The sequence below is a fragment of the Xenopus tropicalis genome, chromosome 7 (genome assembly GCF_000004195.4).
Source record: "Xenopus tropicalis strain Nigerian chromosome 7, UCB_Xtro_10.0, whole genome shotgun sequence".
In the NCBI taxonomy this organism is placed as follows: domain Eukaryota; kingdom Metazoa; phylum Chordata; class Amphibia; order Anura; family Pipidae; genus Xenopus; species Xenopus tropicalis.
Window position 1 is genome coordinate 62,898,800 of NC_030683.2, and position 72,089 is coordinate 62,970,888.

The following is a 72,089-nucleotide window of genomic DNA, read 5'->3' on the forward strand; positions in this document are numbered from 1 at the left end:
GGACTCCATTCGACCCGTTCGTGGGTAAGTAAATCAGCCCCTAAGTGGCAGATTTAATAATACATAACATTTTCAATTTTTTTTATTTTAAAATTTCCACGAATGTCTGACATCTACTAAAAAGTCTGAACTGAAAGAGTCAGTGTAGAAAAAGTTACAGAAAAGTCGCAAAAATTCAGAATGTTTTTACTTGTTGCATGAAAACGGCAACTTTGAAACCTCTACAGTTTTGAAGCAACAGAAGAATGCTCCAGGGAAGGGAAGAGACATCTGCTATTGACTTCTACATGATCTTGGCAAGTTTTAGGTGGTGAATTGTCTGATTTGTATTTTTAGCTGTTTGGACGCATAGGGGCCCATTTAACAAAGTACGATTGCTTCTGAATACAAAAAAATCTTAAAAAATCTTACACATTTATTTTGCTCAAAAGCCATAATGATTTGGTATAATGACAATTTAGATTTTTTACTTTTCAGAAATATAAATAGAACATTAATATACACTATACAGGCTCCTTGCTGGGATCTTTGACAGAGTGTGTTAGCATTTATCATGTGTATATACACTCACCTAAAGGATTATTAGGAACACCATACTAATACAGGACTGCCCACAGGACTGCCGCATACTGGATGTTTTTCCCTTTTCACACCATTCTTTGTAAACCCTAGAAATGATTGTGCGTGAAAATCCCAGTAACTGAGCAGATTGTGAAATACTCAGACCGGCCCGTCTGGCACCAACAACCATGCCACGCTCAAAATTGCTTAAATCACCTTTCTTTCCCATTCTGACATTCAATTTGGAGTTCAGGAGATTGTCTTGACCAGGACCACACCCCTAAATGCATTGAAGCAACTGCCATGTGATTGGTTGATTAGATAATTGCATTAATGAGAAATTGAACAGGTGTTCCTAATAAACCTTTAGGTGAGTGTATATATATATATAGAGAGAGAGAGAGAAGGAGGAGAGATATGTTCAGACTGATAGTTCCTTAGAAGTTTTTTATTATTATTATTAACATTTATTCATAAAGCTCCAACATATTCCGCAGCACTGTACAATAGGTGGGTTTCCAAGTGAAGATAGCAGACAAGTGGAGATAGCAGACAGGCAGGAAGAGACACGAGTTAGAAGCTCTGGGTTGAGATTAGGAGAGAAAAGATAGATCTGAGTATAATCAGCATAGAGGTGGTACTGAAAGCCAAAAGAATTGATTAGTTTGCCAAGTGAGGAAGTATAGAGAGAAAATAGTAAGGGGCCCAGGACAGAAGAAGCCCGACGGAAAGAGGCAAGGTGATGCTCCATTGTAAGAGACACTGAAAGATCAATATGAGAGATAAGACGAAAACGGATAAGGCAGTGTCACGAAGGCCAAGAGAGCGGAGAGACTGGAGGAGAAGAGGGTAATCAAAAATGTCAAAAGCAGCTGAGAGATCGAGAAGTATTAGTAGTGAATAGAGGTTTTTGGCTTTAGCCGATAAGAGGTCATTAGTTAGTTGGGTTAGAGCAGTTTCTGTGGAGTGTTGTTGTCTAAAACCAGATTGTAGGGGATCCAGCAGGTTATTGTCAGAGAGGAATAGCGTCAGTCGGTTGTAAACTAGGCGCTCGAGTAGTTTGGAGATGAATGGGAGCAGAGAGATAGGTCAGAGGTTACTAAGATTGGAGGGATCAAGGGAGGGTTTTTTTCAGAATAGGGGTTACAAGTGCATGTTTCAGTTGGGAGGGAAAGATTCCAGTAGAGAGCGAGAGATTGAATAGATCAGTTAAGGCTTTGATAAGACAGGAGTTGGCATTGCGTAGAAGTTTTTTTTTTTTTTTAAAGATTTTCTTTATTGCAGATTTTCAAAATAAAAACGATTTTTAACAGAAGGAAGTAAGAGAGAGAAAGGAAGTTGGGGCTGTGAACAGAGCCCCTGAGAGATAGGGAAAGAGTGTGAAGGGGGGGTAGGGGAAGGGTATGGTGGGTTTCCTTGCATGTCTAGTACATTTCAGTATTTGTCCTGGTTTGTACCATAGTCTGTTATGATGTCCTTTAAATAAAGAGACTTATAATCAGGAATTCTGGTCTACTGTCCTTTCGTTGGGTCCTTTTCTTGTGTCCATATCCATGTTATATTAAAAGTTGGTGTTTCCTTTTATTGTGCCCTGCATGGGAAGTATGTCGGCCTTCACGGTCAGTGGGCATCTGCCAACCAATTGTCCCATATCTTACTGAATTTATCTGGGCATCCTCTGGCCAGGTATGTTAGTTTTTGACTGGGGAGGGTGTCGTTGATAAGCTTTTTCCAAAAGCTCAGGGTGGGAGGTGTCGTTGCCTTCCAGGTCATTAGGATGGCCTTTTTGGCGAAGTGCAGGACTTGGAGGAGGCATAGTTCTTCATATTTATTAAGTGATAGTCCTGCTGTTTTCTTCATGGTGTAGAACCAACTGACTGGTTTGGTTCTGGGTGTCTCAGATACCGCTCAAGTGATGATACTGTTATGTCAGGGGTATTGTCTAGGAATTGGGTGATGAGTGCATGTCTCAGTTGGAGGAATCTGAACAGCATGCGATTATGCAGTCCAAATTCGGTCTGCAATTGTGCAAACTGTTTGAATCCCCCAGCCATAGTGACATCCCCAAGGTATTTCACTCCCGCATCTGCCCAGATGCTAACGTCTGGTATGGTGCGGAGGTGAGGAAGGGCATCATTTTCCCATAGTATTGTCCACTTGGACCACTTAGAGAGTTTGCGATATGAGTTTACCACTGTTCTCTGAAACACTGTAGCCACAGTTTTCATGGGCGGTGTGAGGGGGTATATAGAAGTGGGACCCCTATGTAGTTGGTTGGCTACTACACCCCTGCTTCTAGTACTAGTGCTTGGTTATTTGGGTTGGGGTTTAGCCACCACCAGGCGAACACCAGTTGACTAGCGTAGTAATACAATTTCGTCTAGAGTCCTAAACCACTTCTTGGGTATTAGCACTGGGGAATTATGGAACCCACATAGAAATTTAGGTAGGAAAATCATTTTCACAATGTTTATACGCCCTGGCAGGGAAAGTGGTAGTGTAGCCCAGCTTTGGGTTTTCAGCTTCAGGGTTCGTAGAATGGGGGTCAGATTCAGGTCCACATATTTTGAAAGATCTTTGTGGATTTCAATTCCTAAGTATCTGAATCTGTATACCCATTGTAGGAGTGGGCTATGTGTGGGGTCTCTAGTCCCTTCTGGGTCTATTGGGGAAATTAGCGACTTTTCCCAATTTACCTTTAGTCCTGAAAATTCCCCAAACTGGATTATTTCTTGTAGAAGTTTGGAAAGGGATTCCCTCGGGTCTGCCAAATACACCGCCATGTCATCTGCGAATAGTGATAATTTCTCTTTAAGTTTTTGCAGTTGCAATCCCCTAATCCTGGGGTTCGCTCTAACTTGTATTGCCAGGGGCTCAATGGCGAGGGCAAGCAGAAGGGGAGACAGTGGGCAGCCCTGTCTGGTCCCCCTTGTCAAGCTGAACTCCTTTGACAGACCCGAGTTCACCCTTATTCTGGCCCTTGGGGCATCATATAGGGCTTTAATCCATGCTATAGATTTATCTCCCAGGGAATAACGTGCTAGTATTTGGCATAGATAGGGCCATTCCACCGTATCGAAGGCTTTCTCTGTGTCCAGGGACACCACTATTCTCTCCCCTGAATTCCAATGTCTGGTTGTTATGTTTGTATATAGTCGTCTGATATTAATGTCCGTGCCTTTGTTAGGCATAAAGCCAGTCTGGTCTGGGTGAATCAAGTGTTCAATTATCTGTTTAAAGTGGTTGGCTAAGACTTGCTAGGATTTTGACATCGGAGTTCAGGAGGGAGATCGGCCTGTAGGATCCACACTTCTCTAAGGGTTTGCCTTCTTTTGGGATTAGTGTGATGGTGGCCAGTTTGGAGGAGTCCGGGAGTGGGGTCCCATGGGGGATTTTATTGAACAGTGTGGTCAGCTGTGGGTTTATGATGTCTCCGTGTCCCTTATACCACTCCATGGGCAGGCCATCTGGGCCTGGTGCCTTTCCCAGGGGGGGGGGAAGGATTTTATTGCCTCTGTGACCTCATCTGGGGTAATGTTTTGATTAAGGAACTCTGTTCTTTCTCTGGACAGTTTAGGGATTGAGATGCTATCTAGGTATTTAGCCAGGGTTTCTTGGGGGTGGTGTGTTTTGGACCTATACAATTCAGAGTAGAATGCCGTGAATTCATTCTTGATTTGGTCCAGCACATGTAACTCGATTCCTTCCGAGTTCAGGATTCTGGGGATATCGGTTAACTGGGAGGGCTCTCTAGAGAGTATCAGGTGGCTACTCGTTTAAGTTCCCCTTGCGAGTACTTTTCTGTATATACTAGATTGACATTCCTCTGTGTTTGTGAAAAGGCCTCCCCCAAGTGTTCAGTGGGATCCCTAGTGTACTCCCTTTCTGCTACTTCTAGGGCCCCCCGGGCCTCTGAGAGCATAGTATCTAGCTTCCGTCTGGCCTCTTTGATCAGAGAGATATATGTTGCCCTCATGAAGGCCTTTCCCGCATCCCATACTACTGGTTCCGCTGCTGAGCCTAGGTAAGTTTCCCAGTAACCTTTAAATTGCCTACCAAATCCTTCCTGAACAAATTTGTGCTGGATCCATCTGGGTGGTAGTCTCCACTGGCTCTCTCCCCCCCGCCCGGGACCCTTAGGTCCATCTGTAGTGGTGCATGGTCTGAGCAGATTCTGGTAGTATAGGTTATGGAATCTACCAGTTGTAGGATTCGGGGGGGGGTTAAGGCCAGGTCAATTCGTGAGAGAGAGTCGGTGGAGGCTGAATGGCACTGAGAATTGTCGGGTGGTGTGACCACCTCCAGACCTCCATGAGGTTGGACACCCAAAGCCAGTCCTTCAGAGCAGCAGTATCGTTTTTGTTTGGGCACATGCGGTCTAAGTTTGGATCAGGGACTGCGTTAAAATCCCCCATCCATACTGTGGGGTAGTCTCCTATAAAGGCTATTTTACCCATAATTAGTTGCAGGAGGGTTACGTCGCCTGGTGGTGCGGAGTATACGTTTACTATGATCAGTGGAACTGAGGTTATGGTGAGTTTAAGTATTAGAAATTTGGGTGGGTTAAAAAAATTAAAGTTTTTCTTTTAAGCGGCACATCTGAAATACATCACTATTTACCCATGCAGCATATGTATTGTATAGGTGTTTGGCTTTAGGGTATAAGAGAGGAAAATCATTCATTTAACTAGATACAGGTATAGGACCCGTTATCCAGAATGCTCGGGACCAAGGGTATTCTGAATAAGGGATCTTTCTGTAATTTGGATCTCCAAACCTTAAGTCTTCTAAAAAAATAAACCCAATAGGATTATTTTGCATCCAATAAGGATTATGTATATCTTAGTTGGGATCAATTACAAAGTACTGTTTTATTACTATAGAGAAAAAGGAAATCAGTTTTAAAGGTCCATATTATTTTATTAAAATGGAGTCTATGGGAGACGGGCTTTCTGTAATTCGGAGCTTTCTGGATAATGGGTTTCCGGATAAGGGATCCCATACCTGTACCTACAAAATACACATGCAGTGTGGCTAATGGCGGGTTGACTAAGATTGGAGATAAATATCTCAGGTGATGTTGCCCATAGCAACCAATCAGTAATAAGATTTGAACAGTCACCTACAAGTTAGAAATAAAAGCAAAGCAAGTTAGAAATAAAAGCAACATCACCGGTGATATTTATCTCCATTCTTAGTAAACACAAGTGTTACTATTATGGTTCTAATATTGTTGGAACCATATTTAAAGGAACAGTAACACCAAAAAATGAAAGTGTATAAAAGTAACTAAAATATAATGTGCTGCTGCCCTGCACTGGTAAAAGTTGTGTGTTTACTTCAGAAAGTCTACTATAATGTATATAAATAAGCTGCTATGTAGCCATGGAGGCAGCCATTCAAAGGAGAAAAGGCACAGGCACATAGCAGATAACAGATAAAACACTATTGTATTCTACAGAACTTATCTGTTATCTGTTATGTAACCTGTGCCTTTTCTCCTTTTTTCCAGCTTGAATGGCTGCCCCCGCGGCTACACAGCAGCTTATTATATAAATTATAGTAGTGTTACTGTAGCAAACACACCAGTTTTACCAGTGCAGGGCAACAGTGCATTATATTTTTATTACTGTAAAGCTCTTTCATTTTTTGGTGTTAATGTTCCTTTAAATTATAATCTTCAGAGCAACAATATGGAAGCTAAGCATTCTAGACTCCTAGGTGCAAAAACCAAATAAGCTTTGTGTTCAATAAACAGTCTCTTTTTTCCCTCCCTAAGCAAAGCTCAGATTTTGTGCACTGACCTTATTTTATTTTACTTTAACTTTTTTAGCTCAACAGTGTTTTATGATTTGTTTTTTTTCTTGCCTTGGCATTTTGCTTGTAGGTTTTTTAAATATGTCCTTTTGGCTCCCTTATAATTATTTAAAGATGCTGCTATCCCATCTGCCCAGTAAACCTTACACTGACCTTCCCCCCGTATATTTGCTAACATTCCTATTTAACCACAGAAGTTTCTTTCTTTATATACAGGTATTTGTTTCCCATAGGAATATTCATAGAGGACTATTTTTACAACATTCCATTTATCCATTGCTCATAATCATAGTTTGCTCTTGTCTGTGATAATGTTACTACCATGTTAATGTTATCCAACCCCTATAAATCCTCTTTATTAATTAACCTACAACTTGCACTTTGTTTGTGACCAAAGAATATAATTTTGGTTAGGAACCACTGTAGTAGTTAGACACGTAAACATCACTGTGTCTTATTTTTGATGCCTTGCAGGGGTTAATTCTGTGCCAGGATTATTTATGTTCTCCCTGTGCTTGCGTGGCTTCTTTCAGGTACACTGCTCCCATGCTCCAAAAACAAGCACGGGAGCAAAGTTACTACAAGGTAACTTATTAAATTGCATTCTACCCAGCATCCAACCATTTCTTACTGCATGAACTGCAGCATTAATCATTGTTCTATGCCATATACACTTGGCACAGAATTACTGACTATTTAGCATATGCCTACTTGTGGCTTCTCCCACACTGTCAACCCATTACAGGTGCCTTATACATCAGTGAAATTTTTTTTATGGCACCATTAATACATGAATGCATTGTCAGGAATACAGGAACATGAAGTGACAAGCACAAAATCTTAATAAATGATCTTCAATCAGACAAAAAGCAGTAACAAAATCCTTTATCCTTTATTATGTAGATATTACTTAGATATAAGGGCATAGGCAGATACAAGTAATCAAAAATATATATTTTGTATAAAAAAAAGTAGCTATGTAGAGGGTTACAAAAAGACACAGAACAGACGGGCACAGACGGAACTGCCTTCATGATACCAAGGTTCACTTTTCACATTATCTGGGAATTTTAATGCAATGAAGGAAGGAAAATAGACAGCAGATTAAAATAACTCTGCAAATATGAATGTCCCTGTAGGAATCCAGTGGATAAAAGATGCAAATTTATGGGTTTATATGTGCCATTTTTGCTTACCTAGGAATATACAGTTTAGGGAAGACAGCCTTATAGTTACAGAAGACATTGATTTATTTAGTTTACCTGTGTTTATGCATGAAGAAAGGCAAAACCATGTACAACATACAATATTAGGTTATGTTAAAGGGTTTATGTAAAGGAAGACACAAAGGGCTAAACTTTACCAATAAGAATAATACAAAAGCATAATCATCCATACTAGACCCTACAAGATGAAATGTAAGACCATTTTAAGCCCAATTTGTTTTTAAAATGACAATTTGAATTCAAACCAGCACCAGAAGCTATACTCATAAAAAAATCCCCCCACTACATTGAAAACCTACAGGGGATCCAAATTACATGTATACAAGTTATTTAGCAACATTCCTGCTAAATCCATAGCATGTGTGCATTCATGTGGCTCATGTATACAACACATACAAAGACAGATCTTTACACTGCAAGCAGTACACTCTGTCATTTCTGCTATAAAAAACGAAGCTGCTTTCAGGTAGAAAATTCTTCTAAGCAATAGTAAATACATAATTTATCTTCAGTGTTTTTCCAACAAAAAATCAGTTTATACCAGATTCAGTCCTCCAGGATCTGAAGCAGGTCACTAAGGCAGGTCACTGGAAGTGTATAACCTAGCAGCTAAAAATCTATAGCAGCCCAATTTGTACTCATGCAAAGCCGTAACTTTTTAATCACTCCCTAGGAGTACTGAAGATGCCAAGATAGACTCCAACTAACTTCATAGGAGTAATTTACAAACTCAGCAACAAGTGCAATGACGCTAAAATGTATAAAATGTTATCCTTATTGATGCTATTCATTAAAAGTACTTGCATTCCTTCACACTTTTTGCACCTCAGTATAGTTGCAACAAGCACCATTGCATCTGTCCTGCCTCTTCTGCTGAATAGTGCAGAGGCGTGCCAACTGATATTATAGAACCCTAGGGCTACCTCCATCTTAAACATAATGGTAATTCCAAGGTTTCCATAGTGGGGTGCAAAGGTAATTTTAACTTAAAGCATTGAAAAACCTGACTTTCAAAAAGTTGTAATTCGTATCTAGTTTAATACCAAATATATGCATGTCTTTTTATGCATCAATCACAAGCGCAATTAAGCAGAAAAAATTATGGAATTAGGGGAATGGTAGGAGTTGCAGTTTAACAACAGAAACAGCAAGAGACAAGCATTTTATGTAATGCAGAGATGCCCAACCTGGGTCCCTCTAGCTATAAAACTGTATTATTCCACTGACAGCCATTTCACTTCATTGCTGGTGAAAAATTCCCAGTATCAACCCAAAACTAGTGATGAGTGAATTTTTTTCGCCAGACATAGATTTGCAGCGAATTTCCTCATTTCGCCATTGACAAATTGTTTCGCTAAACTTCCGAGGAAATTTACCACTGAAAAATTCGGCACACATAAGAAATGCCCGTGGATGCATAAAAAAGGGTGCGGTCGTGTAAAAATGGGGGCAGGCGACAAAAAAAAAAATCGAATTTTGCTGTTGTTTTGCAAATTTTTGGGCGAAGCGAAAAGGGACAGATTCACTTATCACTACTGATTACCTGACAGACAACTTAAAAAGAAGGGCAATGCTTCTATACTCCTCCAGTAAAGTGCCTCCAATAAATTGGCCCAGGAGTAAAGAGGGCCCAGGGGGTCTATAATTAATAAGCAATTTTAAAATGATTTATGAAGTTAGTTCAGCTGCTGAAAGTTGTGGGGGCCCTTTGATAAATTTGCTGTAAATCCCAGTTGCCTTACTAAAAAGGACTGCTTGTGGGTAATTTCTGACGACAATGAATATTTGACCCATCAGAGTACATGTGATATACTAGCATTGAAAAAATTATTGCCTCTGCCAAGCAAGCACATTTTTGTGATTATGACTAAAACCACATCTGCTTTAACACTTTTTGCATCAGCAAGGCTAAAGCTTTTGGCTAAAAAAAACATAATCAGCATATTGAAATGTAATTACCTAATTTAAAAAGAGTGGTGCCCTGCACAGTGCTCTATTTGGTGCCAAATGCCCTTTGTGATTTGTGCCTGTGCTCTTCCCTATTGAAAACAAATGTGCAGGCCTTAAGTGCCATCTGACAGGAAGCAAAGTTGGAAAGATTAGAAGAAAGTTTTCAAAAAAAAGTTCATATATCAGTGCAGCCGTCCATTCTGCATTAGTACTGGCATGAAAAGCATCATGTCTTTCTATGTAGGTAGAAGAAGCACCTTATGATTCATATGAGTACTGTGTGCAGCTAGAAGCCTGTGGAGTTGCTTGTAGTCAATGCTGGAGCTTCAGTTGTACATCGTTACTTCTGCGCCAGAAAACTGACAAAGAAATTAAGTCTTTACCTTCCTGTTAACAAAGAAAAGACATTTGTCAGCGCAAGCTGTCAGCACTTTCCTCTCCATTCTTCTTCATTACTAAAGCAGTAGTATTATAGATAGTTAGCATAGTAAGAGGGCCACATTCATTGTGTGTGCAGAACACTCTTAGGGCTCTGGCACACGGGAAGATTAGACGCCCGCGACAAATCTCCCTTGTCACGGGCGACTAATCTCCCACCGGTGAAAATGTAAGTCGCGATCGCGGCAAATCGCCGAAAATTTTTCGCGAGGCAACTTCGGTGATTTGCCGAAATTGCCTGCACAGCGTGTGCCATCCCACCGGTGACTTACATTTTCGCCGGTGGGATGGCAATTCGGGGAGATTAGTCGCCCGCGAACAGGGAGATTTGTTGCGGGCGACTAATCTCGCCGTGTGCCAGAGCCCTTACTCTGCATGTTTGCATTTGCACAGATAAGTAGGAACTACTTTATTGTTTATGGATCTTCCATAGACAACAACAGAAAAACTAAAATTAGGTGCTTTTTTCTTTTGAAGTCTTTGGAAACAGCTAAGGCAAGAAATGCAGCAGGTCCAGACCATTGCTATGAATAAATGTAATTATTTCAACACACTATGCTCTCATTTTGCATAGTCTAAAGCAGGGGTAGGGAAGCTATGGCTCGGAAGCCAGATGTGACTCTTTAGATGGCTGCATCTGGCTCGCTGCCAAATCTTTAATAAAAAAAAAATAACAGGGGGCGTGGCCTGCGCTCGGCGGATAGAAGACGTGTTCTAAGCCTTAGAACACGTCTTCTATCCACCGAGCGCAGGCCATTACCTCCTCTGCATCGTATCCGGCATCCTTGGCACCCACCCTACCTTGCCCCACAGCATCCGCGGCCAAACATATTGTATGGCTCTCACAGAATTACATTTTAATATATGTGGCCAAAAAGGTTCCCGACCCCTGGTCTAAAGTAATGTTGAATCAACACTATGTAATATAGCGATTAGAGCAGGAATGACTGCCTGTGACATTGCTAAGCCCCACCCACCCTATGCATATTCACTGCCCCAGCCACCAGAGTCTAAACCGGAAGCTGGCATAAGGTCTGGGTAGAGCACAGTTTTCAATCTGTTATGGACATATTTGAACCCAAAGGTATTAAAATAAAAGCACTTACTTCTATTTTACATTATTTTACATGGTTTAGTGCATTGTAAAAAATTATGGTATATAACCCCTATAACAAAATACAAGTAGGTGGCAACTAAGTGGTAGTAGACCATCCATTATAGCAAATCTGTTTTTTGTGTGACGATGAAGTAGGGGTCTGGGGCAACAACTCTTTTTAATTTGAAAAAGTTACAGTTTTTCTCGCACTGACTTCAATATCTGTTTTTTTTTTTTTTAAATGAGTTTATTCGAATTTTAAAAAAATAAGAAATTATAGAGTTTTAGTAAATCTGCACCTTAGTGGCATATTCATTAAGATGTGAGATCATTACAGAAAAATTCACCCACTTTTTATTCATTTCTATGGGATTTTTAAAAGTGTATTTATCAATGGGTAAAAGTTAGAACTCACCATTTGAGAAATATGCTTCTAAAAATCCCATAGGAATGGATAGAATGCGGGTACGATTTTATGTATCATGCTCTAAACTCACATTTTGAAAAATCTGCTCCTTAATGTCTGTTGGCCTGGGTGCCTGGAGATGTCTCCCCCTTAACTACCAACCATTCCATAGATGCTTATCCAGAGTCACACCTATTCAGAGTTCTATCCCAGAGATAACAGCAGTTCTTGCTAGGACGTTAGTGCCTGAATCATGCTTAACACTGCAGCAACCAGGCAGTCCACTACAGGTAAGACCGCCACAAGGGTAAGACAGTAAAAACAAGTAAAATATAAATTCCCCAGATTCAATATAGCTTGAACAGTCAGTTTCTTGCATGTCTGTAGCTTTCAGTGTGAATGAGGATGTTTAGATAACTTCTCTAAGGGCTGTGACAGATGGGGAGATTAGTCGCTGTCCCACGATGTAAATCGCCGGTCATAGGTGGATTTTCAATAAGGCTAGGGGAGGCTAAGCCTACCCAAACCTGCTTGGCACCTTAAAAAAACAAAACTAAACAAAAAAAACCTCACTCCGTTTCTGCACTGTCCTGGAAACCTCCTGTACTTGCAAGCCGATTTTGCTGTGCTCCGACTGGATCTTTCTTCTTGTGGATTCTCCAATCAGAGCACAGCTTTCTTGACAGACAGTACAATTGACCAATCAAAGCACAGATGCGCACAGGGTTCGTGAGATTTTGCAAACTGAAGGTAGTGCAGAAATGAAGACTGAAAAGAAGAATCTGCAGCTGTAACTTTACCTGAGAGTTACAAACTGTAACTTTACCTGTTATTTTTTGCAGTTACTATTTTGTTTTTTTACTTTTGTCATTGTTTTGTTCATTTCTAGTTACAGTGGGGCCAATGTTGTGTATTGGTGCCAGTGTTATAGTGCCAGGGCCAGAATATCTGCCATCCGTACCCACTACTTCTCATGGCATGTAATATGCTGGTTTTGTAAATACAGACTGCGTCTCACTATATATAATGTGCCTGGGATGTCAGTACCCACTGTCTCTCTCTCTATAAAACTAACTTAAACACATATAAAGGGGAGGTTCACTTTTAAGTTAACATTTAGTATGTTATAGAATGGCCCATTCCTAGCAACTTTGCAATTGGTCTTCCTAATTCATTTTTTTATAGTTCTTGAGAAATTTGCCTTTCTCTTTCTGCCTCTTTCCAGCTTTCAAATGGGGGTCACTGACCCCGGCAGCCAAAAAGTATTGCTCTGTGAGGCTACAATTTTATTATTATTGTAATTTTTTATTACTTATTTTTCCATGCAGGCCCCTTAACTATTCATATTCCCATCTCTTGTTTAAACCACTACCTGGCTGCTAGTATAAATAAGACCCTAGCAACCAGATAGCTGCTGAAATACCAAATGGAGAGCTGCTAAACAAAAAGCTAAATAACTGAAAAACCATTAAAAATAAAAGAGGACCAACTGCAAATTGTCTCAGAATATCAATGTCTACATTATATTAAAAGTTAATTTAAAGGTGACCTACCCCTTTAAGCTAACTGATCTTAACACAAATGGATGGAGAACCCCTAACAGAAGTGCACGTATGAATACTTTTACATCCTAAGCATTTTAGGGTTAAAAAAGCACTCCCACCCACACTTTTGCACAGAATCCCTGGGTGTCAGTGGGAACCGCAAGAGATAGCTGGGAGGTTAATTTTTTACACCAGCAGCAAATCCACTAAGTCTCACATTAGCTGTAGGTCAGTCTGTGTATGGCCCATCTTTAGCCTCCCCAAACAAAAAAGTCACCCTCCGTCTATGTCGCCGGTGGTATGGCATACATGGCGCAGCGATTTGCCTATATCGCCAAAGTTGCCTTGAGTGGAAACTTTGGTGATTTCGACGCTGTGTATGCCATCCCACCGGCGATTTTCATTCTAGCCGGTGGGATGGCATTTCGGGGAGATTATTCGCTCGCGACAAGGGAGATATGTCACGCGGCAACTAATCTCCCTAACAGAAAGAAACCTACAAAAGTTGTAAATGTTCTAGCTGCTGGACTCTTCGTTTGATAATCACATAATAGTGCAACCTGTTATTTGTATTGTAATGCATTGCTTGCATATTGTTATATATATCAACATGTTATTCAGCATTAAACAAAAGAAGGTACATTATTCCTTACACAACATGTATTTTTATATCAGAGGGAAGTAAACCATTACCACACTTATCAGTGTAAGCACTGGCCAACTTCACTATTACATATTATGCAACTTATATTATTCTTCTTTCATTTGTCTAATTTCGATTGATGCTCTTCTGTAAGTGAAGGTCCTTGGTGAGTTATGTTTTTGCAATCTTTCTGCACATACCAGAGATTAAACATTATAACCAAGAAATGCATCATTTTAAGAGATATGACTGTCACCAAATAATAGCTGTTTGCCTTTTCTAGCTGTCAGTTCTGCTCTTTGTAGTTTTTACACAAGGCAGTGCTGTAAGGCTATAACCTTAGACCACAGCGAGTAGTCAAATTTATCAACACTCTGATTTTTGTGGTTTTATGTTTTTGAAACCACAAATAAACTGATTTCCATTAAAACCATGAATGTCTAGTTATTTATTAAAAGATCCAAATTGAAGAATCACGAACAAATTAAATTGCGGAACAATAAGGACATGATAACCACACAATTTTTGTTTTGTTTTTTTGTTTTGTTTTCCTACGAATCTTTATAGACTTACAAAGAGAAAAAAAAACGAAAATCTCTAAAAACACAAGACAACTCCCATTGATTTCTACATAACAGATTTTAGATGGCAAAGTTTTGTATTAGTGTTTTTTTGTGGTTTTGACGCATAATAAATTGTGAAAAATTTGCATTTTTTTTCACCACAAAATTGATTTTTGGCACAAAAAAAACACAAATTCTTAAAAAAAAACTATATACAAATGTTAGTAAATGGGTCCCAGGGGAAATATATTTCATCTGGTTTCCAAAAAAATCAACACAAGCATAATACAGGCATGGGATCCCTTATCCGGAAACACTTTATCCAGAAAGCTCTGAATTACAGAAAGCCTGTCTCCCATAGACTCAATTTTAATCAATTAATTCAGAATTTTAAATTTAATTTCCTTTTTCTCTGTAGTAATAAAATAGTACCTTGTAAGTGATTCCAACTTAGTTATAAATAATCCGTATTGGATGCAAAACAATCCTTTTGGGTTTAATTAATATTTTATTGATTTTTTAGTAGACTTAAGGTATGGAGATCCAAATTACCGAAAGACCCCTTATCCAGAATACCCTTGGTCCCCGAGCATTCTGGATAACGGGTCCTATACCTGTAAATTAATTTGCCTCTTTAGCGGGTGCTATTAATCTCTCCCTATTGTTCTTAAACCCATGTAACTGAATGTACACAAACAAGTGGCAGCTAAGAAATTTAGTTGCAAACATGTCTATGCTAACTGGTAAATACACACAGTGCCTGTGGTAAAATACACACAGAGCCTGCCCCCACAAGCGCTTAGGCTTCATCTTGCGCTTGCCCCCTTGTCCTTTTACTTTAGAAAGCAAACATTTATGCTCCTGTGTAGGAAAGTTTTAGCAAAACTCAAGTGGATTACATTTACTGTTATCCAATTAATGTTCTAAATACTACATCATTAATAATTTGTTTGACGTGATAAAGTCATGCTGATTATTGCAGAATATAGGCACTGGCATATTATAGGTTGAAATAGAGAAGGATTACCTGTTATCTATTTTGTAGTTTTACAGGAGCTGGAATGCATCCTAATTCTGAATGTGATCAAACTTTAAAGGAAATTGGCCACTACAGAAGTCAAATTTACAGGCCTATAATTGCCAGTTTGAGATCATCACCACATGTGGCCTATATGAAGCTTTAAAGGAACAGTAACACCAAAACATGTATATATGTTAAAGAAATTAAACTATAATGTACTGCTGACCTGCACTGGTAAAAGTTTTGTGTGTTTGCTTCAGAAACATTACTAGAGTTTATATAAACCCTGGTGTGTAGCCATGGGGGCAGCCATTCAAAAGAAGAAAAGGCACAGGTTATATAGCAGCTAACAGATAAGACACCATTGTATTCTACAGGGTTTATCTGTTAGCTGCTATATAACCTGTGCCTTTTCTCCTTTTTTCCAGCTTCAATGGCTGCCCCCACGACTACATAGCAGCTTATTTATATAAACTATAGTAGTGTTCCTGAAGCAAACACCCCAGTTTTACCAGTGCAGGGCAACAGTGTGTTAGGATCTGAAGTTAACCTGGTTTATTTATAGTTTACTATAAGTTTAATTATAAATCATTTGAGTTAGCAAAACTACAAAATAACAAAAGCTAAATCTTTACTTATAATAGTCAAACAGTTGCACTCATTGGAAGAGTAAATGTACCAGAAAGAACACAAGCTGGTTAACATTGCTAAACTGTAAAATCTGTTTTAGATCTGATATAGAATAGTCTAGTGATGAACCTCCCTGAGTGGCAATCATCAAACAGTTGATAGCTCTCATCACAACTCAAAATTTGCAATTGGACCTACCCGATCTATGGTGAATCCCAAAAAAGTGTGTCTATAGGCATAGGGGAACCCTAGAGCTACAATAATCCTAAATGTGGTGAATATGTAATTTTAACTCCTGTGCTAAATGATGCAATCCCCATTCCAACAATTTTGAGTGTAAGAGTACAATGTTTATACAGTGAGCACCTTGCATGTCCAAATGTTTTGCAATTTAGGATGGGATGGGCAGCAGGGGAGATTCCTATGTGGCTTCCCTATCTTGCCCTTTATAAATACAGTGCAGTGCTGTATTCATGGGCCAGCTGCAGGTTTCTGCACTCCAAAATGGAATGGAGAGACCTGCAGCAATTCATTTAGCCAGGAAGGCAGAGTGCTCCTGTTTTTTTGCACTTTGTACCCTGTGTTCCCTTTCATAAACCTTATATATTAAAAATATAATGCAGCCAATGTAATGCAGGCTGGTTTCTTTTTTTGGTGTGAATAATAAACTCTTTCTTATAACAATTCCTACTGTTACAAATAATAAAGTAGATATAAGGAATTGTGAATTAAATCTTATGAAGGTTTAAAACTGATACAGATGCATGCTGCCAATGACTCTAATACACATTTCCAAGAATGCCATCATTACACATCTTAGTGAATAATAAGTACTTTTCTTTTTAACATTTATTTTTCTTGAAAACAGTGCTTTCTGATTCTCTGGTGCTTTCCCTGCGTGAGGAGGACACAACAGCTTTTTAATATGGATCTCTTAATGTCATAATGAAAGGATTTGTTCACTGTGGAAACACAGGACCCTTACTTTAGTGGAACTTCCTGCCTTAGCAGTTCAGTTGTGACTTTAATGAGGTAAATTTAATTATAGAACCATGATTAATTAGGCTGTAAAACCACCATCTCAAAATGTACAATGGATACAAGAAATTTGTGATGTTTCCCTATTTATCACTGGGTAGGCTAGCAACCTTTTCCATTCTGACTAGTAGCATTTTATGCCTGACTGGTGAACCTCAATAACATCAGCAGGGGTACAAGTACCATTAGTGCAGCAGGTGAAGTGGGTTAGATTTAGGAGCCAACAGGCTGTTAAAAGCATTTTTTTTACATCAACACTTAATTACATACTTAAACACACTTAAACATATACAGTAACTGTACTATCTATATATTGATTATTACAGACTAAAAATGTATTCATGGGATGTGGTATATAAAGTATGAGAAAGTCAAGTCAATAAGAACCAAAGCTATATCAGCTGTATATTACTTGTCATTTTTAAGTAAGATACAAGTAAGTATTTTAGTAAGACTGCAATATGTTGCTGTTGATCCCTTGATCACTAATCACTCTCTAACAGTAATCACTCTCTAACATTAGGTTGCTTCGCTATAAAAAGGGATCATATTTATTATATGAAGGTCACTATACACTTATTTGTTATTCAGAAAACTTTGAATTACAGAAAGGCCATCTCCCATAGACTCCATTTTAATCCAAAAATTAACATTTTTAAAAAACTATATGCTTTTTCTCTGTGATAATTAAACAGTACCTTGTACTTGATTCCACCTAAGTTATATTTAACCTTACTGGAGGCAAGTCTATCCTATTGGGTTTAATTAATGTTTAAATTATTTTTTAGTAGATGTAAGGTAAGGAGATCCAAATTACAGAAAGTTCCCTTATCATTCTGAGCATTCTGGATAAACATGATACCTGTTTATATAAAATAGAATTTCTGAGCATTGTAACGCTGCACTGTAGTCTGTAGCTGCTGACATATTTCAATATTCCTTACTGAATGTTTACTTTTTTCTATCTTAAGCTTTAGAAAGGGACTATGGTTGAGCCTAAAGCATCACTATCGTGTACAGGCAGTCATTTTTTTATTTTGGTTAGCTATTTCTTCAGTTTAGATTATATATCACAAGTCCTACTCTGTACTTTAAAATAAGAGAAATTGGTATTTATCTGTTGTTCTTTACGGAAAGCCAACTGCATGTTCTGTCCAATAATTAATAATAAAAACCCATTGCTGTATTTTTATCTGCTGTAAAAGCATTTAAAGTCTTTAAAAATAAAATATCAGTATAGCAAAGAATGGTTCTGTGTTAAATGGTGTGTTAAAGGCCTTTACAGTGCTAATACCCCAAACAGGACACACGTAAAATAAAGGCCCTACACTGGAAATGTGCTTGAGATGACTTTTTTGATGACAGTAGTTAGTGTGTGGTAGAAGAAACATAGCAATGTTGAACATAATATATTATTTTGATAAGTTAATTTCTTTATCACTGCTACATACTGCACTTAACAGCATACCAACACCATCCAAGTAATTGGGCCTTCCTTGTTTTAAATAATAAAGAGAAAAAAGACTTGTAGAATTATACATCTTGAAGACCACATATACTGTATGTATCCAAACCTACTCTGTGCGTAGCAATTATTCCCACTGTCAGTGGCTTTGTTTTCCCTTGATTTAGCCAGTGGGTGGCTGTGTAGGAAACATCACAAACATCCTGCTGGATGTTATTTTCAACAGAAGTAACAGAGCAGGCTGCTGTGTGCTTTATTATGCAAGAGCTCCAGAATGATATTCATTGATTTGGGGCGGTATTAACATGACAAGTGAAAGGCAGATAGGGACTAAAAGTCACTAATGTGCAAATTCTAGTACATTAGTACTTTCAATTGTGTGATACGGGCACAATACATACATACATTTTTTTACATTTGGTTATTCAACCATACCATAGAACAAGACAATTTGTTATAATTTTGAGCCTTGAGAGTCCAACAAGTTGATAAATATTTAGTTTGGAAGTTAAGCAGCTGGTCATTAGTTCACAGATTACTTTTTTCAGGCAGACAGGTCACTCAGTGTCAATACACTATCCCATGCAGCAACCTCTCAGAGTAAAATCACAAGGGTTTTGATTATGTATTTAGATAATTATAGCCAGAACTGAGAGATGAGACTGAGATGATGATAGGCATGTTTTCCAGCAAATATTGTTGTCTGACCTGCACCTGCAACTTTATGTTATTGCCACTGAACTAATTAGGGAGCATTTTAAGCTGTTAATTGCCTTGGCCAAAAAAGCCCAGAAATGTGCCACATGTGATCCATGTGAAAAAGGGTTCATTTTGGGCTGAACGTGATCCATTTTTTTTTTTTTCAACCAAAGTTCATTATGTAACTATGTCACAAAAAAAGGTTAATCTTTGCAGGCAGATCAAACCAAACTATTTTTTGGCTTTTAAAATTTATGAAAAGCAACTCAAAGTTTCCATTTTACAGAACTGTTATACAGAAGACCCCTGCCATATTTTTTTGACAACAAAAAAAACCCCATTAATTTTATTACTCAAATTATGTGGCACACACAGGCCCCAAGAAATGCAGAGACCATTCACATTTCACCCCACACCTTGTGTCTCATACCCCCTTGTAGAAGAGCTCTACAGCTTGTGTGTTTCCCTTATAAAGGTGTATTCTAAGGTTCTTCTTTGTAAGCAGTCAGTAGAAGAAGAGTAAATATCTGCATTTGTTACTTTTTATTGCTCAAACTAATGCTCCACGGAGAAATTAGTCGCCCATACAAAAACTCTGCTACTGCGGACAACTTACCTCTCCAAAATGCCTTTCCACTGGCAAAAAAGTGAATTGCTGGTGGAAAGGCATACATGTTGCTTAATTTTTCCGAGGTCACTTGGAAGGCAGCTTTGCACAACTTCAGAAAAGGAAGTGTATGCCTTTTCAGCAGCAATTCACTTTGTTGCCTGTGGAAAGGCATTTCAGGGAGATTAGTCACCCACGGTGGGGCATTAGCCTGAGGAGAATCAAATGGCCATTCAAGTCAGGCAAAGTTTCCCCCCATGTATAAAACAGGAAATACAACCCCTTTACTAGCATTGCAATGCAGCCCATACTTGTAGAGGCACAGGCACTGTATGGAACAAACTATAAACAGGAAGCATTCAGCACCTAATAGTTATAATGAAAAAGAAGTACTAAAACAGTATTAGATATTGCAAACAGCATATATACTGCTTAGTAGGTCTATTAACAGCTTAATAGGTCTATTGAGATATTTCACCATTGTCAGCAAACCCCACTTCCGGCCACAATGTTATTAAGTTTACCCACATCTTGTAACCCATAGCAACAAATCAGATGTTTGTTCAGACAGCTGACCAGTAAATTCTACCTGCTGATTGGTTTCTATGGGTTACTAGACAACTAGCAAATTTGAGACCATTTATTATATAACCCTTATAGTTTCTGAAACCTGCCCATGCAACACTCTCCCTGCAACAAAGCTGGCTTAATCAGTAATTAAACAGGCAGGTCTATCATAGTTACCATCATGTTACTGATGACAATTGTGTTGCCATGTTAATATCCAAAAACATGATGGTTTGATCAATGGTGCTATTAATCTACTGTGACTTGTGATATGTATGCTAACAAATCTTACACAGAAATGCCAAAGTAAATTCTGAGCTAACATTATAGGGCTGATTTATTAAAGTACGACAGGTACAAAATACCAAAAATTCATATTTGCGTATTTTCTGCGACCTTTTCGTATATTTGTGCGACTTTTTCGTACTTTGCGTGACTTTTTTGAGTGCCATTGAGCTAACATTATACGACAGGTATGAAATAAAAAAAATTTGTATTTGTTTGTACTGTGCGTATTTTCTACGACTTTTTCGTATATTTGCGTGACTTTTTTGTACTTTGCGACAAAATTTGTGCAACAAAATCGTATTGTCACGCCAAGTACGAAAGTTTCTGATTCATTCAAGCTTCGATATCGTGACTTTCCTTGGGCCAGGTTGGAGCTGCAGAGTGCCATTAAGTCTTATGGGACGCTTCCAAAAACATGCACAGAAGGATCAAAGTCAGAAAAGTTTTCCCACCGTTTACGATCGCTCGGATACGAAAATTTTGTGACTTTCGGATTGCCAATACGATATTATTGTGACTAATACGATTTTTTCGTAAGCATTTTCGTGATATTTGCGATCAGCAGAAATTGTTATATCTAATCCAAATTTTACCCAGTTCGGGATTTAAACTCGTACTTTGATGAATCAGCCCCTTCCTTCTTAGAAAAGATTTGATTACTGACACCTTTTTCTGGAAGAAAATACTGGCCTTCCTATGTTTCTGTGTTTCTTCCCTTTTTAAATTATAGGCATAAAGCTACTTTTTTACTGGCCAGGTGGTAACCCTAATTACACAATATACATGAAAGTCTTTTTTAGGTAACATTAAAGGATTTAAGTAATTTACAGAGGCATGAAGTGATTTTGATTCATTATAACTAAACTAATGCTGTACTAGTTTTTATTAAATCAGAATTAGACACATTTAGTAATTACCAGCCAGTTTATTTTATCTGTGCCAAGCATGCCTTTAAAGCAATGTGTTGTGGTGTTGCTATGGTAGCAGCAGACTACAGTTCCTTCTATGTTTATTTGCATGCCAGCACCCAGAATGCGCTTCACACTATGCAGCTAAACAGATGGCTTGCACTCATGTGGTAGGCACATGTGAAGTAATATCACAAAAAAATATTTTTTAAATAAACTGCATTCGCTAATAAAATAGTGGCTAAACCAATTGTCAGATTAACAAGTAAACTGCAGTAGAGCATGCTGTAACTTCAATTTCATATCTGTAATGCTTGCTCCGTAGCATTGCTGAAATATTTGCAGTGGTCTGTGCTGTGTGTTTTCTACAATCTATGGCCAATTATTTTACATTCACTCTTTTCCCAAAGTGATAATTATTACCAAAAACAGACAGACAGGATAATTGGCTCCTTGTGAAAATAACCCTACTGTTTTTTGTGAATGTGACATGTATCTTAGGTTGAAAGCACTGCTGTTGCAAGAACTCACGTGAATGATAAACAATCTCTGTAAAGTTGTGCATGACATGTCAACACTATAAAATTGAAATAAAGGATAAAAATAATAAATAGTAATTACCTCATGGTAATAAAGTAAGACCTACAGTCCTATAGAAAGATATGAGATCATTTACAAATATATTGAATTTAAGACTTTCCCACTAATTTTTTTTTTTATCTACTTGTGCAACATTGGTGCAAATTATCAATTGTTGCAACCAAATGGCAGTAGAGTTTTGGGGAAAAATCAAAGTCCAGATTACTCAGAGTAACCATTGTTTCTACGCAACTAATTATGACATGAAGGACATGAGACAGTCATAAAAATAAAGAGAAAAGCACTACCCTATGCTAGCACAAAACCCACTATAATATTTATGACAATAAAATAATGTTCCCAACACTATCTTGCTAAACACTACATATACCACTCTTAATAAATTCTGAAAAAAAACTTGGACTTCTGGCACATGGAGCATGTTATCTAAATAACTTCACTCAGGAATTAAAGCCTAGCTGCCTTACAATACAAATTGACAACTGCCTTGGTTTGGAGCACATACAGTCAATTTTCTCCTCAATATCCAAAGACCATAGTTTGATGCTGGCATTTGCAATCAGTTGAACAATTAATTGTTTACATTATTTTAATTTTTTTTGAGCCAATGAGGGCAAATTTATCTCACTAATTCATTTTGCTTAAGTATTTAGAAGTCTGTAGCAATGTCTCTGACCACTGTGACAGAATATTCAATGTTATATAGCTATTTGGAGATAAAGCTTGCTAAAAGAAAGACATCAATATCACATAAATACTTATTCTTTCAAAATGCACAATCTTGTGCTTTTCTCCGTCAGTCAGTTGCGCCTACAACCACTTTCATTTAAAGGAGAAGGAAAGGCTAATAAAGAGTTAATCTCAAGCTGCAGGCATACCTTCAGTTGTCTCAATAGTGCCCTTAAGTCTCCCCATATTTCACCTGTTCAGAAGATCAGAAGCCAAACAGGAAGAAAAAACTCTGAGCTGTGTAAAGAAAGTTCCCATAATGCCTCACTCCTGCACAGACACGGAGACCAAGTAAACATTCTCAGTTAGTAAGACTATGAGTCAGCTTCCTGCTGATTGGCTCAGATCCACATTCCTAAGGGGGGGGGAGTTCTTAGCATTCTTGATGGGGGAGCAGGAAAGAGCAGAAAGCAAAGAGCTGGGTGTCTCTGGCAGAGGAAAACAGACACAACAAAGGTCGATTCACTAAAGTGCGACAATTAGCGCACGATTCACAACAGTATTACCGCGTGCGTTGTCGCACATCGCATGCGTTAATTTACGCGCTATTGCATGCGTTAATTTGCGCGCAGAAATGAATACTAACGCATGATTCACAAACACTTAGACGCGCTAAATATCACATTAGTCTATGCGAAAATTAACACCTACTTGAGGCACGCGGTAATTATACCGTTCATGAGCTTTTGGCAATAAAATATGGACTTATCAGTGTTATTTATTCAAGTGTGTGTCGGCCCTAGAGTTATGCAGCCTCCAGTTTGCAGGGAAATGGTCATTTTTAATATAGTAATTTTACGAAAGTAATGGTATTATTATGGTACTATAGCGGCGCATATTTTGTCGCGAATATTTAGTCGCCATAATATTCGCTACTATAGAGGCGAATATTCGCACAAATACATTACAAGTTATATTTTGGCGACTATTCGGTCACGACATGACGCCGTTAGAATCTCGTGATAGGCGCGACTTGCGGCCATTTTGTCTCAGAGCCTGCAGTGACACATAGAGCCAAAATGCTCCAACCTGAGGAGAGGCGCTACATCTGCCGCTACCTCCTGCGCAAATCCAATGACAGGCAGGCGCTGGGGATCGTAGGGGTCCATGAAAGGAAGAGGGCAATCCTCCGCAGGCTGATGCGGAGGTTGGAACATCGGTTTGCCCTCCAAATGGACCTCAGACTTCTCCAGCGGATATGGTTGGATATTAAGCACAGGAGTCCAGATTTAATCGCTGAAATAGTGGAAGGCAATTATTGTACTTTGTTAGGGTTTCAAAGAATACGTTAAATAAATATATATATATATATATATATTATAATTAGATATGGTACCCTCAGCAGGACATTGGGGCAGAAAAACAGAATTTACCAAAGCTTGCCAGTTGCTTGGATTTCCATCTTATCATTACTATCCTTACTTAGTATAGCAGCTTTCTTAGCCTTCCCAAACTTGCCTGACAGTTAAAAATAAAACTTAGCAGTAGTATGCATAGTATGAGTAATTTGGGGAAGGACCACGAATGTTTTAGGGGGCCCTGGCTAACAATGTCTGTGTGTCCTTTGTATTGATGTGAGGGTTCACAGGGGGAGGGGCCATTGGGGGCGTGGGAGGAGGGGGGCCCAAAAAATGTTGTTGTGAGGGGCCCCGTTATTTATGATGGTGGCCCTCTGTGTATGAATGTATATATACATATATACTGTATATATATATATATATATATATATATAATATATTTAAATAACATCTTGCAATACTGTCTCACAGAACTTCAGCTGGATGTAGCGCCTCATCAACCCCAGGCCCCCCAGGCTCCAGAGGCCCCCGAGGCCCCCCCGGCTGCAGAGGCCCCCGAGGCTCCAGAGGCCCCCCCAGCTACACCAGCGCCCCAGGCCCTGTACTCTCCCCAGGCCCTGGACAACTCTACCCCGGCCCTGGAGTTCTCTCCTCAGGCCAAAGACTGGGCACCAGGTCCTCCTGCAGACGGGGGACCCTCATGACAGACCGAAGATGTGGGGACCCAAACAACACCTGGGTGGACTGACCCCACACTTCGGTCAATGCAGGAGGATCTGGACACCATCAAGGCCCAGTTGGCCCAGCTGCAGCAGGATGTGGGGGAAATCAAGGCCAGCAAGGCCTAAGTTTTAAATTTTGAACATTTTTAAAAAAAAGTTGTTATTTTTGTACTTTTGAACTGAGTAATGTCTAATTATTTTGCCTTCATTCATATGGTACTCTATACTTTCATGTAGTTTCTCCACTCTTACATTTATCAGTAACAGCATTAATATGCTATATGGGTTAAATTTTGGCAAATATTCTTGCGACTATTTTGTCTTCAGGCCATTTTGCTGAATAGTAAAGCTTGCATTAATTAGTACGTAGCATATTTTCTGGTGAGTGTGATAACTGCCAATCAAATTGCAATATTATATTTGTCCCCCTTTAATAAACTGGCCATAACCTATTTTGCATTTATTCTGTGTCTAAAATGTGCCACTAAATTTAAGCCACTTTAGTAAACGGATCCCTAAGTATTTGGCAAAATATTTCTTAAATGCCCCCCCCCTCCCCATTTACTGGCCTAATTTGTTGTTGTACTCCACAGCTTTGAGGACATAAGTTACACACATAATAATAGGTGTGCCATACATACATTACATACAAGTAAAGTAAGTAGGAACCAAAGGCTATTTGTTGCAAAGGCTTGCTATTTATGTGCAGCTACTATTTATATGCTACCATTTATATGCTACTATTTATATGCACTATGTATATGCTACCATTTATATGCTACTATTTATATGCACTATTTATATTCGACTATTTATACGCGGCGACTATTTATATGCGGCGACTATACGCGGGCGTTGATTAGCGCATGTACCGTCAAAAAACGCACGAAAATAGTCTTCGCGACTAAAATATTGCATGCAGTATTGCGCGTAAATGTACACAAGTATGCTTATAGTGAATCGTGCGTTGTCGCGAAAATTTAGACGCAATAAAATTTTTAACGCACACTATAAATAGCGCATGGTTTAACGCACTTTTGTGAATCAACCCACTAATCTTTTGACAGAGAAGTCAGTGCAGCATTTCTGTGAGTGCTTATGGCTGTATTTACATAGACCTTTCTGATAAAGCTTACTTAGTTTTTGCCTTTCCTTCTCCTTTAAGGACATGTCAAACCCAAAAATAAGTTTTTGCCTAAGAAAATAAAACATAATTCTAAGCAACTTACCAAAATGAATTTATTAAAAATTGCAAAGGGTCAGTCTCCTCCAGCAAGACAGATCTGTCAGTCTGCTGCTTTGTGTTACATTGTTTCAAAAGTCAGAGCCACCAGGACAAAGAATAGAAAAGGACAGATAAATACTGCTTTTAATAGCAGTTATATATACAAACAACTCAAAAACCATTAAAAACTTTTGATGAATGTATATTGCAAAGTTGCTTAGAATTTGCTTTTATTTGGCAAAAAATATTATCTGATTGACTTGTCCTTTAAAGGTACTTTGCACTTCCGTATAGTTGTGCTGGGGGTTATGCAGTCCTTCCTCCCTTCCGTTTTGATTCGGATGCTGCTGCGCTTATTGACCCATTGGACCCCTGCAGTTACAGTCACCTCCTGACCAGGCTGCAGGATTCCTCCAGCACCCTGCATCATTATTTACAACACAATTGCACTGAAGGGATAGGCCACACATGTTGCTGACACCAGGCAGACTTTAAAAATATTCTACAACTAAGCTCATGTGCAGTTGCATCCATTTTGATTAATTGCCGCAACTGAGGCGTGGTGCAATTGTGCCAATTCGCATCCACAATGATGCTGCAATTCTGAGAATAACAGTGCATTGTGGGGGAAAAACATGGCGGTTGCACAGGAAATTGCACTTTGCACACTGGGTCAGTGAATACAATAATGTATTCATGTATAATGTATAGTGGGGTTAATCTTTTAGAGCAAAGCCTTTTGGAGGCACATGTGGTTTTACAGGTATAGGCTCCCTTATCCAGGAACTCTTTATACAGAAATCTCTGAATTACAGGGTAGTCACCTCCAAGATGAGGCATGGTCTACAGAAATGTACACCACAGCAATTCTTGGAGTCATACTACAAAGTGCACTTTTCCCCCCTAATTTACGTATATTTACTCAATCAAACATGAAATGAAATCTTGTAATATATGTGGAAAATCAAATTGCACTGATTTAGTGATGAGCGATTTTGTTCACAAAACTGTGGGAAAAATTTGCAACTAAACAAATTTGCTGAAACAAATGCAAGCAAAATGCAGCAAAACCCTGCGATTGACTTCAAAGGAGAAGCAAAGGCTAAGTGACTGGTAGGTGCCAAAATGTTAGGCAACCCCCAGTGATTTAAATCGCTTTCCTTTTACCCCGTGCTGGTGCCCCTGTTAGGAGAAAACCGCACCAGCCCTGGGTACCTGTAGCGAGCGTCTCCTGTTCCTTCTTCCGTCTTTGTGTGCTTGCGCATGCAAAGTAGAGTGAAAAGCCAAACAAAAAAGTAGGCTTTTTCATCTACTGCGCGTGCGTCGGCCCAGCGATTCCCCAGGCTGGTGTGGATTTCTTCTAACAGGAGCACCAGCCCGGGGTAAACGGTAAGCAAACACTTTGAAATTGTCTGAAATGTTTTGTGCACTCAACAAGCTGCTTTACTCTTGGGTAATGGCAAAGAATGCATTGTATGGCTTTTAGTCTTTTTTCCTATAGAAAAATAATTACCTCTAAGACAGTTCATTGTGGTTATGGCACAGTCTTTATATATAACCACAGCAATTTTAATAGACTCTTCCCAGGCGATATGCATTGTGTGCCATAAATCTAGGCACAAACCAGACTGTTCAGGAGAGGGCACTTCTCATTGCTGTAAAAGGGAGGTGACCCACAGTGATCAAGTGCATTTTGACTGCAACTACCAATAATCAAAATGGGTGGTGCCCAAATGGGCTTAGTAGTACTATTAAAATTATGAGGGACTGACACCATCTTTTTTCATTGACATCATTTAACAAGAGGATAGCTATCATCTTCCAACCGGCAGTCAAGACATTTTAGTGTATATTGTCAGGTTTTTAATTTCTGGGTGAATTGCTTCTTAGGTTCATTTGGTATATTCTTTGTCAGCAAAAAAGTAATTGAACCTAACTATGCAACTTGTCATTTGCTTAATGGAAACAGCCTATCACCAAAATACTAGTAGTCATTAAGGTGAACTTCAGGCATCAAGCTAGGTTTAGGCACTTCTCTGCCTGTTCAAAATTTCTAGTGGAGAATACACTACATGCCAATGTGTTGGTGAGAAAACACCACTGGTTGATGGATGATGATGATGAATAGGATATTTTCTTTGGAGGACAAGCACCTGAAACCATACTTGCCACTTTCCATTAACTCCAATGGGAACAGCCTTACACTGAACACTGACAGGTAGTCAATATTGTCAGTAATACAGACTGGAACATTTTTAGGTCTTAAATTGACTGTACTAGCAGTGTTGTGCAGCTTCCTTTGATATAAGTGGGAGGCATCTAAAATGGTTTTGGGTACCTCACCAACTGAAATAGACTGACATCTGAAAAAAACATCTCATGTGTCATAGTCATATACTTGTTTCAGTGCAAATACACTAATTAATATATAAACAATTAGAACATATTTTTCTTTTTTACCAAATTAGTTTGTTTGAGAAAACTGAACCCCTCGGTATGACATGACTTAATTCAGTTGGGTTTATGTAAAAAGGTGCATAAACACTATCTGAACCTCCAAAAAAAAAAGTTTTTTTTTTACACAGAACTACCTGATTCTGCATATTTTAAGGAAAGCATGATAGTATGCCTCTCCTACAAGGACCATTACCCCACCTTAGGTCAACAAAATTTAATACACTGTGAACCTAAAGGGGGCTGGGAAATGGTTTTGATGAGTATCACTGTACCCTTTCAATCTGTGAAATAAATTATGTCTGTGTTTAGAAAAAAGACATACTTTTGGCAGTTCAGAGAGTTGCATATCTCTATTTTAAAGGGAAAATATGCACCCATGTCCAACTTGAGTATATGAAATAAATAAATAGGCCAATGCCAAACACCTACTGTGCCTATTTTTATCAGGGAAAATTCACAGGCCAAATGATTGGATCACATAGCCGGGATACAGCCATCAGAACAAGCACCACATCGACATGCGCTCTTCGTCCCACCAGGATTTTTAAACTCGCCCAAACAACGTCTGGCAGATTCTTGCCCAGATATCAGTTGGGTAGGCCTGTTTTAGGGCCCCATACACAGGCCAATAAACTGCCAACTCAGACCACTGACAGCTTTTATTGGTCCATTTATGGCCGCCTCACCATTGAGATGATTTAGGCTGTGCTGACAATCTCTTTATCTAGCTCGCAAGTACCAAACATTGCATAGCTGGCATAGCTTCAGTTTCACAGTTTGCCCAGTTTACAAATGTTATAGATTCCTGATTAAACAATAGGCAAAACACATTTATGTTGCAAAGGTGTATACTGCCTCTGTAATGGAGATTTCAATACAAAAAAAAATAATTGATTGGTCCTTTGAACACTTTTGCAATATACATTAATTTTTTTATTGTTAGTGGATTCTACAGTATTGCTAGTTTTAAAAAGTTTTAATAGCATGCCTCCAGCTTAATATCTCTCTTTAAGTGTCAGAGTGCAAATGACCCTGTCTCTGCATATCTTGTATTCAGTTAACCCTAGCAATGCTAACTCTCAGTTGAGCCAAAAGCCTGGTATTAGCAGTCAAAAATGCACTTATAATAGATAATGTAAAAAATTGCTTAGAGAAGAACATTTTACGGTATATGTTACAAAGATTTAAACATTGATCAGCTTGAAGAGTGCACCAAATGGTCCCAACAGTATTGCCATTATGTATTAATAATCCTGTAATAAATGCACAGAAAATATGCTAGTCACAAATGTTCAATAGGTAGCTATACAAATACAATATGCAAGGAAGCAAAAGATATATGGAATATAAAACAAATATGTTTTAGTTTTAATTTAAGCTTTTATCAGAAGAGAAATGCTGGGATAACACCTAAACTTTTCATATTTAAATTTCTTTTTTGAACAACTATACCAATTACTGATATCCCTGCAATATTATTGCCTTAATAACAGTTATACAAGTCCGCCATGGTTGTCCTATTGATTAAGTGATTAAATGGCATTTCCATAGTTTTTGCTGGCATTTTTTGCTTAGAAAATCCACAACCACCAAATGTTGACAAATCTCCTGACTTTAGCTGTAAAGTAAGTTCAAATAAATGAATAGGATTTTTAAGCACTAAAATATGGGTGGGACAAATGTTTGCCTGTGAAGCATTGTTATGTGATTAATTTATATAAATGAAAATTATCATCTGGACAGAAAAACTCTGTGTGACAGATCCACTCAAGCTGTCCCAAATGTAGGCTTTTTTTTACCTGTAACAAATATACTTTGTGCCAAGTACTTAGTAAACCTCACATTCCAAAGCCACCTCCTCTTCCCTGACGAAAAGGGAATCATTTTGGGGTGACCTCTCTCAAGAGAGGTTCAGATTCTGAAAAAAAACACTCTGTCCTCCTCCTTTAAATTGGCTGCATCTGTGTCCCTGGTCAGAGTCCAGATGAATTCCTGCTGGATGGAGTTTTCCATGGAGTAGCAGTTGAGTGGAGTTCAGAGAAGCTGGATGCCGACTCTAGCCGATTCTGTACTGAAAACTTGGACTTAAAAATGCAGCCTCATCAAAGGCAAATATGAGCTAATGACAGGATTCTGTAAATCTTTTCTGCCTTTTGCTATATGCTGCTATTATCCTGCAAGCAGCCATACCTGGCAGCAGCATAGTAATTTAAACTGATCAATGGCAATGATACAGTTGTCCTTATTTACAAGCTCACCTATGGTATTATCAATACACATATGATTACAAATAAGATAACAAATGTACCTGGGCTTTTCACAGAATACTTTACTTTTGCAAATATCATATTCTTTATTCAGCCCCCCTGGGTGCAATGTTTGCACAATTTTTCTCTTCTCTGGAGCTGAAAGAATCTGTTACCCTCTTCCCCCCGATATAACATCACCATTTAAGGCAGTTCCCATGGCACAGTCTTAAGTGGTGACGTTATATTGATTATTTGTTGGTGGTGTTGGGTGGTGAAACTGAATCCTTGTTGGTATTTAAGGATTATCTAGAAGACTGTGTTCCATAAATTAGTTTTACACTTACATATAGTACTGAATCTGGTACCTTTTTGGACACTAAAGTTTACCGTGAAGGTGGGCGTTTACTGACTTGATATGTAAAACCCACAGATTGCAATCATTTATTGTAGTTTGTGCACATCCTAGGGTTAATGTTTCCTCTCTTCCTTGGTCCCAGCTCCTCCATGTAAAACGTATAGTCAAATGAAGAAAGACTGACCATACAGTTGGATGAGATGACATCCAAAGTTTGTACAAAGGGGATATCCATCCAGGTTGTTAGACAAGGGGATGTCATAAATGAGAAGCCCATATCATGGAACCATTAGGTTACTAAACAGACTAGAATACCTTTTGTGCATACTGTACATATCATCTTAGCATGCATAAGATTCATCAGATTATAAACAAAACATTGCCCCCTTTTACATAGGGCATATCCTGACATTTCTGAATTTAAGGCACCACCTTTGCTGTGTTATAGACATCCCCCTAACCTACGTGACAGATTGGTAAGAGCTGGGTACTCATCTAAATAATATGTATCCCTGTGGTCGATGTAATCAGTGTTCCAGTGTAATACATACAGATTCATTTACTTATCCCTATTCAGGATGCAGGTTTAAAATAAAGAGTCATTATACATGTAGTCTATTTACTCAAGTGTCTGTGCGGATTTTGCACAGCACATTTTTGCACAACTCGCCGGGGCGCAACAGACTCTTACAGCTCCAGAGAAGAGAAAAATTTTGGATTCACACTTTGCAAACATTGCACCCATGGGGGCTCAATAAAGAATATGATTTCTATTTCTTTATTTAGTTTTCTGTTTTTACAAAGGAAATGTGTGTATATATATATATATATATATATATACCCACATGTTACTTTTTGTATATCTAATAATTTTTGGGAGGAAACCCGTGAACATGTATACATTATAATGTGAAATGTTCCTTTTTGCACCATGTACTTTTTTGGGGGTGTGGCTGACAAGCTTACCCCTATTTATATTTGGTACTTAATAAAGAGGCAGAAGCCTCGAAACACTGTAACTAACCTGCATGGTGAAGTAAAGAAATTTCTTTTTTTGCTGTTATATAAAGTCTGGATCTTTGTGTTCTTCTATATAAAATGTCTGTGTTTCCGGACCAGGTCTTAAGATTAGGCACAGTTCTGCAGACCACTTTGTACAATGATATATATATAGAGTGAGAGTGAGTACCGCACACACAGGGACTTGGTGCAAAAGAAAAAAAGTTTATTGAAAAAACTCCAACGTTTCGAGTACAAACAGAACTCTTCTTCAGGGACGTGGTTTGTCCCTGGAGTTTTTTCAATAAACTTTTTTTTCTTTTGCACCAAGTCCCTGAGTGTGCGGTACTCTTTCTCTCTATGTCTATTTTTTGACCTGCACCCAGGGCTGTAATTTTGGTGACGGGTGTACTCCACTTTACCTTGAAGAGGTATGGTGGCTTGACAATTTTATGATCATAACTTTGCAACTAAGAACTCTGTTTTTAAAGTATATGCTCTTGCATAGATACTGCATAGCTGATAAATACTGTCTTTTTCATATGCTTGTAGCTAATTGGCCAGATCAGTTTCACTTCCACTGTATATATTTTTATTTTATTTTTAGTTTGGAGTGCTCCCACAACCCCCCTTTTTGTATATATACAGTACATCTTTTATCTTGTGACATGAATTAAAATGGCATATAGAGATACATTTTGCACTATTCTTTAGTGCTGTATAACAAGGCCTTCAAAGTCCTTTAAGGAATTTGTATGGTCCCCAACCAGCCAAAGACTATTACATACTTATATTTTAGGAAAATATTATAACCTGATTAGACTGCTTGTATTTGGGTCTAGCTCAGAACTAACCCCCCCTAGAAAATGTTGCACAATTGGCCATAAAATGTAATGGCGACATGCAATTCATTATATATCCAGTATTATTAAGGAGTGTTAAAGGGATACTGTCAGGATTTTTAAGGTACACTTTTTGAAAAACAGATTTCAAAGCAGGATTCTGCTGGAGATGATGCATTTCCCCATGACAGTATTCCATTAAGGGGAAGATTTATCAAAATGTGAGTTTAGAGCTAAAGTAAAAATACATAAAAACTCACCCTCACTAACATTCTATTTATTCCTAAGGGATTTTTAGAAGCATATTTATCCATAGGTGAAAGTTAAAACTCACCATTTGATAAATACACCTCTAAAAATCCAATAGGAATTAATAGAATGTGGATGAGTTTTTATGTATTAAGCTCTAAACTCACATTTTGATAAATATGCCCCTTATTAAGTTGTAGTGAATAAAATAACTGTGTGAAAACACCCACATGGCAAGATTTGAAAGTAAATTGTGTGTGTTTAGAAGGTGCATTCTGGATAAATATACTTGAAAATGTTTGAAGGAAAAATACATTTGATTTCATACGTTTAAATAAGATTTGCCAGTTTAATGCCCTTTCCCCCAAGCCTGCCTTCTTGTTTAGCTCCTTACAGTTATTTGCTACTGCTATTAGATGTCTGTATAATGATGCCACATGATAATGACCACCAACAAAAGCAGGGCAATAATCCTCAGGCCAAATGAACCATGGTGTCCCAACAGCCCAGTACATTTGGTATAACAGCTTATGACTCGGGCCCCACATAGCTCCCAACTCTCCCGGTTTTCACGGGACAGCCCCTCTTTTGACAGCTCAACCGGCAGTCCCGGATTCTTACTGAAAGGTCCCTCATTTCCCTTTGATCTCCTGCACTGAAGCTAAAAAAGGTACAAATTTAATGAAGAAAGTAGCTTTTGGCAGAGAGCCAAAAGTTAAACAAGCTTCACCTGCACATTGTTTCTCACATTTAATTAAATAAGTGGGCTTTTGGCAGAGAGCCCAGAAATCTTAACGAGCCACACCAGCACTTAGATACAATTGTAACTAATAAGCTAACCACGTCTCTTGGGGGAACTGAGACTTGCAGCTTAAAGGGCAATTTCAGCTTTTTTAACTAAACTGTAATAACACATAACACAAGATACAAAACCCCCAGAAATGTGTTCAAACTTTAAATAACCTGCCAAATTTAGTCAAAATGGGAGTGGTATTTAGGGGGTGTGGTTGCAAAAACAGGCGTGGTCAAAATAAATTCGCTATGCACGCCATTTCTTTTTGTCCCCCTTTCCATTTTCAAAATGTTGGGAGGTATGGCCCTATACCACCCCTGCAAGTTTCCTTTAGTATGCTTTATATGTCACAATGGCACACACTAACCTTTATTGATTTGCAACATTTCTGAACAGCAACAAAACTGCACTAACTTTAGTTGGTCTATATGTTATTGTGTTCTTTCCAGTTATACAAGTATTGTGTACCTGTTAGCCTTACTTTTTAAAAAAAATACTATAGGGACAAATACTGTGTATATATGTTTTACTTTTTTGTTCTTTCTGCGTTGAACCGTAGCAACGTCTAGTACAGTGGGTTTCAACTGTATGTCTGAACCCTCCGGAGGGGTACAATGTAATGGGAGGGCCCAGCTTCGAGACCAGTTACAATGCAATTGGGGGAGTATATATTTTTTTCTCCTACATGCTCCCAAGAGCCCAGTTTGATAGCCGGTGGCCTATATTTTAGGGGTAACTTTGTTTGCTATCTGAGATATAATTGCAGCTTTGGTTGCTGCAGATTAAAGTACCTAGTTATAAGCTAACAGCTCCATGAAAAAATCCAAACAGTTGATAGTGGGAGAATGGACTGGGCCATTTAATTGGATGCTGTAGTGAGCCACAACCTGCAACCTTTTTTTTTTTTTTTTTTTTTTTTTAAATTAGTGAAATTTTAGTAAAATGTATATTTATATAGTTTTAACACATCTCATAACATAACTCGAAATACAAATATATTGTAACATCAGCTGACGAAATGTTCAATATTTCTGTCTGTAATACTATCAAAGGGAAAATAATTCATAAAATTCTCCAAAAACATTCTGCAAAAGCTGACTGATTTAAAAGACTTGGTTGAATAGTTTTGCAGAAATCGTTCTCATTTACCTATAAAAAAAAAATGTCTGCTTGAAGGCTTTTCTTTCACAGAGAGCATAACCATGCAAGTTAAAGAAAATATAAAAACTAAAGCAGTTATATGGAAACTTGAAATTATAAATATAAACTGATTTGTAAACTGTGTAGGTTTAACACAGAAGCAATGCACATGCTGTATGGTTAAGTAAGCATAGTAAATAAAACTTATAAATGATGATAAATAATTGAATAGGAATGTAGAACTACCCTAGAAAAAATGTGCACTGGACTTAAATAGGTGTCCACTATGCACACTAAAAGGACCACAAGGTGGTCAACTACAAAAAAATACAAATGCATAAAGCTGATTACTACAGACTTTTTACCTCCAGTCCCCCATTAGTTTATGAGCCATTAGTTGGTGTTCAAGGAATTATTTTCAGTTTGTGTAATCTTCCACCAGCAGCAATGATGACATTACATTTCAAATAACTGATGGGTAACAGTAACGAAATTGGTTAATAATAGCAATATGACTTTTTATGATACTTATACAGAGGTTTTATAATAGTAAAATAAACCTAAATTAGAGGCAATATACAAAGGCCACATGGTAGCAACACAGCAATTACTTGTCACAGAAATAGAAGGGGTGTGATAATGCTGAAAATATATTAGATCCTTATATATGAAATTGCAGTGATTTTTCAAGCTTAGGAAAATCAAGGAAGTATGATTTAATGGGAACTTTCACACCGGTGATAAGGCATTTTTGTAGTCCCACTTTAAGCTTCATACAATACCCCATATCGGAGTTTCTATATACTTGTATGTATGGTATTTTGTCTTAAACCTTCAGTTTAATGATGAATTCTCCCCTATGACCTCACTCCATATAGAAATAGCAACCTGCTGCTATTGATCTGTCCTATAGGAAAAGTCTCTGAACCTCATAGTTTTCCAAACAGCATTAATGTTAAGCCAGTACCGGTATGAAAAATCCCTTTAAATAAGAGAAAAAGCATTTGTGTGTTGATCCAAAGCAAAAGGGAGAAGTGTGGTGAGACGATGACAGGCGCTTACACCACTGGTTTGATGAATTTGCACATTTGTTATAACAACATTTTCTTTGAAACCATTTGTCAATTGAATTAAGGTGCATGTTTAAAAGTGATTTTTCATGAGATTTTTCTCATGTAGGAGTAGAAAGTGAATTCAGTGTAAATTTAGGGCATACCTATGCTGCCTGATATAAACAGCACAATTATAAAGGTCTTCCACATTCAATACCGCAATATATATGACAAAATATTTGCTTAAAGACCATGTGACTGAATTTTGTGTTGTATATTCAAACTATTTGTATGCTGTTGGGGATGCTAGGCGTTTTATTTCAGTGAAGATAATGGCAGAGGGGGCCCACTCTTAATCTCCTCCAATGTGGATGATACAATGTCCAAAGTTCCCTTCCTGCCAGGATTTATGTAAATCACTGGTGCTAAAATATGTGCACAGTAGCCCATAGTTACCTTGGGAGCCAAGTTCAGGTTAGCATGAAATGCATATGTTTTACCACCATCAATTTACATTTATCATGGTAGGAAGGTTACCCTTGCTGGAGGTGATTAAGCACAATAGACAAAAGGCCCTGTTGGCCTTTAGTTCTAATAAACAGAGCTTCGCCTGTCACACACCAGACTTCTGAAATTTGTATATTGGTGTATATCTTGGTGATTTCAGACTTCTTTAATATATTATTGTGCACAAAAGCAAGTTCTTGTATAACAACAGAAACAAAAGCAATAGATACATTTGGATCATGCATGACATGGAGAGAAAAAAGGGATTATTCGCTATTGATGGCAAAATGATGAGAGGGTTAAATGACAAGCAAAAGTTTTCAAGTATGAGGCAAGAGGAAAAATAAAAAAAGCATTTTATTGCTGAAACAAAGTATAAAAAGTTTTTTTTTTCATACCATACAAATAGAAAAATATATAACATATTAAACATAGGTTGAATACTCTGATAAACAAAGATAATATCTATTTACATAAAAAACAAACTGACAAATAAAATATACCCCTTTATCCGGGAGCAGTATGATAAAACTAAACTACAAGCATTTCATATTAGATACATAAATTCAGTATTTCATTGACAGAATGTTGTTTTTTTGGTGCCTTCCACAGTATTGTTCATGCAGAAATAAAGGCACATTTCAATACCAATCCACAAGGGTCTCCAGGATGCCCGCCCAAGTTAATCACTCTCTTATTAGGAAAGATTTTTTTTAAGCTTTCTGGGTGCCTGAATCACTTTAATGTATTGTAGGCTATAAAAAAAACCATTGTTTCCAATAAAAAAAAGAAAAAACACAAGTTAGGTAGCCAAGTTTTTTAAGCTAACCATCAGCTTCCAAATTTTTTGAGATTGTATATCTGTTTATATACAACACATGTTAATACATAATTGTAATTTTTTTTCCTTTCTTTAATGCCTTTAGAGATATTTAGAACATAGGATGGGAACCATCATTCGGAAGAGGACATGAGCTACAAATGGTATTAATCATTAAGAACCCCATTGCTATTCAAATCTGATCTCACAGAATTTATCACACTTGGAACAGTCCTTCCACTCATGCTTTTATAATTGCAGGAGTCATTATTAGTAAGAAGCAAAAGCTTTTATGTGGATGACGGGGTCATGTAATCTAAGGCACTATTAAATACTTTTATTTGTAAAATAGAAATTCTTTTGGGCATATAAAAATGTTTTAATGTACACAGAAAGAGTTTATGTAAATGTTCATTCCAATATCTGTAAAATTCAGTTATTACATTTACTTCTACAAACTGACTCTGCATAGTGGCCAGAAAAGAGCACAATACGGATTTTCATATATTACAGATTTCCCACAACATTTTCTCCTGTAAGAACTATTCATACCACATATGGGAGAGAGGATGTACCTACTGACCTGTGATTAATCTTGGATTCCTAAAACATTGTTCAATGTCTTGAACCTGATAGGTAGATTATTCAAAATACTTTGTTTAAAAAATAATAATCAAAATATTATGTAACACAAAGACTATGATGGTCTTGGGTCCTAATAAGTATAAAATTTTGGGTTTTCAGCCTACAAAGCAAGGTCCTCAAAACTTGCACAGCTAGAGAGAAACCCATCTGAAGGACTACATCAACTTTTAACCCTGCTCAATATTTCAGCTTGCAGTACAGAATAAGAATATGACTTCTAACTGCATAAACCTAGATGTGAGATTTCCTTTGACTGTAAATATTTTATGAGTTACAGGGATTGCTTATCTAGTAGAGTATTTTTTCAAACCTGTCCTCAGGGAATCCCAATAACAGAAGTTTTCATGAGTTCCACACAGTGAAAAAGGGAAACTGTCACAACAATTACACATTCACTCAATCATTTCCCTGTACTGTTGTGACGATATCGGGAAATAATTTATTTCTAGTGGAATTTAAGAACAAGGTTTGAGAATGAACTGATCTACATAGTATTTCAGGTAGACAACTAATGCTGTAATAAAATGTAAAATGTATTTAATGCTTTTAAATAGAAGTTGGTGTATTTTATGTATATAATGGTATATTTCATAGATACCCCTTTATGGGTAAGTAGTCTTGCTGGTTCATTAGCCCAAAGTCAAGTATCTCCACACTCGTGGCATTTGAGTGATCTATACAAGACCTTTTTGGAAGTTCATGTGATGCAGTTGAGTGGATCGAAATGACAGCTGCTAATTTCAGTTTTAAACTTGGTAATCCCAGTGACCCTGGCAGAAAAAGGTTAAGTGCTGAGGTGATTGGATTTTAATTATTTCAGTGTGAAAAAGTTGCAACGGTAACTAAATTTCTAGCACTATGGCCTACATTGCTATGGAAGAAGAAATACAAATATCCCTTGTGTTTTCCCTTACCTGGGAAGAACATATGTGCCCCTAGGTATGAACACACGTGTCTCCTAGGTATGTACCTAATTTTTGCTCATAGATGCCCTCTGTAAGTTTGCATGCACAGGTTTGTAGCTGTGGCACTGCCAGAACTAGGTGTAATTAATAAAGCTAAATTTATCATCACTTAAATTAAGCTTACGCTACAGTCCTGTTTATTGATGAGCGAATCTGTCCCGTTTCGCTTCGCCAAAAAATTCGCGAATCAAAATGCTGCACGTCAAAAAAAAGTGTCGCCCACGACTATTCTTTTGTCGCCCAGCTATTTTTTGTCACCCAGCTATTTTTTGTCGCCCGCGGCTATTCTTTTGACGCCCGCGACAATTTTTGGATGTGCAGCAAATTTTTCCGCAGCAAATTTTTTCATCTGTTTCGTGAAACAATCCAGCTAAATGCGGAAATTCGCCGCAAATCCATACCTGGCGAAACATTTCGCCCATCACTAATCCTGTTTTTAGACGAAACCAATAGAAAGATACTGAATTGAAAATCACACATTTAAAAAGCCAGACTTTTAGCATTTCTTGTTCACATGAATTTGAATTATTTTTTTATTTAGTAGGCACGCAAAGTTTTCATATTCCACTAAGAAGGGGCGAATATTCTCAATCGGTATTTGGTCCGTAGTTGACCCTCAGAGGTACCTCTGGGGCAACTCATGTGTTCAGATCTGTGAGGGTTGCTATCTTTAATTAAAAAGACCTCTTGCACAGGAGTAAACTCACATCCTGTAAGCAGGTCAAGGGCTGAAATGAACACAAAGCACAGAGGGTCCTGCTACACTGAATGGGAGGAGCGGAATTCCACTGGGCTTCACAGGATTTATTTTTAATAGGGGAATGGTAAAAAAAACGAGGGGGTGTGTGTCAGCCCAGAGAGGCTAACCAGATGTTCATTCATTCCCACTAACCTTTTTCCTAGGTTTACTCATTTATGCAACATGTAGCCTGCAGGTGGTGGCAGCAGATGCAAAAAATGCATATTTACTAAATAGTGCATTACACAATGTTTGAAACTATTTCTACTTTAACACAGGCAACCTATTTAAATGAGTTCATTCCCAAGACTGCAAAATATTGAGGGAAAAAAAACTTAATTCCAATTCCAATCTAGGGCTACAAATCTTTCATATATAAGGCACCAGGGTTGATGGAAAACCTGTTTCTGACATTTCTCTCGTTTCCTATTTATTTAACCCATGCAATGGATTCCAAAAAGTAATACATGTGTTCTTGTCAACATTTGGGAAAAAATGCAACCAATCAGCCAGATATCCACATTGTTGGATTCTGAGAGACATTGCAAACAAAAAATCAGTTTTCACAATCTTTACATGAATAAGCATTTTAAAGGCTAAAGAGCATCTCCAGGATGTGAAATGGTAGAACCTTCATTCTCCAGTTAGGAGATAGGCCATAAATCTGCTCCTTTTACAGTTCTACCTTGAATAAGCAAATAATACATTTACTGCTCTGTAATGGTTGCCATTCTGGGTATTTGCAAGAATTGATTTCAGATGTCTGACGTCTTTCTAACTGAACTAGATCAGTAATTCTAACTTCTGTTAGTTTTATTTTGAGGTTTTGTTTCTAATCAATGGACATATTGCTGTTTTCTTATTGAATTCTGGCCATGCACAAGCAAATATAGTCAGGCAAATCTGCAAAGAAAAATTCTATGTTTGGGCCCCTCTGGCAGAGTGTCGTGAAACCCCATTAGACTGCAATTAGTCAGACTGGAAAGAAAATCCAGTCTGTTGTTGCCATCCACTTGTGTGGTCAAACTGCTCATGGCTGGGAAAGACACAAGGGATTGTACTGTGTGCTGCCATCTGAAACTCAATAATCCAACATTGGTACTGAATTGTGTGCAAGCAATGGATATACTTTCATCATGACCAGTATGAAAATGCATATTATTTACTTTACTTGCTGCTCTGTATTCTGAGAGGCAGGAAAAGATGTGTTTATATTTGTTCTCTGGCACACAGATGGCAACAACACATAAAGAAATTTTGGGTGTTTTGCCTGCTACATTTTTTAGTACCAAAACATGCAGTGCATGTATAACAACTAAAATCCAAATTCGTATAACTATAAACTATAAGATAACTATAAATATTTGGCTTACATATTTTCATTCACATGCAGCTGCTGTGTGAATTCTAACCGGAATAGATGGGAAGGCCTTGGAAGGAAGGGATCTGGTGAATTAAAGGGGTAAAATAAAGAAAAATGAAGTGCTAAAGAAACTGTCATACAGAGCTTTGGTGTTAAGTTTAACATTCACATTACTAAACGAGCACTCTTCCTGTATTTTAACAGTGGCCTCAGATAACTAAGCAGTATACTTTCTGTGGTTTCAACAGAACAAATGCCTGTTAGGTTCTGGCTTAGCAAGAGAAGCAATGTTGTGATGCAGGTTAAGAAAATACGCATGAACCCTACAGGCAGCTGGGAATCAGTTGTCGCTGTGCAGGCTGCTGTGAGAGAAAGAGTCCAGATGCTGAGTGGATTTCTGTGAACCACAGACTTAAACATGATGCAGCTGGGAATTCTTTGTTTCCCCGAGCACAGCCCACTGCCCACCACTCACCACTCACTGTTTTGTTTAGGTACAGTTATCCCTTGCTGGGTGCCTTGAGTTGTATTGTAAGTTTTGGGGGCAGGGAGCAAATAACTATATCTGTAAATTTGTAAATCCTTCATTTGTAAATTGAAGGAAAACAATTCTTAACCCAAACGCTGACATTATTTGACAATTGCTCATTTTATCAAAACCCCTTTTGAGAATACTCTGAATAACCTCCACCAGGTAATAAGGCTTGGTACATACTGGGAGCTGCATGTTAAAAGAAAACCAATATTATATAATTTTTGAACAATATGAATGCTTTCATCCTGACCTTGCAAAAAGATCAACAAGTAAATGTTCAGGCCAGTGGGTGGTGGTTACTCACTGTATTTTTTACAGCATGTCTCCTTTTTTCCTGTTGTAGTTGTAGTATGTACCTGCTTTGCTTTTAAGCAATAGCCCATGGAATTGTAAAACTCTAATTTAAATGACAGTTGAGAATAATACACCCTGTCTTCTCAACATCACAATGAATTAAGCAAATGAGGTTACATTAAATAAATGAGATATGTATGTATATACAGGTATCGGACCCCTTATCCGGAAACCCGTTATCCAGAAAGCTCCGAATTATGGAAAGCCTGCCTCCCATAGACTCCATTTTAATCAAATAATTCAGAATTTTAAAACTGATTTCCTTTTTCTCTGTAATAATAAAACAGTACATTGTAATTGATTCCAACTAAGATATAATCAATCCTTATTGGATGCAAAACAATCCTATTGGGTTTAATTAATGTTTTATTGATTTTTTAGCAGACTTAAGGTATGGAGATTCAAATTACGGAAAGACCCCTTATCCCTTATACCCTTGGTCCCTAGCATTCTGGATAACGGGTCCTATACCTGTATATATATATATATATATATAGAGAGAGAGAGCAAGAGACTTGACCCAATTGGTCTTTCATAATTGTAGTAAAGGCTATAATATGGAAAGTTTCATTGCACCCTTAGTAAAGAAGAATATGCTGATCAGTGGTACAGATGGCAGCCTTCACTGCAATGAAGCAGAGATGCTGCTCTGCATTTGGAGACACCTCAGGGACACTGATTGTGTCAAGTACCACCTCTGCTTTGTCACAGAGACGCTCCCTCAGTCTCTAGGCAGCATTAGGATTGTGATAAGGCTTGGCACAAAATACATTACTGGATTCCAAGAGAAAGGTATGTGGGTGCCCATGGAGTACTTGTCTTAACACATTTCATGCCGGGGGTGGTAGCTGCACTCCTGCTTTCGCCTGCTTACTTGTTCAGGGCTTTCTCCAGGTACTCCTGAATCCATTTAGTCTTGGGGTCCAGGCATATCTGTTTACCATTGTGTTTCAGGCGGGCCCTGCCAAGGACAGAAAAACTTATGATAAGTATCTCGAGTTGGTAAGAATTAGTAAGAAATGGGCAGGGGCTTGGGTGACAGTATTATATTTTGGGGAAAAGGGTTCTATGGTTCTTGCTGCAAACAAAAATATTTAAAGAAAGCAACAGTACAAACGTACAGTCTGTCTTACAGACAGAATAAACAGCAAACACAATTAACCACAGACAGCAATTTCTATTTTCCTGAAGATGTACACATCTAAGACTAATATACCAAACAGGGCCAAGAACTGGGAAACCGCATTATCTTTACTAAAAGTAGACCCCCACAAGCCTGGCCACTCCTGCTATAAATATAATGGTTGCAAGACTGGACATGTTTAGAATCAATGCAGCTTTCAGAACCCAAAAGTAGGAAAACCAAAAGAACTGGGGACCAGTTAGAGAAGTTCTTAGATCTTGATTTAGTTAGAGCTTACAATAGCACATATTGCAAAAGTCTAATGTTAAGCATGGCCAGTAATACATTTATATTAATACCTGTTAATGGAAGATAAGAAGAGAGAACTATTGTTTTATAAATTTGTGAGGCATTCTTAAGAATAGTGGAGAGTTATGAAGAGACAGGTGAAGGAAGCAGAAAAGAGGTCCTGAAAGATTGTACTCAGTTGCCTGTTGAGTTTGAAAACAGAAACAATAAATCACAGATGATTGATTTTACATCTCTCACTTTCTGGTTTTTTCCACAGCTTCCAGACTAACAAGAGTAGGACCAGCCAAACCCAACACTCCAGCTGTTGCAAATATACACATGCTAGAATCAACCACCAACAAAGCAGCAAGCCCTAATTCAATGGCATGTTATTTTCTTCTGTCTGCTGTGTATATATGCAAATTTATCAACATACATTTATTTTTTCTTAAATAGATAAGAAGATAGTTACTTGATCATACCTGCATATTTTAAAGAGAACATGTTTAGGGTAGGCTCTGTTAAAGTCAACGATATGGCTGTTTTAAATACACACAAACACAGAAGACTTATACTGTAAATAGATGTATTTATTGGTACAGAATGATTGAAAAAGATGAACTTACACAATTTGCAGGGAGCAGTTGCTAGTGGAAAGGATCTTCAGGTGTTTGATGTTGCTTTTTGGCACATTGCTTTCAAAGTATCTGCAGGGACATCGGTAAACCAAGCTGACTGGTTTTCCTGTAGGATTTAAAGACAAATACTGGGCTTTGAAATCTATGTTGTAACCAGAGAGATTACAGAGTATCATAATATCACCACAAATTGTCCTACTGTACCTGTCTGTGTAAGTCTCTTTGCTTTTATTTTTAACTTTTGGTTTTTAACACAGTGAGCTTACCAAAAGCAAAACCATAAAATAAATCAACACTCCAAATACATTCTTATCTTATTTTACTATAAAGGACACCATAAATAAGTATTTGTCAGACTATAGATATAGGATAAGTATAGTTATAGTATAAGTATAGATTCCCCCTTTCAGGTACAATATATCACAAAGGCTTGTGTCATGAAATAAATGAAGGTTTATATAAACAAACTGGTTTCGCATAAAGCACTCTGCTATATTTACAGGGATATCTAAGGCAGCAAATAATTATTTGACCCAAACCGCACCATAACTTCAGGTTGCGCTTCAAGGAATCTTTAGGGCTATACTTAAGCATTAACCACAAATTTAGTCTTTGGAAACATATATACATAGCAGCAGCAACAAAGGAAATAGTTGGCCACACCCTACGTGCAGAAATGTCCACATCTTGTTGGAAGAAATACTCTGTAGTGTTCATACTGGGCATAACAAGTCTTGCTGTGTCTTGCCATAGTTTATTACATTATCTAAAGATCTTTCAAGCTAAACAAATCACTCTCTGCTATTGGTACAATTTGGACCATTTAACAACAGAGCAAGTCAACATGACAGTTGTTAAAGCGTCTGGCATATTCTATGCAGAGTTAAACGCTGTCAGTTTTAGCAATATGAATTGCGTGGTATTGTTTTTCCAGAATTCTCAATTTTACATGAAACCAGCAAGTTTTTCATCAGTTGCCCAATGACTGATGATAGTTTGACTTGTTTAGTACAACTAAAGGTGGCCACACATTTGCAATATGAAAAACTGAAAAAATATTATATTTGGGAAACTCTTAATCAAGGTAAATATGTTCACAGTATACATAGAAATGTGTTATGTTTAGGAGATTTTCAACCTCAGGACTATTTACTGAACACAAACCATTAAATAGAGTGAAAATTATTTCAATTTCAGTTTTATCTCTGGCCTTTATGCAGCAGCAGTCTGTGCCTTCACCTGGGAAAGATTAGAACAGTCTTATCTAAACACTCTTTACTAACATACAGACATAACAAACTGGTGCCACAGAAGAAATAGCAGAACCCAAAAGCACATTAAGTTAAGCAAAATGGTTGCCCAATATTGATAAAGCCATTCTTGCTTCTCATGATAGACCCACTGTCATCCAATAGGCTGACTACAAAATCTAGATAGATTCATATAGGATAGACCCACTCTCATACCATAGTCTGACCACAAGATCTTTAACATTTCATCTCCAGGGAATGATGTATCCAAGAGGTTCAAAGAAGTTGATGCTTAAATCAAAACTGAATGTAATGAGTAAATCCAAATATTTAGCTCAGGTATTAAGTGTTGATAGGGACACTATAGTCTGAGCATTCCAAAAAACCTTGTAGGGCTCTCTATGTAAAGAAATACTTTAAGATTAATGTAGAGCCACTCAGTTGTGTTTTCTTGAGGGTAGTGTAAGTAATTAGATGAGATAACAGATCAGATAAGCCTGCACTTAGCTACACTGTTATTCAACTTTAAATAATGGTTTTTACCCCAGGCAACAAATAAATCTAGAGGAAGCTAAGCTGTGGCTACAACAGAATTGTTTCACCCACTACTCCACAAAAACAAAACCATAATAAGCAACAACAACAATGAAGCAGTTGAATTCCCAGGTTAAAATGCTTGGGTGAAATATGTTTTTGCAATATTCGTAACTTATTGCCTTAGTAGAACTTAACATGTGGAGCATGCAGGCAATTTTTACTCCACCCTCCCCCTCCCAACACAAAAAATGCTTTATCTTGAAATACAATTTGAATGTTGAAAAGTGACTTAACAACATACAGTATATTCAGATGATTAAAACCCATGCCTGACATCTAAATACTTGTCTTATTCCTTTTTGTATTGGCAAAAGACATAGCAACTAACCAAAGCAATATTGGTTATTGCATAAATTCTGCAGTATGCATTGGCTTGACTGTTGTTTAAATAGCCTGATATGTCAATCAAAAGCTTCCCTAGAGCAAAATCATTGTAAACTTAATAATTACTTGCACTTGGTTGTACTGCTGGTGGGGGGTCCAGGCCTAAAAATAAACTTGAGTTACAACACATTATTTTCATGAAAAAGGTTTTCACATTAGCGATCTGGCTCAGAATTAAGAGTTCTGAGTTCTCTATGTGTGTCCGCAGCTTCAGTTTCTCAAACATTTATAGAAAGCATTTTTTTTTTATCAGTATGAACAAAGTCTTCCAAAAAATAAAGTGTTTCCAAATGGAATTCTGGAACTGCAATTTAACCCACTCATTTAATCATGAGTAAATGGAGAAAGGTAGCTTGCAGATGTTGTGCTATTTGTCTAGATAAACTTTCAAAAATATAAGCTACCAAAATCTGAAAAATGCACCCATATACATAACAACAATGTTGTTATTTTTAACTTTTGACACAAAATTTAATGCAGTTTTCTGCATTCCATTTATTTCACATGTTTTATTTCTCTTTTGTATCTTCTCAATTTAAAGTTGGCCATTCATATATATATATATATATATATATATATATCCTCTTATTGGGACAGAATCACCTAATGAATGGATATTTGCCTGAGTTTTAACGGTGGGGCAAATTTGGTTAACCTGACACTTTTGTCCACCCAGGCTAATGACTGGATCATATGGAGGATCCTTGTACTGTAAATTGCTCTAAGAATCTGCATTCAGGCCCCTATAAAACCCTCAGGTTTTACATAGATGTTACATCCCCAACCAAATTCTGAATGACCCTTATTCGCATTTTTAATTTGCAGGTGAAAATTTTTGTCTTGGACACAGGATGATTGGTTGTCTATTGAGAAAGACATAATCCGTAATTGTTGTCTGGTTGTCTTTGGGCAACTTATGTATTAAAAGTTCCAGGTATGTCAGAACATGCAAGCTGCTCTTTGTTTATTAAGCATAAAACCCCCTCCAAATATCCATGTTTGTCTCATTTATGACAATTCTTATGCTGGGCCTCAAGAAGAAAACCCAAACATACACAGATAAATATTTCTCTCTTTCCCTATATTTGCTTTCCCCTAAATATATATATATATATCACTTCTGTTAATTCTTTGGTTATAATGTCAGAGTGGAATGCCTTGAAATGATCTCTAATGTGGCATTAATTAGTGCAGAGAATACATGAGCCCTGTCTACCTAACAGCCCTCATTAAACTTGATTGCAGCTGCTTTGTAAATTGAGCTGCTAATGAGTTGGAGGGAAAGTTAACATCAATAAAGAGATGTTAGTCAATGATTTGCCAAATAGTAGACATGTCAACATGTGTCATTTATAGAGAGCACGGTAACTGTAACAGACCTGTCCATCTCTCTTATGTTCACTGTCAAAGCACAATAATCATGGTACAAGACGCATGAAACATAACGCTAAGAAAATAGAGCAGTATTATAAGTTTTGTAATAAATGTTTCAATATTCTAAAGGCATGTAATTAATTATTAATAGAGCCAAGTATTTATAATCTATTAATCACATAAACAGGAAAAGAGTTAATCTGTTCAAACCTATTTACCTAATTATATGTCCTGTGTCAGGTTGCTAGGTAATTCACAAAGGGTACCATGCCAGCAGTCAGTGGACATCTTGCAAGGAAAGTAGGGTGGGGTCAGGACCCCTTTATAATAATTAAAAGTAAAAAATCTTGTCCACCACCTGGAGTGATACCACTTTTGGGTTTTAGTGAGGTCACTTTTCGGGTATACAGCACAAGCGACTAGTTGCCTGGAACACAGCAAAACTTCCTTTGGGTTTTGTCATGTATTGGGCCTCTGGGAGGAGGGTAAAAATGCAGGTCAGTGCATCTGAGTCAGACACAGGCATAGCTAAGCCTGGTAGGTCTCTACTGTCATATTCATATGTTATATGTTATGCTTAGTGGTAGCTCCTCTAATGTTTTGTATATTGCTACATAGGTTAACACTCTTAAAAAATATAGCATGAAAAAAGATGATATTATTTGAATATAGCTATATTTGGTATTTATATGTTTTATTGTATTGCTCCCCATCTGTTCCATTAATGTATTGTTGTATTTGCAGTACTATAGAAATACAAATATACATACATACATACATACATACATACAGCTATTGGCTTTAATTTGTCGTTTAAAGACCCATAGTGATTAGTTATTATCTTTACTGTAGTCCAAAAAAAAAATATAGTAAAACAAAAAAGTTATTTTTATATTTTATATGTATTTATATGTATTTTAAAAAACATGCAATTATACAATGTAAATAATGCCCACCAAGTTTAATGGGGACTATCTTTTTGCCAACACTGCATTTGTGCTGCATAAGGCAAAGCTCTTTGCATGCCTCATGTCTGAAAAGTCCAAGACTGTTCTGACCTTTCTGATTGCTCTATCTGGCAGCTGGTCAAATGTCAAGGGTTCTATTGCCAGTCTTACTGGCTGACATTATTTTACAAAAGATGGCATTTTGCTTTAAAGTAATCCACAGTTCGGTGACCCTGCTGGCTTATCTGACTGAATATAGTCCTGTTGTATTTCAATCACTAAAATGTTGAAAGGAAGTCTCCCTCCATCCAGATGCAAGGAGATGCAGATCTTTCCCATTAGTCATAATTATAATACATAAATCTAAGTTTATCCTTTGACACTGAAGAGTCATTTGGTAGATGACCAAATATCCAGCATATGAATACCACAAGCAGGAGGATTCATAATTCTATTGTTAAGCATTTTTCCAAGTGCTTAGCAACATCCAGTGCATAAGATCACAGAAGCTGAGGCAAAAGTAAAAACTGCCCTGAGAGGGGGAGGGCAGATTCCTGTTCTGTGCTCTTTGCCCTTATAACCGCACCTCCAGCCATCCTTAACATTACTGCTCCTACTGGAATGCTAGGTCTTCTTATCTCCTATAGATCTTCTCTGATCTCAGGGCCAACAAAAATATATCAAAGACTAGTTCAGAAGCTTACAGATGCATATGCCTTGTCCCAGGTATTATAACCCATTTAAAAGGCAGTGTAATGGTTTATGCACTTAAAAGTAATATTTCTGTCAGTTCCCTACTGTTTAACTATGGTCAGACTAAGGTCTTTAAGAGCCACCAACAGTCCTTGTTACAAAGAAATCTCAGCTTGAACCCCGGACAGTTAATTGAAAAGATTGAGATACACTGACTAGCACACCTGTGTTCAAGCAGCATTGTTCAATATTCTCACCATTAGTGGCCTTTGTGGAGAGCAGTTCTGCATCGCTGCTCTAAGAGGTATTAAAGTGGTTGTTAACTTGTTCCTAAAACACCCATTTTTTCTCTATTCATATATTTTAATGGACATAAAAAATGACATTATGCATGTTGTTTTATATTACTAATTTAACAAAAGCAGGACAGAACACTTTGATTATAGTATGGTTATCATGTTTGGTTGGAACTTGTATAGGTAGCTCCAGTGTTTGCACTACAAAGAGGCCTCCATTCTTTATTTTATGCCTTTTATCTTCTCAGATCCTTCTTTATCTCTACTCTCTCCCTTAAGCACTTTCCCTCCTCTATTTGTTCTTAGCATAGCTGAATGGCTTGTAAACTATATGAGCAAATGAACCCGATAATAGCACCACCAGTATATTTGTTCAGCTCTTAAAGAAGTGTTAAACACTTGTAGGCAAATAATGAGATCGAAGTTGCCAATATTTACAAAGGGGCAATTAGAAAATACATTAGCACCTTGAATAAATTGAATCTGTATAAACCATATGCCTAGATATAAAAATAACCTGTATATAAAAAACATTTTCCTTAAGGGCAAAGGTATGACAATGAAGGCAGCAAAACCAGTGGCTTCTGGGGCCCAACAGAGGGCCTAAAGGGGGTCCTCAATACTGCCCACTTTTAATATCCATATTTGAAATCATCCTTGCTAAGGTTAAGGGCACAGGGATCCTAAAATGATTTTAGGTGAGGGCACAGTAACTTTGAATTATGCTACTGCTTACTGTGGCTTTACCACCTTCCAGAAATTTTTAATATTTTATTTATCCTGTAACAACCCCATTTTCATCTCCATTGTCACCATTTCTGTATTTGTATTCATACTAAATCTCAAAAAGAACATATTCTAGTGCCCTAGCAGGTCAGTCTGATACTGCTGGACTTTCTTGTGTTCCAATCGGCAATCTGATATTTATCGGGGCCACCAATGGCCAATGATTGTTTGACTTTCCTGAGCAAAATATTTGAAAGAAGCAACTCTCTGTTCTCTCAGGAATCTAAAGTACAAAACATCCATACAAAACATTTATTGTCTAAAAATATCTCATAATGTCCCTTTAACTAGAACCAGATGAATAAGTAGACTTGACATCCTGGGTGACTAAAAACTCAGAATGGTCAACTAGAAATACACTTCTAGAACAGAAAGTGTTTTAAGTATAGCAGTGTTGCTGGATGATAGACATTGTATACTGTATATGTAGGATTAACAACATCTTTTTTCCCAAATTTAGATAGCCAGTGTGACGTTATACATTTGTTCATGAACAGGAAATCATTAAAGTGTTATCCCAGCTGACTAATTAAACAACCTGGTTTTTTTTTTCGTATTATTCTTAGCAAGAGCTAGGTTTCTGCACAATTTACAGGGTGCTGAATATGCAGAATTTTTCTGTAACATGTTGAAGTAAAAACTTAGAATTGGGAACATGGTGGAAAAGTTTAAACAACAAGCTTAGTGCTACCATCAGCTTTAGATAAACATGGGAAACTAAATTATAGACAGATTGTAAACCAGAGCTGTATAGGACTTTGCTAGTGTATATAAATGGGGAAATGTTTGCGTTCAGGGCACTTATATCATTGTATGACGTGACTGTGTATTTTCTGACTCACTAGTGAGACTGCTTTCATAAGTTAAAAAGATATAATACAATATCAGTTAGCCACAGCCACAAGTAAATCTTCCAAGGCTAGATGATAACATGCCTTGTACACCCAGCTATAGAGGTAATAATATACCATAATATAATATTACTAGGCATTTATAATACATATAATCTAGACACAGGAAGAGCAAGGTACAAAGCTCAGTTGTAATCGTGCCTTATCAATGCTTGATTTCATTATCAAATAGAAATACATTTTATGCACAATAGGATTCCATATTACTATATAACTTTTGTTTGAAGTGTGTACTGGCTGCCATACTGTGTTACTTTGCTTTATTTAGGTGACAATTGAAAAAGCACCTCTACAGGTCATAAATAGAAAACACTAGTCCATTGTTTCCTAGTAAGAATGTCTCTAAATGCAAATAGCAGCAAGTTGGATTTCTTTGAACATTACTAGTTATGTCCTCACACAAGAGGTATGTTTTACCTGTTATTACTGGGTAAAGTGTTAAATTGCATTTGGTCAGCTATACTGAAGACAACTCGCAGATAAATGATTGTGTCACTGGCTCCATACAAAGGCTAGAAATATTATTGTAATGTGCTACAAAAACATTCTTCTTATAAATATATAAATGAATGACAAATAATACTGCCCATAAGAAAATATATACTTACACAGATTTAATTATGAGAAACAGTAAAGGGCAAATAGCAATGAACTGCAAAGAGGTAACATAAAAATAGTTTTCAGCATTGAGAGGAAAGGGATATTTCTGCAAATGACCATATACTATTTATCATAATTTCTACCTGATACAAAATATAGGGTAAAGGTAATAAAATTAATGCCTGGCTGGTAGTCTGTCAGCTGCAGTCCTGTTGTCTGAGATAGAATACATTTTCGTTATGGGAGACAGATAAAGAACAGGGGTGGTTGGTATTCAATCCAGGCCTGCAATTAGTAAGATTAACCTATGGAATTACCCAGAACCAGAAAGCCCTGCAAACCAAGAGCCCTGTAAACATCCACTTGATATATAAACAAATACATGGTAAGCGGTGGATAATATATCAGCTGTGAGGAATGCAGTGAGCAAGACCTTGGCTAAACCTTTGCATGGAGTGCTACAGGGCAAAGAAACAAAAATCACTAATTCAAATCAGAAACACAATCTTAGAGGCTTATTATGGAGACGGTGTCCTTTCACTGTGACTAAATATGGGGACGCATGCCACAAGGAAACTCCAAGGTAAGACTATCGAGACCAACAAAATGGCAATTACCGCATTGTGTACAGAAGTTTAGCCCATAATAGGATGAAAGCCATTTCAGTACTGAACAGCCAGACCCCACAATTTTTAAGGATATAGTCCCTTAAATGAGAATTGTTGGACATTCTGGTATTTAGGCTCTGCCAACAAATGATCCTACCAATTCTTCCAGCTTTCTGATGAAAACAAAGAAAGTGCTATTTGATGTACTGGCAAATTTAATCTATACCAAAACAAAACTGGTTCACATATGGCATGATGAAACCTTGTCTTATTTAGTTTAAAGTGTATTAAACTATTTCACTCTGATGATTATCAAGTTAAGGGAAGGTGTAGTAAAATTGTATTTGTACAGTTACTGACTTAATAGGGGGTAACAAATTAGCTTATAATGGTGTATTTCTGCCTATATATTCTGTCCCCCACCTGCACATTCATTTAAACAGGTCAAGCTGCTGCTGCTTCATTCCAGGTCCATTGGAACCATTCCTACAAGGACAATTTATTTCTATGGAGTCACATAAACACTGAATATAAATATATTTTCATGTTATTATTTACTTTTATATAGTTTTAAATATACTTTTAGGCTACAAAACAACTTGCCATAACAATGATTGCAGTAGTGATTGTGCTGTGACTGCATCTTCAGGAAAGAGCTATAGGGTAATGAAATTTAATATTTTGAACACCCTTTTTAAACTAGTTTTTTTCTATGGGGCAATGGCAGTTCCATAGCAGTCGTGCAGTATATCAGCATATGTGTAGAGATGCGCTAATTTATTCCTTTGCACCCCTCCCCACCACACACACACACCTTGCAGCCTTGTTTCAGCGATCATAACTAGTGAGACAATGCCTGTGTTAACCCTTTGGTGGGCCGCCTCACCAAGGGAAAGACAGAGCTGCCCAGCGGTGGGTGCCCAGATGCTGAGCAGTGATAGATAGAATCCAGTCCACAGGGCGGGTCATCTGATAGCTGAATAGGATCGGCAGCCCCTCTGTTGTCCTGCGGAGTCAGCAGACTGTCCCACACCCTCCTTGGCTGATGGGCCCTTTATGCCTCTATGTTAATATTGTTTGGCCTCTTTGCTGCGCTTTCTCATGGTAATGGTCGGCAAGGGGTTATCTGCAGTAATTAGGCTGCTGTATTCAGGCCCCAAAACAGATCTTTATGCTAAAATGGGTCTCCCTAAAACATCGCAAATAATGCTGGGGGAGGTTAAGCTGAATGGGGTGCCAGAGACAAAAGATGCAGGTATATAGGGCAAGTTGCCTGAGGGTATGGCGACTACTGGCCGAATTAAGGAGTTCGTATTTATCTCACAAGGTGTCACATGCAATTATTTTCCTGTATAGATAAATGCACACGCAGGCTTCCATAGTTATCCACATTAAAAAATAGTTTTGTCTAACTACTGGAGCTAAAGGTTTCGTATAGGACTGTAGTTTGGGGGATGCTCTCTACAATTCCGACTACAATTTCTTACCAAACTTTGTAACTGCTACTCTGCTTACACCGAGTACCCAGCAGGTCCCCTGGCATCATGTAGTGATTTGTAAGATGTACAAGAACAGAACTACAGACACTCAGTGCGCAATCTGCGTGCGAGTGTGTGTGTGTGTGTGAACCCACAGTAATGTCACAATTGAGCTGCACATCTATCAGTTCTCTTGATCAAACGAATAAGGGACAGCAAAGTCAGACGATACTGACTGGTATGCAAAATGGTTTTATTGTAATTAATTATTATTATTATTATTATTATTATTATTAATAAGACTCCGAACATATTTATTTCTTAATGTCTGTCATCTCAATGAGCAGAACAACAGCTACATTGAGTTCACCACAGCGTAATTTACACACCACAAAATCATGTAGCAGACCTGATGTGTCTATAAAAAGAGAGCTGGAGCAGTATAAAAGCCCGTAATAATATAGCAAAGAGGTGAGTGAGTAGGGCAGCGTTATGAGGCAAAGGGTTGTCAAACGGAACGGAGTAGGACAAGCAATTGAGGACAATCACACGGGGTCACTCCTGTCATTCTTCCCTACTGAGTGGCACACATCTCCACTCATGCAGCCCACCAGGCTGGCTCCCACATGGCTCTCACTGTATTCTTAGTGCAGGCAACATGGCTGTGGGTAGGGGACAACATGGTATCAGGCAAACATAATACTAAGTGGGATAAATAGGAAATGTAAAGATTACAGGAAATTTCAACAGGATCTACTATACAGGGAAAAGGAGAAATCCCCCGATCTGCAGCCAATAGCTTGGTTGGGCAGAATAAAGGCATCACATATAAGCAACTGAAGTTAAAAACTAGAACGTACTTTACTAGTTGCACAGTCAGTCAGACAATATTTCAGGCAAGCCAAAGCCCCCAGATGCACCACTCTTAGCCCTCAGAACAAATCGCTGCACTGGCGCTTCTATAAAGCAGAATGGTTGGATGCAGCATGTTCTGCTCCTGCCCACTGAATACTTTACTACTGATTACCTGATTACCGAGCTAGAATCCAAAGTCTGGATAATCACATGAAGAATGACCCCCATACAGTGAAAACATTGCAATGTTTGGATGCAGTCAAATACATGGAGAGAAATTTTAAGAACACATGGTTAAGTCTGTGGCTCTAAGAGACACAAGCCTGGCAGAGTACTTTTCATAGCAAAGGTCTAGCCTGCAAGGGCTGGTATAGGGTATAGATGGCAGTAAGTACCAGCTCCATACAGCACATTGCAAAGCATTTCTTAGCAGACTGCCAGCCAGAGGGCATACACAGTTCTCTGAAGGTCCAGCCTGATTAAATGCATTGCTTGAGTGGTGGGCACGGACCAGCTGATGTAAAATACCTTTGTACCCATAGTTTTGAGAAACGGCTCCTTGCCAGGAGGCTAAGTAGGCTGGCATGGAGCATGTCTGGTACGTGCGGTGTGAAGCTGGACAGAGTAACATGTGTAACATACTGCACGGTATATCCTATTAGAAATCTCCTCTCGTAAAGTTACACAATTACTGAATGTAGAAAGCTGTTGTATTTTCCACTCCAAATGCACGAAACCTTCCCCCACAAACCCAGAGAGTCCCCAATCACTTACCCTCAGAAAGGCAGAGGGATCCCAGCAGAATGGAAAACAGAGCTAGAGTCCTTATGTCCATGTTATGGCTGGAGCTGTGCTCGCAAGGATAGAAAATCTCAGAATGAGCTCAACTCGAAGTGGAGAAGTCTGGAAGTGCAAGGGGGTGGGGAGTAGCTGCGGGTAATCTATCACCCAAGGGTTGTTATTACATCCTTCCTCTATTAAAATAGCTCGATATAAATCTGCTCAGTCCTGCATAGGTTATCTGCTTATAATACGAACTGTATAAGCTGTAGATAATATTACTTTGCCTTGTCCTAGCGCTGTTTGCTTGCTGAGCAGGGTTGTGAGGCAAAAGGCTAGTTGGAGGCATTGCCAGCTATTCCCTGTTACTGAAAATTACTGCACAACGCTGAGGCACTGAATGCCCGACCTGCCTGTGATGATTCTGTTCCTACACTGAACTGGGAAATCAATGAAATAAGTTCTAGGGGTGCATATGAGGGCTGCAAGAATTTTCTTACTGGGTATAGTTGCCTTATCTAAGGTGACTGAAAACAAAGCAGACGGTAAGGGCAATTAATGGACGGAATGTAGCTTAGACTTGGATCCGAATACTATTGTGGGGTCTAGAGAGAGAGGGTGCTAAGGAAAGATGCGCAGGGTATTGTGTCAGAATGATGTGCTTGCACCCTATTGCATGCCGACTCCTGGAAGAAACGCTATAGCCACGTTATAGTCTACCTTCAGTAGAACATTTATTGTGTATTGTTGGCATCAAAAGCACTTGTTTAGAGAATTGCCTTTAATATGACATTGTAAATGCTAGATTTGGCCTCATTCACACTTTTCCACAGACATGTTTTGTCATTAATAGCTGTATTAAGGAAATCCAGTTTATTAGGGTGGAGGTGTAAAGAGCCTATATATTAGAGTTAATAACCTGTAAGATAAGTTGTGATTGTAATGAGTTGTAGTGCACTTAAGGAAGCTTGCATAACAGTGCTGCCTATGTCCTGTGTAATGTTAATGAGGTGTAGTAGTGGTGCTAAGGAAATGTACATGAGCCATTTGTACTCAGACGCTGAAGACACATTTGCTTTAGACAGAACTAACTTTTTAAACAAGTTGGTGTCATCAGGCAAACACCTATATCGCAATAATTTGTTATTAACTAGCTTTGATAGTCATAAAAACATACAGAAATTAAAAGTTAACAGAACATACTCTGTATCTTTGAAATATTCAATTTGAAACATTTCTCCAAAACTATTTGGGGTAGAATAATGCATCAGTGAACATATGTTTCATACATTAGAACAAAAGAGAGCATTTTAGTTGTTAACTCTTAACATGCAGGGTGGACTGTAATCAGATGTAGCTTAGAATGGAGGTTGGCCTACCTAAAATCAATCTTCTTACGGTGGACTGAAGTACAAGAAAACAACACTGAGATGATTATTCTAGATATCCTATCTAAATATCTGGTCATATTACTGAACAGTTTTTCACTCAAATGTGATTAAGGTCTTGCATATACTACAGCGATGATTGCTATCTGATACAGTGGGACCATATTAGTCTGCTAAACCATATGGATTACAGTCACACCCAATGTGCTAATGGTCGTTGCAACAGTCCATTTCTATAAAGGTAGCGATAGTATTATGTGCAGGTTGCAGTTCTGGTCTGATTTAGACAACAGCCATTATTGGCATGCCCTTTTATACATATTTCTACCTAAAAAAAAATATGTGCAGTATGAACAAAAATTGTAAGCTGTAAAATGTACTTATTTTTTAAAAGCACAGTTGACCACAGTTGTAAACCCCAAAACGATATTCCTACAATGCTGTGAAGCTCCTCAGAGTTCTGTTCATGAGCTGCCTTCTGCTACATTGTTTCAGTATTTAAATCGGCATTAAAAAAAACAGCAAGGGGCAGATACACACTACATAAAAGTAGAAATTACATTTACATAATTTGTAAAAAATTAATTAATGCCTATTCCTTAAAACTGTATTCTTTCATTTGGTCAAATGTTATTTAAAAGCATTTAAAATTTGTAACAAATGTGTATTGAAATGTTTGTTAGAATTATATATATTTTAGGCAAAACCTTATTTTTTGTTGACATTCGTTTCAATTTGCCTTTTAATGTGATGACATTCTGAGACATTTTTGTGTGTGTGTGTTTTTCAACTGTTTTGTCTTCTTATAGCTGAAAACTGATGCTCAGGCTAGATTATTGGGTTTTTTTTATCACTATTAAGACCCGTTTCCCACTAATCTTCCTGTTATCCAACCACTAACTACATTATACTAAAATAAATGTTAAGATTAATTGGCTGGAGTAGCAAGCTATCTCAAGACCAGGAGCCAAGGAGCAACATTCGGTTGTATTAATTTGATAATAATGAGATTAATTGGTTGCTGGGAGTGCTAGTCTCGCTGTGTGGAAGGTACACATACTGAAAGGTCTTCTCTCCTTGTACTGGGTCATCTGCCAGCTATTTGTAATGATTTTCTCAATAACCTATTAGATTCTTTTTAGTAATTTCAGACTGAAATTCAGGGTCACAACTTCTATCTGTGTCCTTAGCTTATTTAACCCATAGACTAAACAAGAGTGGTAGAATTCTATTGGCATGTTGTTACAGCTGAAAATTTACCATTAATTAAGTCACTAGTCCCTCTTGTAGCTCTTTTCCCATTGACACTAACTAGTAATGGAAGAAACTCCCACTCTATATTTCTTGCCACATGAGATTATTGTAGACTGACCAAGCATTATGGTCATATTTTGTTCCCTCAAATGACCAATTACAGGATGATCCAATAATGTCTTAACTATTGTATAGCTGGTGGTGTATGAACGACCGTAGATTCACCGGATCAGATTTAATCGGATGGGTTTAAAAAGCCCTGTCATTACAGTAAACATACAGTAAAACCTGCCAGTTGGTGTGAATAACAGACATAAGTCATTGAATGATCTCTTTCTGCGCATGTCATGGTTGTACCTGCAGAAGTCAACAAACCTGTGCAGTAAACACTGAATATTCATTCGCAATCCTACATTATGAAAAACCACATGCATAGGGTTTCTACAAATAAATCCAAAAGATAACACTTTTTTAAAGTTTAAATTTTTTTTTACCTTGCTGCAATACCAGAAAGCCTTGGCAATTGGTCATATGTTGTAGTATAAAAAAGATGCATTGATTTTTATTAATTAAATCACTTCCTATACATTGCTTCCACCATGGACTGATTTTGCATTATTTGATAACAAAACTTTGACACCTTTTTACATGGTCATTCTCCATAGATGACATATTGTATGGTTAAAAACATCATCAATAGATCATTTTCCAATAAGATTGTTCATCTGAGAACTGGAAAATATGACCACACCCCTCTGAGTGTTATCCACTAGGATCAAGATGGCCTCTACTCACAAGTAATTTCCCATTCCTTAAAACTGGAAACATTTTACTGTTAAACTAAGAATACTGCAAAAAATGTTGGCATTATATTATAAGTTCAGCCAGTGCATGAAGCATCAGCAAATGAAAGGAAAAGGAGTTACTCCTTATTACTACCTGGTACTCTGATAGCTTGTACTCTACAAATGATTGGAACAAAAGAAATATGGTTGTACGAACTGTGGTTCCTTGTACCCTCTTCTTCTGTTTGACCAATTGGTCAGAGAGTGTATTGCATGGTCACCTTAAATGTAATAACTATTGCAAGTAATATCCTGTCTATCGCTTTCTATTTTCTGCCCTGGTGAATTTTGAAACATTGTCACAGAACCCATCTCATTAACAGACTTGTCCTTGCTGGAGACAAGCTCATTTTTGCAACATTGTTTAAAAAACATTATAAACCACTAAAAATTTGTAACAAATGTATATTGGAACATTGCTTAGAACTATTTAAGTGATAATGAGTTAGGGATGCACCGAATCCAGGATTCGGTTCGGTATTCAGCCAGGATTCCTCCTTTTTCATCAGGGTTCAGAATCAGCCGAATCCACGGTCCTGGCTGAACTTAATCCTAATTAGCATATGCTTATTAGGATTTGGATGGGTTAAATGTCGCCGTGTGAACACGGAAGTGAAAATTGTTTTTGCTGCACACTACATTTAACCCTTCCATATCCTAATTAGCATAAGCTAATTCGGTTCGGTATTCGGCCAAATCCCTTACAATGGATTCGGGGGTTTGGCTGAACCCAAAAAAGTGGATTTGGTGCATCCCTATAACAAAGACCAGCCTCCAAAGTTTTAAAATTGAATCCTAAATTTAGGCTTTTTATAATATGACTTTTATTGGTACTTGAAGCATATAATGAAGGTATCATTTGTAAGGATCTCAAAGTCCTCTTCTTGTTGACCTGTATGTTACCCAAATATTAAGACAGTTGACGTTATTATTGTGATCAGTATGATCAGTGATTGCTGATCTCCAGGCTCTGGCTGTGGCTTGTTAGTTACATTAGAGGCATAACATGTGTTCTCAAAATTCTGTGCTATTCAACATGGAAACTTAAACACATTTGAACTTTTAGTGATACATAGGAATCACTAAGTCAATGAAGCAGAAAATTCTTTAGTGTATACTCAAGTCAGGGATTCAGATTTAACAGTATGTAGTAGCACTACATATTTGAATCAAATTGCCTGTTTTCAATAGTCTGGGTGTGCCAGTAATGCTTCACTGTTGTTTGTAAAAACAAAAACAATGAAAATAAAACATCATGCAGTGACCTGTAGACTCATTATTCACATAATAATTCATTTGTTCATCATGTGTACCAAGTCATTTTTCAAATACACTGATCTGTTTTGCAGATTATAAACAGGTAAGTAAAAACTGTGGCCTCTTATAATTCATTTGTTCATCATGTGTACCAAGTCATTTGTCAAATACACTGATCTGTTTTGCAGATTATAAACAGGTAAGTAAAAACTGTGGCCTCTTATAATTCATTTGTTCATCATGTGTACCAAGTCATTTGTCAAATACACTGATCTGTTTTGTAGATTATAAACAGGTAAATAAAAACTGTGGCCTCTTAGGGCTCTGGCACATGGGGAGATTAATCGCCCGTGACAAATCTCCCTGTTCGCAGGCGACTAATCTCCCCGAAATGCCATCCCACCGGCGAAAATGTAAATCGCATTTACATTGGCATTTACATTTTCGCCAGTGGGATGGCATTTCAGGGAGATTAGTCGCCTGCGAAAAGGGAGATTTGTTGCGGGCGACTAATCTTCCCGTGTGCCAGAGCCCTTATATTTGAGATATATATATATATCAGTCCTTATTAGAGTCTGCACTCCAAAGCTTATAGCTTTGCGGGGTGCACAGCCAAAAATTAAGTATTCAACAATTCTTGCATTCTGCGGCCGGCACTACTTTAAAATTTGTCAAAAGTTTGTTTACAACATATTGTTTAAAAAGAATCAGACATTTCAGTCCTCAATAGGACCTTTTTCAAGGTACAGATACATACAACAGTTCAGTTTAAATAGCTTCCTTCCATGAACCCAGGTGTATCAGTGACATCATATGGAAAGTAACCCCTTGTGACCAACAACCCCTGACAGTGACCAGTTAAAAAATTCAAATATCACACTGATATATAAGTGCACCAAATATTCTCCCTGCTCTTAAAAGTAGCACATTCACTTGATTTCACGATACAATATAAAGTGCAACATTTAAAGTGCAACTTTGTTTAAAACCATTCCTTGTTTTACATTCTATTATGTCTGAAATTCTGAACCACTTCCAATGCTAACCCATTACTTACTAAACTCCAGCGATTCCTGTAATGCAATCATTATTATCATAAATAATACATTGATACAAGTAGTAGGGTATGCATTGTAGAACCATATTATACATCCTTATAAGCATCACTTTTCTGTCAAAAAACAGTTCAACTGTAATGTGGTGTTAAGTCACCTGGGCACAACACATCCCAATTTGTGAGTCCAAAATGCCTCCTTTTGTAACAACAACCGATTAATATCACCTCCTCTCCTTGTGGGACCTTCACACAATCTATCGCCATACATTTGAATGCACTTTGGTGCACTTATATATCAGTGTGATATTTGAATTTTTTAACTGGTCACTGTCTAAACTAAAGGTTTAGTCACTGGTAGGCCATCTTAGATTCCAACCTGGGCACTGTATGTTATTCCTGTTTCTTTATAGGTTTTCACCTGGTACTGACCTCACTCACATCTGACTCTTCAAAATCAAATAAATAAAACTGATATTAGTGTGTGAAAGATTGTAAGCTCCACTAGGACAGAGCCTAATGTGATTGACAAGCAATCTCTGTAAAACACTGCATACATGTGAGTTATATAAGCAATAATTAATATTATGTCACCATTTTACTAAAGAAAACTGCTGCTGAAAATTCTGAAGCAAGATGCTTTAAGGTGGCCATACATATAGCAATTTCGATCTTTTGCGCGATCATGCCTCCACTGACGTTCAGGGCTGAATTGTCAGATATGGACGTAGAAACAATAGAAATTCTACCTCCTTCTGCCAATTCAGCCCTGAATGTAAACTTTGCTCGGGCACCTTCAATAGCGTCCAATCAAAATCTTTTAACATGGCCAATCGACAAGTTAACCGTTATCCGCAGTCTTCTGCCATATCGTGCACCTCGTTGAGCTACCATGGTCAGCTTTATAGTTTGCCTTAAAGAGGGGCAAATATCTGTGAGAGGTAAGATTATTTTCACTGGGCCAAAATTAATCTTGCCTCTTCCAGGACTGGTATATTTGCTTGTAAGCAATTGGACTTTGGTCAAAAGTTTAGGCCAGGGGCAAATGGAGCAGATAATCTGCTTTCCACTGCCTGCATTTTTACCCAAGCAGAGGAAAGCAGATTCACTGTCATGCTCTTCTTCCTGTACCTCCCCTGACAATGGATAGGAGGCTTTGGGGTGAGGGGGCCACAGTGTATTATCATGATGGCTATTGAAAGACCTATTTCCTAACACTAATCTTGTTCCTAAATACATTTAATTGTGGTAGGCTCAGAAAGTAAATCTCAAAATCATTGACCTGAAAGGCTTAAGAATAAACACCATACATTATATTGCATCTGTGTCTGAGTGTCAGACATGTGTTCTGCATTAACAGATGTGCATTCAAGTTACTTGGGTTAGCACTGTAGTAGAACATTCATCTTTTTAAATGGATACATTATTTATCTGATATCAGTGAACTTTACTTTTCTAATGTACCTTGTAATTAATTCTTATTGGAGGCACAATAATCCTATGGGGTTAGTTTAATGTATAAATGATTTTTAGATGTACCAAGCATTCTGAATAATAGATCCCTTACCTGTACACACACGTGGAGTTATATGCTGTGATGAGAGGGGGTTAGTAACAACAACCTGTGCTGAGTTTAGGGGAAGGAGAGAGTTCGATCCAGGTAGCTTTGCCTTTAGGGCTTTGGTGCTGAGTAAAAAGCTGCAAGCTTGGTGAAATTCTGAGATACCTGTATGTCTAGTTTTGAGAAAAGACAAATATTGCAAAAGATAACAATAGATATAAACAAAGAAGATTTGCTACTTCTAGTTTGTGTGAGAAACATTATAAACAGTGTTACTGATTAAATGAATGATACTGTTTACCAGAGTTTGACAACGGAGTGAATGAAGTATTGCAGTATCTGCTAAATACAACCTAATATTTTTTGTGTTTATTAAGAACTTGTATGTATAATGTAAAGGTTTGTGCATAAGGAATAACAAAATTCAGGTGATATTGTGGAAATGCATACCACTGATGGAATGGAGAGTATTCTGCATTTCAGCTCTGAGAGGCCTAAGGCTTGAAATAGTTACATTGCTGAGGAGATGGATTGTATGACAGAAGTGAAGGCATACTGGAAATGAGTTTGTTTATGATATCCTGTGTGGTGTTACAAAGCCTAAGGAAATACAAAGCCTAAATATGATAGTGTAACTTTATGATGAAAACCTCATGTATACTGCAGGAGGGAGTGAGAAGGAAAGGTGATGCAAATATTGTCAATCTGTGTTTTGCCACCGGGGATTAATCAAATAAATTTCCACTGTTTTAATCAAATGTAACTTATGTAGTACAATGTCATGCTTTTAACATGTGCTCTAGGTTTATTAAGAGAATATATGATGGCAGGAAACAGAAAGACATGATCGTATCTTGACCCACTAGATAGATTCTTGAAAATTTAGAAGCCATTTACACTATTTTCAAAAGTAGTTTCTATCATTAAAGGAACAGTAGTTCTAAGCACAATGACACATGGAACTATTTATCAGCTACTTGTTGTGCCTTCAAAGTAGACAATACTGATAAATGTCTCTATGCATGTTTCAGCAGAGACAATTCTCACTGTTGTCTATGCGTAGTATTTTTTGGTGTTTGTAGCTGCGACAATAAGCTGGCTACAAGTAGCTCCATTTGTCATAGCCCTTAAAAATTAAAGTGTGCCAAATAATTAAAATATTAAGTACTATTGCCATGTGCTGGTAAAAGTTGTGCCATGGGGGTAGCTATTCAAACTGAAATAGGACTAAATGACACAGGTTACATAGCAGATAACAGATAAGCTCTGTAAGACACCATTGTATTCTACAGATCTGTTATCTGCTATGCAACCTGTGTCTGTCCTCTTTTTTCCAGCTTGAATTGCTGCCCCCATGGCTACACAGCAGCTTATTTATATAAAGAATAGCAGTCTTTCTTAAGCAAATACACCACTTTTTCCAATACAGGGGAATAGTACATTATATTTTAATTACTTTATAAATGTTTTATTTTTTTAGTGTTACTGTGCCTTGAAGAGAATCTAGCAGGAAATTTCTGTACAGAATAGTGACACTGGGGTAAAATGAAAATAAATTAAAAGGAACTTTTGTTTTTATTTTGAAAACTTTTGCAAGATTTCCATGGAAAGAAATGTGGCAAAAGAAAGGAAGTGGTGCCAGGAAGGGCAGCACAAGAAATATGTCTTTGGCCCTTTGGGAGTTACAGGTATTTTAGTGTGAGTAAATGCAGACCCAGTACCGCTGACCTGTGTTACACCCTTGTATCGTTTGTTGCATGTATTTATTCTGCTAGCTGCACTTTTTCTGATTCTCTTTGTTTATTTTTGTTTTATATAATATTCAAAGTACCCTCTGTAAACATTATTTCCTTGCTTTCTACAACTGAATTGCTTTTTGATTCAGCACAGTCCTATATAAAAGGCGCTACATTACATTTTTTATAAAAAAAAAGAAAACGTTTGTAGATAATTAGGATCAAACCTTAATTTACAATAAAATCAGTTTAATTACTATAGGGTTGATTCACTAAAGTGCGATAACACTTATCACATGCGTTAAGTTGCATATCACGTGCGTTAAATAGCGTGCAGCCGCATGCACTCATTTTACCGCATTGCGTTAATTCTCACGCAGAAATAATACTAACGCATGATTCACAAACACAATATCGCATTAGTCTGTGCGAAAATTATCACCTACTTGGGGCGGCGGTAATTATAGAAAAGTACAGTTCCTGAGCTTTTGGCAACACAATATGGACTTTGCAGTGTGATTTATTCAAGTATGTGTTGGCCCTAGTGTAATGTAGCCTCCAGTTTGCAGGGAAATTTTCATTCATTCATTTTCAAAAAAGTAATTTTACGAACGTAATGGTGTGTATGGCTAATATGGCGTGTGTGCGATAAGTAGCGCACGTGCGTTAATTATCATGCGTGACAAGTAGCGCGCTGCGTTAATTAGCGCGCGTTGCGTCGAATACCGCAAGAAAATAGTCTTTGCAACTTAAATAACGCAAATAGCATCGCGTCTAAATTAAAGCAAATATACTTCTAGTGAATCGTGCATTAAGACGCGAAAAATAAGACGCGATAAAAGTTTTAACGCATGCTATAAGTAGCGCTCATTTTATCACACTTTAGTGAATCAACCCTTATATGTTTTATCTGCTGAATGTTGCTCAATTCTGGTAAATGCTAGTAAATTGGAAACTAGTAAATGATAGGAAATTGGCTGATTTAAAATACCCATGGACCTAGGGCAAAGATCTGATTCATGGGTGTCCACAGCAACCGCAAGAAACAATCATAGTACTAGTCTAAAGCAAGTAAATGTAAATATGATTGTATTAACTTTCACCACCATCCACAATCATGTTCCTCTCATTCGCTTGCTGAAGCCAAAGCAAGTGCTTCAAAATCAAATCACCAGTGCAAAAAGGTCTGCAAGGGCAAGGGCCTTCAGATCCCCTTTGCCACTAGGTAAGGGGGATCCCTTTTCCTCATTCTCTTTACCGAAACTCAGGAAATTCACGTTTCTGTCAATCCCCAAGAGGCTCTCTAGCCTTCTGCGTTTTCCAGGGGGAAAAAAAGGTCAATGGCCACACATTCCCCCTTGGCCATCATGACACCAATAAGTGTCTATTGCACTAAATCTTTGGAATAAAAACAAATAAAAAAGTGAAAGTGACATACAGGAGTGTCAATGACTAAATATATAGTAAAAACAATAAAAAAGTTATCTGTTATCTGCGATGCAAAATGGATATTTCGCCTAAGGATTTGGCTTGACGGTTTCTAGCACTACATAACTCGATTCTGAAGGCAATTACAGAAGCAGGGTAAAAATATTTTAGTTTTAAGGTAAATAAAGCCCTTTCATTTCATAGCATGACTAGCTCTTTAATATTATTAACATTTATATTAGTATTAGTATTTTGTAGTACTAGAATGCTGTGTTGTACATATATAACTCACATGTAACTGTGGTCAGGCTTGACAAAGCTCGTAACACGTTAACAAAGCAACAGAGTGAACTGTATTTAACCCTTTATTCATAATTGATTATTAAGCATCAACATATTCCACATTCTGCTGTACAATAAATGGGTGTATACATTGTATATACAGATTTACATAAAAGCATCCAACAACTGATACAAATGTAAACCGGGCCCTACTTTCAATATTTACAGAATTGGCATTCAAGCTACGCAGTGCATTTGCATTAGATTCAGTAGTTGATTCTATCTGAAAGTGCAAGAAGAGGGAAATGCATCACCAGTCATTACTGCAGTAACCAAGATTTCTTAATATAACTGTGCATGAAATCAAATTTGTTAAGATTATTTACAAACTTAAATCCCAACGTTTGCCATTTATAAGGAAAGAGGATTATAATCTTACTGCTCATGATGCTAGATAACAGGGTATTAGAACAATATGACTAAACCAAACTGATGGCCTTCTTGCCCTGATCTAGATTACTGACCTGTAGGCTGATCAGTTGCATGATGAAATGTTTGCATACTGTTTTGCATGCTGCACACATCCAGGTTAGCAGATGACCCATATAATTTGTTGAACAGTTTTTAGCTTAGGCTGAATAAGTGTGGTGCAACAAACCCACTCTGCTTGGCGGTACACATACCAAATATAATAAAGTTGTTTAGAAATTGAGCAATATGAAATACTGGTATGTGGGCAGCCAGCATTACTGCCTTATTACTCAATTCATGTGTTTATACATAACACTTCCTTTTAGTCTGAGTGTAAGCTACAATTACTTCCAATCTTAGTTGGGGTAATAAACTTGAGAACATTAAAACTGTTCCTGCACATGTTTGACCTCCGCAAATGCTTTGAAACAGGCAATGTTGTTTGTCTAAGGTTTTTAGAGGATTTTTGTTGCGATACGTATGTAATTAAACCTTTGGAATGGTTTCTCCCACATATACATATAAAAAAACTACACAAACATGGTGAGGTGTATAGCATATAGCGGACTAGTATAGTATAGTGTATAGCAGACTTCAAATAATTAGAGCATGTATGTATATATACATATATATATGTATCTTAGATTTATTCTAGATATGTAATCAGCCTTTGGGCAGTAATACATGCTGCAACCATGCTAGGTATCTGAACAATTGGTTCGCAGCTGTCGCATAGATACCGTATGAGCGTCATACACAGTATAGCTGCCTCTCTATTGTTCTCTTCGTTTGAGCTGAGCTGCAGCTTCTATTCTTTTTCTCACTGACAGATTACATTTTTAAACATGCTCAATCCCTTGATCAATAGCACAGTGATATTATTGATATGTGTGCTGCCAGCTGTAGAAAGTATATATTCTGATAAGATATATGGCTCAAATATCTTGCATACCACATGCACATGTTTGTTGAATGTTAATTACATAATAACATAGTAACATAGTAAGTTGGGTTGAAAAAAGACATATGTCCATCACGTTCAACCATAATGCCTATATATAACCTGCCTAACTCTAGTTGATCCAGAGGAAGGCAAAAAACCCCATCCAAAGCCTCTCCAATTTGCCGCAGAGGGGAAAAAATTCATTCCTGACTCCAAGATGGCAATCGGACCAGTCCCTGGATCAACTTGTACTAAGAGCTATCTCCCATAACCCTGTATTCTCTCACTTGCTAAGAATCCATCCAACCCCTTCTTAAAGCTATATAATGTATCAGCCAGCACGACTGATTTGGGGAGGGAATTCCACAACTTCACAGCTCTCACAGTAAAAAATCCTTTCCGAATATTTAAACGGAACCTCCCTTCTTCTAAACGGAGTGGGTGCCCTCGTGTCCGTTGGAAGGACCTACTGGTAAATAAAACATTAGAAAGATTATTATATGATCCCCTTATATATTTATCATGTCACCTCTTAAGCGCCTCTTCTCCACTTTAAACCCAACTTGGCCAGTCTTTCTTCATAACTGAGACTTTCCATACCCTTTACCAACTTAGTTTCCCTTCTCTGGACCCTCTCTATATAAATCATGTCCCGTTTGAGCACTGGAGACCAGAACTGAACAGCATATTCTAGATGGGGCCTTACCAGTGCTCTGTAAAGGGGGAGAATAACCCCCTCCTCCCGTGAATCTATGCCCCTTTTAATACAGCTCAAAACCTTGTTTGCCCTTGCAGCTGCTGCCTGGCATTACTTGCTACAGCCAAGTTTATTATCTACAAGGACTCCAAGGTCCTTCTCCATTATGGATTTGCCAAGTGCAGTCCCATTAAGGGTATAAGTGGCTTGCATATTTTTACATCCCAGGTGCATGATACATTTATCCACATTAAATCTCATCTGCCACATATTTTTACATCCCAGGTGCATGACACATTTATCCACATTAAATCTCATCTGCCACTTAGCCGCCCAGATTGCCAGTTGGCCAAGATCCTGCTGCAAGGATGCCACATCCTGGATAGAATTGACTGGTCTTCAGAGTTTTGTGTCATCTGCAAACACTGATACATTACTTATAATACCCTCCCCCAAGCCATTTATGAACAAATTAAACAAAAGTGAACCCAGTACAGAACCCTGAGGGACCCCACTGAGAACCTTATTCCAAGTAGAGAATGTACCATTAACAACCACCCTCTGTACCCGATCCTGTAGCCAGTTTTCTATCCATGTGCAAATGACTTCTCTAAGACCAATAGACCTTAGTTTAGAAAGCAGTCGTTTGTGGTGAACGGTATCAAATGCTTTGGCAAAATCCAAATAGATGATATCTACTGCATCCCCACTGTCCAGCTTCTTACTTACCTCATCATAAAAAGCAATTAAATTGGTCTGACATGACCTGTCCTTCATAAAGCAATACTGATTACTGCTCATAATGGCATTCTCCAGTACATAATTTTGTATGTGATCCCTTAACAAGCTTTCAAATAACTTCAAACTTACAGGCCTATAATTGCCAGGCTGAGATCTTACTCCCTTTTTAAATATAGGAATGACATTTGCCTTCTTCTAATCCCTAGGTACCATACCTGATGAAAGCAAGTCTGAGAATATCAGAAACAAGGGCCACTGTAATTCTGCCCCTAGCTCTCTCAGTACCCGAGGGTGTATTCCATCTGGCCCAGGTGCCTTGTTTAGAAGGGGTTTAGGGTTTTTTTGCATTATTGAATAGACTTCCTAAAAATTCCTGATATAAAGATATTCTAGGACATTTATAAGAAAGCCTCAGATATCACTCTAATTATGCAATTTTATTGCAATGGCAAATTTTTGGTTTCTTATGTAGTGTAAACTTTTTGGAGCAAAAATTACTTTTTCGGTAAGAAGTTTCATTACAAACACTTTGCATGGGTTCACAAAAGCTATATTAAATTTGCACAAATGAAAAAGTTTTTCACACAAAAGCATACATTTTCACATTGCAAATATTTTTTCATTAAAGGACAAAGGAAAGGCTTCCACTCCATCCTGCAATATATTGTACAGCCCCCTTGCTTGTATCGGAATTCCAAATGTATTTCTTGAAATATTTCTTGGTTCTCCTGCAGTCCGCTTTTAAAGTTCATACCATTTCCACTCAGTAGAAGTCGCCATTTTGGTTCTCTATACATATACACTAAACCTACATGCACCAAGTTTCCACCACCCCCTAAACACAAGCAAGTTTGAGCCTCTCATGCACAAATATATAAAATACTGTATATACATTTACAGCGCTAGGTGATTATTGTTTATATCCCCCTTCTCTGGTTTTATGTATCACCATAGCAACTGTGTTCGTCAGTTGCTATTGATGCACGTTCAGTGGTGGGTTCATTTTGGGTGAGCAAACCTTGGCCTTTCTGAGAAAGTGCCTTCTGTCCTTAAGGACAGTGCATGCACACCGGTCTTGGACTTCGTGCAAAAGTATTGAACTATAGGTTATTATTAGGCAACTATTACTATTATTATCATTATTATTACTATTATTATTAGGCAATTATTACTATTAGGCAACTAAGTGTTTTTTTTCAATATAACGTATGATCAGAAAGACGTCTTGGATTTGAGATTAATTTGACATAAATGCACGGATGACACAACTGGAGGTATGCGTCTAGATGGAGATTTTTGTCCTTTAATTACATTATCCTGATAGTTCCTAATTAACTTTGGATAACTAAATACGACTTTTGTGTTTGGAGTACAGTTTGCAAATATATATGTCTATATTTTTTTTTTGTTGGTTTGTTTTTTAATTATTGCTTGGGAAAAGAGTTTTACTTGTACTACTGACCTGCATTAACGATAAACAGGAAGTAAGGGGTGCAAGACAAAATAATTTCTCTCAGCAAGCTGGATGAAGGGTGTTTATTAGTACCCCCACCTCCAACAAAGCATTATTTATTGTCTCTGCTGTTTAAGCAGTTATATTATAAAATATATGGGTTACATTACATGCGTGTTTTGCAGTAGTCAGTTGTGCTGGAATTCCTTTCTTTTTTTGGTTTTCAGATTGAAGCTACATGCCCTGCTAATATAATTCATCCCCTCTGTGCCCTCAAAATTTTTTTTGTGAGTGTAATACATGTATTGAGATATACACTTCCTACCCAGGACTCCTTCTGTTGGCAGGCGTAAGGGAAAACTTGGGCTGCAAAGAAAAAGGGAAATGAGAAGAGAGAGGCTATAAGTGGATCGACATGAGGAGAGCTGGAGGGAGATGCAGAGCAGCTGCTGTCACTGGGCAGATGTTTACTGTTCCCTGTTGCACAGTGGGACACATCTTTTCATGTTTCCTTCTTATCTGTGCACACAGTGCTGTCCCCTGTACCAAACTCCTTCCCTCCTGCAGATTTAGATTGGGAAGTCATGTTTATTTAGGGGCAAATATCACTATTGGGAAAGATAGATCATTTATAAACTAAAGTTTGACTTTGTTGATCCACAAAACAGACAGAAGATAATTAATATACCATATATATATATATATATATATATATATTTATATTTATTTCCAATACAGTTGAAATCAACAGTTAGGGCACCCCTTGCCATATTATATTGCTTGTTAATGTTGTGAAAATAATTATTGTATTAATCAGTGTGTTAAACTTATGCCACATGTGGTGGATTATCTGCCTGTGGATAAACAGGCCTAGGCACAGACCTAGACCTAGGGTGGCATGCTCCCCAGCTGTGCTTGAACTTCGATCACATATGAAGCACTGGGGTCAAGGCACGCTGGAGATTTCTGTGCCTCCTGTCCCCAGTGCTTTTTCGTGCAAGATAAATGGATGCGCTTCTGCATGATCCTGGGGAGGGGCGGAGGGAGTTAAAGGGTTGGCTGATAGGGGGCGGCCTCTGGGTGTCCATTGTACAAATCCAGTGCTGGATAAACATAGGAATTACTAGAACATAATAATTTTCACGTGCACAAGTTTAGACACCCTAGTAAGTAAGTGTTTAGTAACTACCCCCTTTGGTACTGACCATAGTTAGTAAATGCCTTTAGCATCCAGCTAAAGTTTTTTTTCTTGAATTTTTGTTT

General features: G+C 37.7%; 1 protein-coding gene across 1 annotated transcript; it reads right to left on the reverse strand.

Annotated features, from left to right (window-relative positions):
* Positions 1-7,251: 7,251 nt before the first annotated feature.
* On the reverse strand, positions 7,252-55,797 carry cxcl12 (C-X-C motif chemokine ligand 12). The gene is made up of 4 exons (NM_001015764.1): positions 55,711-55,797; positions 44,146-44,263; positions 42,980-43,066; positions 7,252-9,941 (listed from the first exon to the last, which is right to left on the reverse strand). Exons 1-4 carry the CDS (start codon positions 55,769-55,771, stop codon positions 9,926-9,928), a joined length of 282 nt encoding a protein of 93 aa, NP_001015764.1. The 5' UTR covers positions 55,772-55,797; the 3' UTR covers positions 7,252-9,925.
* Positions 55,798-72,089: the final 16,292 nt, after the last annotated feature.

Excerpts from the sequence above, each read along its gene's own strand:
- cxcl12 (NM_001015764.1), bottom strand. The coding sequence starts at position 55,771 with ATGGACATAAGGACTCTAGCTCTGTTTTCCATTCTGCTGGGATCCCTC. Across the intron at positions 44,264-55,710 it reads ATCCCTCTGCCTTTCTGAGG|GAAAACCAGTCAGCTTGGTT; the intron begins GTAAGTGATTGG and ends TAAATCCTACAG. Across the intron at positions 43,067-44,145 it reads AACTGCTCCCTGCAAATTGT|GGCCCGCCTGAAACACAATG; the intron begins GTAAGTTCATCT and ends TGTCCTTGGCAG.